The sequence below is a fragment of the Hordeum vulgare genome, chromosome 3H (genome assembly GCF_904849725.1).
Source record: "Hordeum vulgare subsp. vulgare chromosome 3H, MorexV3_pseudomolecules_assembly, whole genome shotgun sequence".
Lineage (NCBI taxonomy): Eukaryota > Viridiplantae > Streptophyta > Magnoliopsida > Poales > Poaceae > Hordeum > Hordeum vulgare.
In genome coordinates, this window is record NC_058520.1 from 597,673,880 (window position 1) to 597,735,368 (window position 61,489).

At 44.2% G+C, this 61,489-nt stretch overlaps 3 protein-coding genes and 2 pseudogenes across 3 annotated transcripts; 3 read left to right on the top strand and 2 right to left on the bottom strand.

Annotated features, from left to right (window-relative positions):
- The first annotated feature begins 17,167 nt into the window (after positions 1-17,167).
- On the top strand, positions 17,168-18,287 carry LOC123440945 (germin-like protein 1-3). The gene is made up of 2 exons (XM_045117482.1): positions 17,168-17,380; positions 17,480-18,287. The coding sequence occupies exons 1-2, from the start codon at positions 17,245-17,247 to the stop codon at positions 18,019-18,021; spliced, it is 678 nt and encodes a 225-aa protein (XP_044973417.1). The 5' UTR covers positions 17,168-17,244; the 3' UTR covers positions 18,022-18,287.
- Positions 18,288-35,239: 16,952 nt separating this feature from the next.
- On the bottom strand, positions 35,240-41,395 carry LOC123442181 (F-box protein At3g54460). The gene is made up of 8 exons (XM_045118250.1): positions 40,956-41,395; positions 37,772-40,285; positions 37,477-37,684; positions 37,139-37,390; positions 37,002-37,061; positions 36,083-36,213; positions 35,656-35,770; positions 35,240-35,564 (listed from the first exon to the last, which is right to left on the bottom strand). Exons 1-8 carry the CDS (start codon positions 41,393-41,395, stop codon positions 35,397-35,399), a joined length of 3,888 nt encoding a protein of 1,295 aa, XP_044974185.1. The 3' UTR covers positions 35,240-35,396.
- A 3,215-nt stretch (positions 41,396-44,610) lies between these two features.
- On the bottom strand, positions 44,611-45,938 carry LOC123440946 (germin-like protein 1-4). Its single transcript, XM_045117483.1, has 2 exons — positions 45,757-45,938; positions 44,611-45,657 (listed from the first exon to the last, which is right to left on the bottom strand). Exons 1-2 carry the CDS (start codon positions 45,881-45,883, stop codon positions 45,104-45,106), a joined length of 681 nt encoding a protein of 226 aa, XP_044973418.1. The 5' UTR covers positions 45,884-45,938; the 3' UTR covers positions 44,611-45,103.
- A 609-nt stretch (positions 45,939-46,547) lies between these two features.
- On the top strand, positions 46,548-47,337 carry LOC123442182 (annotated as a pseudogene).
- A 3,323-nt stretch (positions 47,338-50,660) lies between these two features.
- LOC123442183 lies at positions 50,661-51,748 on the top strand (annotated as a pseudogene).
- Positions 51,749-61,489: the final 9,741 nt, after the last annotated feature.

The following is a 61,489-nucleotide window of genomic DNA, read 5'->3' on the forward strand; positions in this document are numbered from 1 at the left end:
AGAGGCATGCTAGGGACGGTGTTTTGTCTATGTATCCACACATGTAAATGAGTCTTCATTCAATACAATTATAGCATGGATAATAAACTATTATCTTGATACAGGAATTATAATAATAACTATACATTTATTATTGCCTCTAGGGCATAATTCCAACACTTATTATTATTATTTTCATCAATAATTATTGTGATACATTGAAATACATTCATCAAATCTTGACTAGAATAGCAAGCTCAAAGAAAACAAAAACTATAAGAAGACATTTTAAAAGATATCCAACTTCTATAACTGCTTCCACAAGTTGGATTTGTGCCTTCTCGATGAATACATTGTTGGTCTGCGGAGTTTTGATCTTGAATGCTTCTTTCTTCTTTGAGTTTAAAGAAGTTCATGTTGCTTCCGCACATCTATTCTCGTCTCTAGCGTCTACTCTAGCAAGAAGTGCATGAACATCTATTAAATTGTGTGCTATCAATGCACCGATGTATTCTTTTTCCCAAAAACAAAAGTTGCATACATCCCACACAATAAATATTCGATTGTAAGCAAAACAAACAGAATCCGGAATCACAACCGAAGCAAACAAGCACGTACCCCATCATTTTTGCACTTGACAAACACCCATACGGGGTGTTCCGACGTTGTTGACATGTGGCGTAAGACCTTCAGTGGATAGTTGTCGCACTTTATGAGCGGTATCGATGCGCCGAGGAGCATTTGAGCCATCACCGAGCCAGGACGATGGCCGTTGATGTATTTGCCGAACCATCGGCGGGGTTGATCTGAATGGCTAGAGGCGGATTCAGTACCTGCATGCGGCCTAGGGGCGTTGCCGGGCTATGCGGATCGATACCTGACCAGTCCATGGCACGGCGCGGCCTCCGGTGGCCTACCACGCACAAATCTAGCTAGGTCTGCTCTAAATGCGACCGGTTGCGCAGCAAGGCAGGGGGGGTATCTCGCGGTGTGGACAAAACATGGGGCAAGGCGGCGGCCTCCAGTGGCATGTCGTGCTCGGCAGCTACACGACCGCGACGAGGGCTATGGTGGCGGCTAGGGACGAGAAGGAAGAGGCGCGGGGTGTGCGGCCTGAGTTTGGTGGGAGGGGGAATAGAAAAAGGGACGTGTGTGTAACCAACGGAAGGGCCAGGGGCGGACAAGGGCACGCGTCACGCCGGTACGCGTGTGTCCGTTTGACCGCAAACGCGGCCAAACTTGGGTCGGAAATGGTACAAAAGCAGGTCGAAAATGGACATTTGGCCGTTTGATCCCGCGCGGTGGACTGCGTTTTGTGTCCGTTTACCCTTAAACAGACGCGGGCGGACGATTTGGGGTCGTGCGTTAGACTTGGCCTAAGGGCAACTCCAACGAAAATCAGCAAATTTTCTCCTGCGTCTGTGCACAGACAGGGGGCAGTTGACGAACATAGATGTAGGAGCACGCTATTTAACCGTAGCCACATATATTTGGAAACAAATCAAACCAACTAGAAGAAATTCATGCAAACAAGACATATTTCATGCCAACACGACACATTTCATATAAACTCGGACAGATTTCATATAAACACAACGAATTTCATTATATTTACATCCTAGTCCAGCTCTATAGTTATAATTAATATCTAATTTAAATTGTCGCTGGCCCGTGTTCCGTGTCCGGCCATGAACCCCGAGAACTGAATCTTCACCTTCTCCAGCTCTGCTTCGGCGCTCTCCAGCTCCGCGTCCGTAAACTCCTCCTCTGGAGACCCGACAAATGCAGATGTCCTCCTCCACGTTGCCGCCAATTTACTAATCGATCGACGTTGTTCAACCCACCAAGCTTGACGTCGACAGAAGAGGAGGAGCGGTGGCCTTCCTAGGACCATTGCGGCGGCGACCCCCCGTGCACTATTTTTCGTCGCGAACAGCGGCGCTCGCAGACACGCTGGCTTTGTTGGGTGCGGCCTTGGTGTTGTCCTCCTCCTCGTCGTCCATCTTGCCAAACAAAGGCACACCCTCCTCCTCATCTTCGTCTTTCTCCGCAGCCTCCACCTCTGCCACCTGCTGCCTGTACCGCCAGCATGCGAGGCGAATCTTGTGTGCAAAGCGGTAGGACTCCAGGAGCGCATCCTGCTCCGTCAAGTCTATGTCAAGTGCGACCGCCCTTTCGGCGACAAGATGCTCCTCCATCGACAGATACCCCTGAGGAGTTGGTGGTTATAGGCGGCGTCGGCAATCGCCTCCCCGAAACCGGTTCTCCCTCACCATCTCCATGTAATGGGCACAGGCATTGTCGATGGTCATGGTGCAGCACACCAGCGAGGGAGGAACAACAAATGAGGAGGCTGGCGCGACGGAGGAGGATGATGAGGGTAGCGCAGGGTCGTCGTCGACCGGGTCCTCTCTTAGGACATCCGCATCCTCCGGCTGCCTGTAGGCCTACCAGCAGGTGACAATGGCGGCCATCTCTTTATTCTGCTCTGGCATGAGCCTGTCCTAGAGAGCTTTGGTGGGGGAGTAATCTATGGTGGGAGAAGAATCATAGGTCGATGACTGCGGCTATGGTTGGGGCAGCAATTTATGTAGCAACGACGGGCGGCTTATGGTCGGATGGTTGGCGCCGGAGGAGATGCCTCAACAGGCGCGTGCAATCAATGTCGGCGGCAGACGAACCGACGGGTGGCACGGTCAGGATTCTCTCAACACGCACGCTGATTCAACGCCGACATCAATGAGAGGTTGAGCCCGTTCTGGTCGGACATGGTTGTGGGCAATGACAGTGGAACAGTGTTGACCGTTTCACGCCGGAGGGTGGGAAGGATTTTTGGTGGGCCAGGACAGTGTGAATCAGGCGAAGTAGCTGTCCGGAATCGCACAAAGCTCCCCCCGGGTTTGTCTTTGATTTATGGAAGAAATCGCGTTCGGACCTCTCCATGGACCGATACAAAACTGTGTTGGATGACTTGCATGGTTCAGACCATATGGTTCGAACCACTACAGAAGGTTTGCTGGTCTGCCTTAAGATGTGCCAACACTATTTTTTTTTTAAAGTTAGCAAGAGAACTGTTAAAATTTCATTTCAGAAGGAGTTGCCCAAAACCGAAGTACAGAAAGGAAATATAGGGCTGAAGCGACCAAAACAAACGGCGGGACAAAAAATCTGCTGGAGCAACCAAGAAAAACAACCTACAGGGCCATGCTTTGCACAGAGACCCCGAAAAACAACATAATACTACCTCCTTAGCCTGGGTCGAATTGGATTGGGCAGCCAACTAGCCTCCAGATGGAGGCCTCATCTCTAATCAAAACCAGCACGCTGGTGACCGACGGCTCTTTCTTGTCAAAAATCCGACGCTCACGTCAAATCTCCCAGCACACTAGCATGGCAAGCGTCTTGGCCGCTCACCTTTCACTCTTGGAGGTAAGCTCCGAGAGTTCAGCCATCCAGTCAACAGTAGCAACTCCGACGCGCCAGGCCATCTTCAGCTTGAATGACTGAAGCCTCGTCAAGGAAGCCAGACACTCTCTAAGATGGACGGACCACGGGCACTCACGGAGCAAATGGTCCATTGTCTCCGGGTTCCCACGAGCAAATGGTTGTTGATGTTTTCATCGTTACATAGTGTATGCAGTGTACGTACTCTGTTCCAACAATGCAAATCCGAGCTTTATTGTGGGTTAGTTTAGTTCTGGTTAGCCTTGACTAGTACTACTCGGTTTTATGCAGTGTACGTACTCTGTTCCAACAATGCAAATCCGAGCTTTATTGTGGAAATTGGTTGCAATATGTTTAAATAAAATTGTTTATATGTTCAACGATGTTTAAATAAAATTGGTAGCACTAGGATATACATTCTTTAATTAACTTGGGGATATATATATATATATATATATATATATATATGTATATATATATATATATGTATATATATATATATATGTATATATATAGATATATGTATATATATATATATATGTATATATATAGATATATGTATATATATATAGTACACACGTACGTCCCCTGCTGCCGCTCGATCGTGATCACAAAATTAATCTCTAATATGTACTGTACGACCGTGGATCCTACAACTTAGCTAGCCGTTGTACTTGCTTACTGCGGTAGCTGGCACATCCTAATGACGTGCTGCACCTAGTCGCTGTACCTTGTACGATCGATATAGATATGGTAGAAGAGTTCGAGCTAGGCAATTAGAGTACTGCACGTAAAGTTGTTAATGTCCGCGTCAAAGTGTAACTAGTTGCAGCTCTCGTGGTCGAATGGCCCCAATAACCCAATTCCTACTTAATCACACCCATCCCATTGATCCAATCTGACGTGCAAGAGAGCTGCTATTTTTTCTTATTTTTTTTAGAAAAGATGGCGTGCCCCCGGCCTCTCCATCATGATAATATGCAGCCATTTCATTGTGTTATCAAAATATCCAACAGAGGTTAGAGGTCTTACATCCACGAAGGTTCTCACTGAACAGCTAAACATAAACGAAAAAATGAAAGTAAAGCCACAGCCGGCTTAAAATGGATGCAAAGATTAGGCTATCTTATTACTAGCTCGCCATCCCGAGAGAGCTGCTAGTTGCCGGTTAATTAGACTGAAAGTACCAACGTGTTAATCGATCGGTTATCTATACTATTTATAAAAGAGCAAACATTATCTTTTTTAAACACACCCCACATAGTGTACACAAACTCATTAACATCGTAAGATTAGGCCTATTAACTCAATCTAATGGCTGGCCTTAATCTAATTTGTTCTCTTGTGTGCACTTAACAATTTACATTGACTCAACATATTCCACCGCAAAGGAAAATGAACGTCTGGTCAATTAGGAAACTGTAATCACGAGTGCCTATCTAATCCCACAAAATCAGCACCCCACCTCCCATCGTCATGCACGACTCGCGGAAACGGCCTATGCGCCCTACCTCGCGTAGTCTTCCGCCGCTCTCGCAGTGGACAGACCTCGCCGCGACCGCTCGCCCACCTCGAGTCGCTCGCCTGGTCCCCGCCAATCCTGCTCCAACACGCCTCCCCCTAGCGATGGACCTCCCCACGACCGCGCGCCACCTTGCGGCGCTCGCCCAACTCCCCTGCGTGGATTCGCGGAATCAATGATTGCTTGAGGGCGGTGACACTAGCCGGAGAGGGGGAGACAAGATCGATTGAGTGGAAGGCAAGATGATGGTGGGCTAGAAAGGCCCTATTTATGGCCGGCGAGGACGAGACCCGCAAGGTCCGCTACCCCGTTGAAGCCCGTGGCAGTGGGAGCCGAGTCCGGGCAAGTGCCGGCGAGCGCGCAAGAACCACCTGAGGGGAGAGGCGACCTACGACGAGAGGCGAGCCTTTCGACCGCCGATTCGGTCCCGTCTGTCCGTCAAGATCGCCGTCTCCATCACCCTTGATCTGACTATGTGATTTTGTTTTGTTTTGTTGCTGGCAGCCTGGCACCCGGCCGACGAGCAGCGCCGACCAACTAGGGCTATAGGACCGCCAACTCTGGCACGCCCGTTTGGACCTACAACATCACCCTCACCGTCGCCCAACAAGGTACTCACCAACCAGTGCTCTACCTGCCCGATTTTTTCCTGCTTCCAACGGTGTTAACTTCATGCGCTTGCTTGGCATCGCTAAGGTGCAGGTAGTGATGCTCTGCTCTCCGGGATGTGGTGGCCAGTCTACGTGTTAATTATCCTCGAGCTGATCAGGGCCTCTTCGGCTGGCTTGGCAATGTGGTGGCGGCCCAAACAGTGTATGATTATGAAACCCTTGCCTATTTGACGTTAATTTCGTGGTTCATAGTCTACGAGCTAATATTATAAGTTATATCCACATATGAATTATGTGTTCTTGGTGTGTGTTACACTTAGTGTTTTTATTTGTTTATTGGATCCATCCGCATCTGATGATTTTGTTCATCACTTATCCCACTTTCAGTTAGCCAGCTAGCTTCTCGATCATGAGATGTGCAATCATACCATATCCAACCCTCCAAGTCTCCACTATCTCCCACCTAAGGCACACCAAATTAATTACATGTTCCTTGGGGTGGATTATAAGGGCATGGGTCATGCTTCTCCAAAGAATAAAATGGGTTTATTTCATCAGCAAAATGATGTGGATGCTATTGTTCGCATAAACCTGCCTGTGCAGCCTACAGGTGCCTGTATGACTTTCCCGGAGAGCGGCCATGGGCGCTCTGGTTGGCACCTTCTTGAACTCTTCTCTGACGAGGAAAACGTTATACACAAGGCTTGAGGAGTGAGGACCCTCCCTCTCCTTAAAAGGAATGTTTAATTGGAAGTAGTCAATCTTTCTTCCAGCTCATATTTTGACATATTTCCCCACAAAATTATTCATCCCAGGCATTTCATGTCCCGAGCACCACATTTGCATGCTACACTCGAATACATTCAAAGAAGGTGCAACTTTCCTACATGATTCAGTTTCTATAATTTTCTATAATTGTAGTTCTACGCAGGTGATTTTTGTTCAAGCGTGTCTCGTTGTATAATAGGAATTGTTGAGAATTCATGGACAATAAAAGTTATCTGCTTGAGTCACAATCAGCCTTTTGCTTTCTCTATTTTTATATGTTTAACTATTTATCTGATCAAACAACCTACTTGAAGTATGTTCTGTTCATAGATCATAGATGATAGACTATGTTCCCGAGCAGCCGGTACGAGCTTCATGTATATTGCTGATTCATAAGAGATTCACTTGGGTGCAGGTGATGTGGTCCTTGGAATGCTTCCTTTAGCATGGGAATTTCTACGCCATTGAGTTAATATATAATATGAAATATAAGATAAGAAGAAGGAAATGCATTTTATTAAGTTTACTCCACATTGTAGTTTGAATTAAAAAGAAGACATGTTTTGGTGTTTCAAGAGATTGAATCGTGGGCTGTGAGGAAGCAATATGTCGCATGCTTATAATGTCTTTTATTTACATTCATGTTCACCTTCATGTAAAAAATAGAGGTCATGCTAGATCAGGAAATTTCAGTTTATTTGTGTCACGCAAACGGTCGAGAACTGATAGAAATATGACCTTTTGTAGTTTGAGCAACCTTGTCAATTAACCATTTAATGATTACTCTTACTACTGCTACTGACATAATTAGCATCAGCTGGTAACATAATACTAGGTAGTTCTTATAAATTTATTGCCGGTTTTCAATGATGTTATGGCTTGAGCAGCATTGTGAAATAACCATTCAATGATTCATTTTTCTACTGGTACTCAGGTGCTTCGCATAATACGGATAACAAAATATTGATTCTGCAGATAATTCTGGTTGCAAATTCGCTGCAGCATCTGAATGATGTTATGGCTAATTAACTTCCAGAAAAATGTAGCTGGGGCTTCAAAGGTACAAAATGAATGAAAAATTATTCTCCTTGGCCATGCTAGCATATCCACTGATGGATCCAAGTTATATTGCTTTTTACGTGTCGCAACTCACAACACTATAATAACCTTTGTAAAGATGGGGAAGCTGGTAGATTAATAGTCGATGGTATGGCTACCATCCAAAGTGACACGCCAACCTTAATACATGTTTCATATGCAATGCTCTAATTTTGCGTGAACTCCAAGCTTCCCATTTTTGGAAAGATATGTCCACACTTCACAATGGAGAGGAAACTCCATCTATTACATAAGCAGGCATATCGCCAGGTAAGTACATTTTTTGGGTTCGTCCGTTGTGATGCACCAATAAACCACCCACACGTATATATGATGCATTCTTTCTGAGATGATTACACTGTCTGAAAATGATCATTGGAAAATCTTCTGCGACCCAACTAGGATACACACCAACTATAGAAGGTGATGTTTTCTATCCAGAATAAGTGAAACATTATTGTTAGAACACCTGACGTTGTAGGGATAATTGTGATTTGGGCATTCGTATTGTTCTATATATCAGAAAGTGAGACTACACTACATACCTAATCAGTCAATTTTATTTTATGCTGCTACCTGTATACTTCCAAGTCAGATTACCATGTCCACTTGAGAAGATAGCATACTTGTATAGAGGAGCTTTGTTTAAGTATTGAATACTCCTTGGTAGAATTGAGCAAGTGTTGTATAACCTCAGTTATTTGCTTGCATGTGCTCAGAACTGAGTTTTTGATCATGTGTAAGTTCATCACGATTCATGAAAATCAGTTTGTTTAAAAAGATTGGTCATCGTGGCATTGATTTTTCACTTAGTTGCTGGATCGCAATGGTGTTTCACTTTTCAAAATACAATTTAAGTGACATGATATATAATTTTTTTATCAATACCGTTTATATTTTTCTACATAGAATCATTTTAAGTTTATAACATGTCAACACACTTCACCAACGTTTTAGACGTGCGTGAGTTGCACGTGCATGCTTACTAGTTTGATGACAACGAGGGAATGTGTCTTGGTCTGACCGATCCTTGATTCATGCATCTTCTTTTAAAAGGCCGCCTGGACTCAAGGACTTCATGCAAAGTATACCCTTCGTCACAGTTTAGAAGGCATGTATGTGTATGTAGATCGTTAATTTGACTTATATAAAATATATTATTTAACATAAAAATTATATCATTAGAAAATAGAACATTTAAAGTTTCTAATGATATATTTTTTATTATACATATCTCTCATTAAGTTGGTTAAATTAACGACCTAGATACATGTGTCGGATTTGTAAACTGAGATGGAGGAAGTAATAAGTTTAAGTTAAGTTTTTCCTAAGTCAAACCCCTTTCAGTTTGGCCTATGTCAAAGTTTGCCTATATATCAACATCTAGAACAACATTTCAGTTTCCTTAGATTCTATAGGACAAATTTTATCTACAAGTAGTGGTAGTTACCACCTATTTAGTTAGCCTCCACGTGCCCCGAACCTAGCAGCAAGGAAAGAAGGTGCGCTAGGCTGTCGAATATGGGCAGAACCCTCCAACCCGCTAGCAGATGTACGTAATTAGGAGGTGGGTTTGGATAATAAAGCAATTCCAGATTTTTAGGTGGGATGGTACGTCCAAGTTTTCAACTGATTCTCTAATATTTTTTCCAAACCGATCACACAAATAGAATGCTTTCAACTAACCACGGATGAAGCTAGCTATAAAGGGGGCATTGTGGTTTCGCCTGAGACGCCAGAAGAAACATCCCATTAGTATATTTGGATTTGACGGCATGGATAGATGTGACGATATCCTACAAGTATATTTTGAAACATACTGTATTTGTTTAAACAGGCTCTAAAAGTACATTGTACATTTGACAAGAGTATGAAGCGTATTGATTTGAAGAAAATAGTATGATATAAGGAGTATGGTGTATGTTGTATTTCAGAAAAGTATGTAGTATATATGGAGTAAGGAGTATATTGTATTTGAGAAAAGGTATGTAGTATGGAGTAAGGAGTATATTGTATTTGTGAAAGATTATGTAGTATGGAGTAAGGAGTATATGATATAAGAGTGTTGTGTGCAGTTTGATAGGATAAAATACAGAAAATATGAAGTATATAGAAACTGTAGTGTGTAGTGTGTAGTTGTACAGCTATTATGGAGTATATACCATTTATGTAAGCAAGTATGTAGTATGTCATTATGGTGTATACAGAAACAAGTGTACGTATACGCGGCACCCGGCCGGCAAACCTAATTCATTGGAGGTATTTAAAAAATCGGAATATATGGAACAATAAATATTTACATACTACTTAAATTCAAACAGTTTACTGCGAATATGCACAGGAGTATATTTACTTTTAGATGGTGCTTGTATGAAGTACGAGATGGCAAAATCTTTTACGTATACATGCACGTGTTGCATCCATACATCATGCACTTTGCCATCCATGCATGTGACAGTGTTCTCATGAGATTCCCGTTTACTATGAGAAATTCAATTGCAGCTATACCTCGCGGCCGTCGCCGTTGCCTTCACTGATCTACGTGCATGGTCATTCTGTAACGTCGAACGACGTCATAAGCGTTGCGTTATTCATGTACAATGTGGTTCAACCGTTATTTTGCTGTCTCACCGACAGCAGAAAATTACTAGGCACGAAGCCGGCCGCCACCAACCGGTGACGAAGAAACTCCGAAAAGATTAAACAATTCGATAGAGAAAAGAGAGATCAGCTTGTTTGTTATTGGTAACTAAAAGGTACAGATAAAAGCTATTTTCACGTAGAGAGACCGCCTATATTCGTTAGTAGCCGGATAAGGATGAGGTACCATGGATTAAAAAAAGGAATAAGCTTATGACGAGGCAATCAATTCTAATTTGGTCGGGTGGAACCTCATTTAGCCCGTTAAGTTCTGGAGACGATCTAGTATAAAGGTTACGCTCCATCCGTGCACAACAGATCAACGTTGGATTCTTAGGTGGTAACTACCACTAGGTGGTAGGATCTATTTTTCATATATATATATATATATATATATATATATATATATATATATATATATATATATATATATATATCTTGAAGATCTTATCATTTAATATAAATTTGATCAAACTTAAATAAGTTTGACTTAAGAAAAACCTACAGCTTCGACTAATTTACAACAGTAAATAATTCGATAATTATTGAAAAAATCAAGAAAAACTAGTAGCGTAGTACGAATAAATCACGTCTCTCTCCCTGTCCACATACATTAGCGACCGACAGTGGCAGCTCACAGCGGCGGCGGCGATGCGGTGGAAATTAATGATGCTCCGTGAGCTGGGGTTGATAGGGTGGGTAATGTTGCATCTATCCATCTATATATGCTAACAAGCGGTATTTTTTGGTGATCAACAATTTGTAGTGTTGCATCACGTTCTTATGGGGTGAATATCTCGTGCTATGGGAGCACCTCATATTAGGTGCTCCCATTTTCAAAATGCGTATTTAAATGTCTAAAAATATTTTAAAAAATTGTGGATGTTCACATCACATGAATGTATAATCCCTAAAAATTTCAAATTAAAATTCAGAATATACATTGAAAAACAAAAAATATGAATCCAACGTGAATGCTTTGAAGAAAATCTTCCAACATTCCCTAAATAACGCTTTGTTTCACATCCCTTAGCAGCAGATATTTCAAAAATGCTACACTTATGTAAACCTTCTACGTGATGTTACTTAACTTTTCTAAATAATCTCTTCTCCCCCTCCTGATTTCAAGTGGGTGGGCCCCTTTTTTAATTAACCCCAATAAAAGAGGACACCTAAGCTACTAAGTTAGTTTACATAGCTATCCTAAGTAGGTGTAGCATTGCTGGCAGATATTTTCCCCGTTCTTGTGTCACAACTCATCCTATACCAGAACTTTTCAGGGGAGCAAACATCTGCTGGAGGTGCCCTTAGAGCCACTATAGCAGACCCGTATTCTTCAAATCTGAAAATGCGGTTTACAATATGCGCTGCAGGGTCTATAAGGGCTCAAAAAACCCGTGGCAGAACACAATCTGTAACTGAAAACTGTATAATTTAAACAACTATTTTCGTGCGAGAAATTAATGTAAAAGAGTTCATACAAACTATAGAATTTTTTTACATACAATGTTCGCTGGACGCTACCCTACCCTAAAACTAGTCAAAATCGAGCTCGCCGGAGCCCATCGAGTGCGATAGATGATCTAATCGAGCTCGTCGGAGCCCGTCGAGTACGATAGCTGATCTCATGGAGCATACCGGAGCGATGGCGCTCAGTCGTCGTCGGAGGTGAGGTCGACGTAGATCTTCTCCTTCTTGATCTTCTCGCGACGCCACTCCTCCTCCTTCTCGTGAACATGAGGGCATTTATGAGGCCCTGCTTGTAGAGCATGACATCAATCTCCTCCTCCCTCCGGCAGTGTTGCAGCTTCACTTCCTACCCCCGCGCACTGCGCGCGAACGGCGATCAAAATCGCTTCCGCCTCTACCGGGGGGAGGAAGTCCTCCGGTCCGACGACGCCACCGGCGTACCGCACTGGCTCCGCCTCGGCCCCCGGCTCCCTATTGACCGCGCGAAGCGGGGGCAGCTCCTTCGGCTCCCTTTTCACAGGGTGAGCAAGGAGCTGTCTGTGTCGGAGAAGAGTCGCCCACATGTGCGTTCGTACTCCTCCATCTCGCGACGAAGGAGCGATGGCAGTGGCGACATGCCTTGGTTGGTGTTGCGGCACACGTCCCACTTCCCGTAGCATCGGATGCCACACACAGCTTCCGCTCAAGGTCGTCGTCGCCGCCGCGGCCGACCGACCAACTTCGAGGCCACATTTCGAGGAGGAGAGGGGAGATTGTGCTCGCCGGAAGCGAGAAATCGAGAGAGTGATTTGGGTTTGGTGGCGGCGTGCGGATAGGGTTTCGCCCTGTATCCAAGTTGCCAACCCGTAGATATACTGTGTGAAGGGGGCGGTTTGCAGGGCACTTTAAAAAAAATACGGTCCGAGCGACCGTACGAGTTCTGGTCTGACCCAAAAAAGGATGAAACCTCTATAGTTGACAGTACCGGCTGTTTTACGAGGTGTGCTAGAGTTACTCTTAGATTCCTCTCTGACCGCATGAGTACGTCTCACAAATGGTATAGTAATTGAAAATTTGAGACCGCCGTTCAAGCCTAATTTGAAGCACTAGTGGGGACAGGGCCTATAGTCCCGGTCCGTAAGGGGCTTTAGTCCCGGTTCACCAACCGGGACCAAAGAGACGGGACTAAAGGCCTAACCTTTAATCCCGGCCCTATTCCAAGCCGGGACCAAAGGTGCTCCACGTAGACGCCTTGGAGGGAGTACCTTTAGTCCCGGTTCTACTTACGAACCGGGACTAAAGTATCCGTCTGTTTATTTGACCCGAAAAGGTAGAATATTTTTTATGTTTTATTCTAATTTTCAAATCTTTGAATTATTTGACAATTTAATCTCTAATCACCCATCCTCACTGCTCTAGCGTGGATCACTAATTTCAAATCGTCTAACTTCCCGACTGATCACCCATCCTTTCACTGCTTCAGCCCGAGCACGCTTAACTTTCTGGTTCTATCGTCCTTAGTTGCTAAGTGTGCACTTGTTGTTTTCCTGACAATAGTAAGCTATCAATCCTAAACAACTTGGGTCTTGATGTCATGTCACATGATTTAATTTTTTGAATTACAAACAATTATTAAAATAAACTTAATAAGTAACAATAATAGTGAATTTCAATGAAAACAACCTAATATTTTTAAATAAAATTATTTTTCTTTTTTCTTGAAAAAAAACTTCTTTTTGAAATAACTTTTTTTCCATTTGGAATTTTGAGCATGTGAGAAAACTTCACCGGGCAAGCCCGGGTGAAATCGAGTACCAATTTTTTCTAGTTTTTTTTGATATATTAAAAAACAACAATTAAATGACTAAAACAACTATATAAGCAAAAAAATATTTCTTTAATTAAAATCCTAATTTAAATTATTCTAAAAATAACCAAATAAATCTTACTGTGACAACAATCTAACACATGAGTGGGAGCAAAAAGAATTTGTAAACTAACACATTATTAAAAACTATTTGTAAACTCAAGTTATTCAAAAACTAGGTTTGAAGCAAATTTAAACAAATTCAAATTTAAACCATTCAAATTTGAAAACTAATGGCACAAACAGAAACTAGACAAAATTTTGAATCTAATGCAAAAACAATCAATCAAAAACATCAAATATCCTAAAAGATATAAGCAATTGAAAACAGAAACTACAAACAAGAATTTAAAAACAGAAAAACAAAATATGAATACCTTTAGTCCCGGTTCAAGACACGAACCGGGACTAAAGCCTCCAAACCCTTTAGTCCCGGTTCGAGACACGAACCGGGACTAAAGGTCCCATTTGAACCGGGACTAATGCCTGACCGGCGCCTTTGCCGCTCGAACCGGGACTAATACTAACATTAGTCCCGGTTCATAAAGGAACCGGGATTAATGTGTTTTTCGAGCCGGGACAAAAGCCCTTATTTCTACTAGTGAAGCTAAAAGGGTAGAGCACGTATGCCTGGTGCACCGGTCGGGAACATTTGGTTCTGGGTATACATCTACACCCTACATAGAAAAAATAGTTAGTAATTCAATAAAAAGTTGAAAAATCATGTAAACATTTTGAAATAAACTTAACCTTTTATTATACATGTAAAAAAATTATAAAAAGAAAATCAACCTTTGATTTCTTTTCAAAAAAGATAAATGTTTCATAAAAATATATAGTGTGAATAGTGACCTAGCAAATATTGTTTGCCCTTTTTGCCCTGAAGTCATTTTTTTCTTGAAAATATAGACACCCGTGTAAAAGATAGTCACGTTTTATCTATACAAATACTTTTGAACTATCTTAACTTTTTTTTCCATATAGAGTGTATCTACAGCCAGCAGGAACCAAAGTGTATGTCCTATAGTGCAACCTCCCAATATACGCTCAATTAATTAACTTGGGGATATATAGTACCCACGTCCGTCCCATGCTGGCGCTGATTGTAAACACAAAATTAATACTGTGGATCCTACAAGTTAGCTAGCCGTTCCACTCCCTCACTGCAGTAGCTGGCACATCGTAATTACGTGTTGCACGCAGTCACTGCACCATGTACGATTGATACAGATATGGTACTAGTACAAGAGGTCGAGCTAGGCAATTAGAATACTGCAAGTACGGTTGTTAATGTCTGCTCAAAGTGCAACAGGTTCCAGATCTCGTGGTGGAAAGATTGATGGATGGCCCAATTCCTCCTGAATTACACGCATCCGTTTGATTCAATTTGACGTGCAAGCAAGCTTCTAGTCCCTGGAAAATTAACCCTGTGCAGCTGGTAAATTAGAGGGAAAGTACCAACGCCTCAATTGATCACTGATTAGAGGTATTTGGTTCGGTCGTCTTGAACGCAAGAATTATAGGCAATCTAAACAGTTCATTAGTTATTGTTGGAATATTATATTTGGCCTTTCCCTCAGTTCAGGCTTTAATTTTTGTATAAACTAGTGCATGTACCAAATTAGCTAAAGTTTAAGTTTTTCCTAAGTCAAATCTCTTTATGTCTGGCCAAGTATATAGATGAAAATATATCAGCATCTAGAAAAATAATTAGGTTTCCTTAGATTCTGTATAGAGTAAACTTCCAATACTGTGTATATTTGATGTTGTAGATCTTACCATGTTTTCTTACCAATTCTATCAAAATTAAATAAGTTTGAGTTAAGACAAATCTACAGCTACATTTAATTTGAAAAAATCAAGAAAAACTACATGAAGTATGAATAAATCATATCTCACTCTCCTGATTTACATACCTTAGCAACAACTGCAGCCCAAGCTGGCGGCCGGGACGGTGACGGTGGAGGGTAGGCGCTCGCCGGCCGACGTCATGGGCAGACGACAATGGCGGCGGCAGCCACGCGGTGGAATTTAATGATGGCTCGGTGTCGTGGGATTTATAGTGTTGGTAATGCTGCATCTCCTCGCCTATATTGAGAGAGTTTGGGTGTTTTTGTTATCACTAAATTGTTTGGGGGAAAGAATCTGCTGGAGGCTGTTTTTGTCCCAACTCATTCTATACCATAATTTTTCGGGAGAAGGAGAATCTGCTGGAAGTTATCTTAGTCATTTCTAACCGAGATCTCTTAAAAATAGTGGAGTATATGGCATTGTAAAAGCTTGATGGAGTATATTTACTCCACAAATTCTTGGCCGGACCAATTGATCCTGTACATATAACGGGGTAACAAATTCTTCCATTTTCGGTCACCGTAACATGTTTCTTTACTACTTTATGTCATCCAAATACATTTTGATACATTGGAGCACCTAATTCACATTTTTTTTTCTTTCTACGAGAGCCTATATCCCACTTCAATAACTGTTTCCATTAGTTGGATTGATATCTTCTTTATGCCTTTCTTGTTGATCTGTTGATTCTCGAGCTTGCACACTTCTTTCTTCTTGGAGTCTAAGAAGTAAACATTGCTTCTTCTGTAGTCTCTTCTCTAGTCTCATATATAGCTTCAATTCTAGCAACGAGTCCACAAGCATCTATCAAATTTCGTGCTATCAATAGATCATGTATTGTTCTCTTCAATACCAAAACTTCAATACTTCCTACACATAAATATGAGAAAAAATGAGCAACGAGTGCACAAAAAATGAGCTTCAATTCTAGCAACGAGTGAACAAAAAATGAGCTTCAATTCTAGCAACGAGTGCACAAAAAATGAGCTTCAATTCTAGCAACGAGTGCGAGCATCTATGAAATTTCGTGCTATCAATAGATTGATGTATTGTTCTTTTCAATACCAAAACTTGCATACTTCCTACACATACATATGAGAAAAAAAGAGCCACCGAAATTGCGCCGAAACCGGTGAACAAACTGAATCAAAACAAGCACGCACCACATGCAATGGGAAATCGTCGCAATTTTCAACCGGCAACGGTAAGCCGATAAGCCGTTGGGCCATCGTCGAGCCCGGGCGTGCCTTTGTCGGCGAACCGCCGATGCGAGAGATTTGAGTGACTACATGAGGAACCGATACATGGCAATGCACAATCGCTAACGGCCGGAGTCGCCAAATCAAGCGGCAGAGGCGGCAGCCGCAGACCCGCCGGTTATGCCCCAGCGATGGGACAAGAAGGCACATATACAAGTGGCCAAGGACAGCGGCAAAGCCTAGGGAGCCTCCATGATGGTGGGCGGTGCCGACTGGGGTGTGAGGGACGATGCTGACGCAGATGCGGCGGGGAGTGGAGGGGGAGGCGGTGGAGGAGAGGCACGGTTTTTACTCAGTCGCTGAATGGTGGAGTAAATATATGATGAATTTTGGGACCGAAGTAAAATTTATACTCCTTGACAGCGGATAAGGGACCGTCTTGATGTCGATTAGAGAAGTAAATACGTCTTTAACTGGTTATAAGGGATCGGTTAGAAATGACCTTGACCCCTCTCTGGCCGCACTGTACGTGATGAAAATGGTAGCCATCCAACCCTAATGTGAAGCTAAAATAGTACTAGTAGAGCATGCATGATGCACCCTCCAAATAAAACCGATTGCAATTAACTTCGTCACATGTCCATCGATCAACCACCGATGGATCACGTTTCCCTTACGCCACACTGCACTATAAGTACATGCGATGCATGCTTTGCCTTCTCATCCAGTCATCCTCAGCTACTTCACCACATAGCTAACTACCTAGCGCTGCACTAACCAACCAGTAGCCAACTAATTATTAAGGAGAACTGGTCCATGGCGCCCAAGCACCTCCCCGCCATCCTCCTCGCCGCCTGCGCCACCCTTCTGGCCCTCGCCGTGCCCTTGCTCGCCGGCGACCCCGACATGCTCCAGGACTTCTGCGTCGCCGACTACAAATCCCTCGACGGCCGTAAGTTATTCTAGCTCATGTATAGATCATTTCTACTCTCGTGCCCGCATGTATAGATCATTCCTGACAAGAGAGTAATGCATGTGTGTATGTGTCCAGCACTGCGGCTGAACGGGTTCCCGTGCAAGAGGCCGGAGAACGTGACGGCGGACGACTTCTTCTCCTCGGCGCTGGCACTCCCGGGAAACACCGGAAACCCGGTCGGCTCGGCGGTGACGGCGGCGAACGTGGAGAAGCTCCCGGGGCTCAACACTCTCGGCGTCTCCATGTCCCGCGTGGACTACGCACCGTGGGGCGTGAACCCGCCGCACACCCACCCGCGTGCGACCGAGATCATCTACGTGCTTGAGGGCTCCCTCGATGTCGGTTTTATCACCACCGCCGGCAAGCTCTTCGGCCGCACCGTCTGCAAGGGTGAGGTTTTCGTCTTCCCCCGGGGCCTCGTCCACTACCAGAAGAACAACGGCGGCCCACCCGCCATGGCTGTATCAGCATTCAACAGTCAGCTGCCGGGCACACAGTCCCTCGCCGTGGCGATGTTTGGTTCCTCGCCACCGGTGCCAACCGACGTGCTAGCCCGAGCGCTCCAGATCGACGGCGGCCTGGTGGAGGCCATCAAGTCCAAGTTCCCGCCAAAGTAACTAGCCACGAGGTTGTTTCTGTTTGGGTCGGCTCTACGTGCGTACGTGCTGCTAATAATAATAACGAGGAACCACGTAAAAGTGCGGTTTTAATTCATTTGCTTGAGAATATCTTTTGTGTAGTACACTCTGATTCTTTTGTGTCGGTGCATGTTTAGTGAAGGGCCTCGTCGGATTTACTGTTTATTGTTGCTTTTTTTTTTCTTGATATATAAAACCAACTGGATGTGCCGTTGTTGCTGAATGAATGTGCCGAATTGCTTGAATTATCATCATATCTTTTCAGGGAAGAATTGTCATGATATAGTATGGGCAATGAACAAGATATTCTCCCTCCGTTCCTAAATATAAGTTTTTTTAAAGATTTCATTAAGAAACTACATACGGAGCAAAATGAGTGAATCTACACGATAATGTATGTCTATATACATCCGTATGTAATTTTCTAATGAAAACTTGTAAAAGACTTATATTTAAAAACGGAGGGAATAGTTTGTATCTCCCTCTCTTTACAGATCTCTATTCTCAAGATATTTCCAGAAAAGAAACATACATTCTCTCTCGATCGATCCTTCCTAATGTGTTTTGATACATACGCAGTATACCTATCGAGTACAGCTGATGGTTCCAAAACATATTTTTACATGTCTCATCCGCACATGCCAAGAATGGCATTCATCCACGCCAAGCTTTCTCCATTGACAGACGCATTGACCTCCAAATGACAAATAATACTCCCATCATCTCAAAATAAATGTCTTAATACATTAATATAACTTTACACCATTTGGTCACCTCTTGTTGGCCTATCAGCCTGCTGTGGTTTACAATCAATACAGTCGGGTTAAGTTTTTACTACTAACTTCTTTTCCTTTCTAATTTATTTCTCTTGTATCTCAAAAAAAATTTATCTCATGTTTTCTTTTGTTTCGTTATAAATATTGCTATACTTTAAAACACACATCAACATCACTTGACTTATAATATCGATACAAATTAAAAAAAATCATACATAAATTAAAAACATATATCGTCCATAACAAAAAAAAAATATTGCTAATTAAGTTAAGGCATCGATATCATCCATACAATCCATCATAATATCCATATCAGATTTCAATATATACTATATCGTTCAATGATCCAATTGAATCCACACATGCATTTATTATATCCCTCTAACAAATCATCATAATTTATATCAATCATCAACCTTAAACCGACTGTAATTATTATTTAGATATCTAGCCATTTGGATATATCACCCATATATAGTACCCACACACACATATGCATATTTTTCAGCAAAAATATATAGAGAAAAACAGATGTGAGATCGCTCCATGTGCTTGCTCACCTCGGTGGTAGATCGATAAGTAGGTAGGCCGGCGGCTTCCACAAATGTAGAAGGTTAGAGGTTCGGTGGGGCACGGCGGGCTGTGTGGGGGATAAGGAGTACCATCGGTAGGAGATGAAGAAGGAGTTGCCAATGGTGGCAAGCTCTCTGCGGTGGGCGGCGGCCACAACGGCGAACAAAGAGTAGAGTCGTCACTCGCACGTGCGAATTTGAAGATGAAGGGGCCAGGCGTGGGTGGCCGCAATATACATATCTCAAACATAAGAGGGGTTAAACATATGAATACTCTTGCTTATAAGAGAGGTGAAGACTTGAATAGGGAACATTCACTACTATCTACATGATCCGAATTGTCAACAGGCTTCCAAGAACATTGAAAATTCATTCGAGAGTAGCTCCACTGACTGGAACACTGAAAGGGCTCCCGTGTCAATCACTTCCATTCCTCTCATCAACCCGTCTATAGTGCTCATAGATACAGCTCTAACTCAATTATTTCCTAATAATTGTTGTATTGGCATAGTCACCAACGCAATATAAGTACAAGGTAACTTTCCCAGGGAAAAGTGACTTCCCGTTTAAAAGAAAAAGAAAAGAGAACATATACTAACCGCCATCATGCTACCCGTTGACGGTGACATGACAAGAAAGTAATGTAAGCCGAGATATTTTTTATTATATTTTGAGCATTTTGTGTAAACCAAGATCTTTTTCTGTTGTCTCTCAACTTACATCTATTTAAGCTGACTTTTTTTTACCATGTGGATTTCTTTTCATACTCGGCTTACACGCTTGTGAGTCGAGAATCCGTGTTTTTGTACACTCTGCTTACATGTAGATACACGACATTGCGGATTTTACCGGTAGTAAATATGACCTTTTCTTCAAAATTTAGAACAGGAAAGAACCTGATCCAATATGTTTTCACAAAAAGATCCATTTGCATAACGCCCGCGTCATGCTATATAGCACGTCACCCTTGATAGAGGTTACTATCGCGCCATGCTCACGGCGCCCGGGGCCAAGGCATCGTGCCATGTAGCATGGCTCCCTGGGCTAGGGCGACATGCCGGTGTCTCATGTAAAATGGGACATTTTGTGAATTTTGTTTTTGGATCCAGTTCATTTTGTGCTAAAAATTTCAGAAAAGGTCAGATTTGCTCACTCTGCACATTTGTTGCTGCCATTTGAAATATGGCGTGCACCCAGTTGCAGCATCCAGCCATACTGTTCGTACCACCAAACTGCCCTAACGTCAGTTGACTGAGACGGTTAAGTATAAGTGGACTGGCCTCGCAAAAAAAAAGTATAAGTGGACTGTATTTTTTTTAAGAAACACCGGTAACTTTATTCATACGCATAACAATTACAGGTACACTGATTTGAACCTAAGATCCTGCAAAATAAAAAGTAACTCTTATGACCAAGAGTTACAATGAAATCTCTTGAAAACATCTTCCTCACGGTATCAATCTATGTTCGAAAAAATACTTGAAAGACTTCGGTAAAGAGGTTGCAATTGGACAAGAGCAACGATGGTGTCACTCTTTCACCCACACGAACATTTCCAATAATGATTTTTGAAAGTGTCTTGAGTCGCCCATCCAAAAAGATGAGAAGCCTTCATGGATGAACATATTTGGGTCGGGGTTGACCCCCTAGAAGTGTAGGTCTTCGAATCACTATATCTTCACCATGCTGACGATGGAAGATTTCATCTCCACAAAGCATCAAAACCAACAAAAGAAACTTCACATATCAACATAAACTCATCAAATCCGAATAATAGGATATGCGAGGACAGAAAACTCTCTAACCTCATGGCACCGCCAAAAAGACGAGAGAAAAATTATTCTCATAAAACTATGACGATCACTAGACGTTGATGAAGAACATAGATGTGTTAAAGATCCGAGGTCCCCCACCTCTCAACGCCAAGATGGCAGCCGAAGGCGAGGGGATCTAAATTTGTCAGATGGTGGGGGCGATGGCGGCTCGAGAAACCCTCACGGGACTGTGTTCTAGATAACCCTTAATTAATCGAATATATTCGTTTTATGAGAAAAAAAATAACAGGGAATCTTGGTGAGAACGACCAATGCGCAAAAGGTGGACTCAATTTCTTTTATATTTTTTTTTTGGGAAACAAAAGGTGGACTCAACTAAACCACCCGAGCTAGAGATAGATCTCCGGGCCGGACTCCATTTATAGTGTACGCGTATTTACGTCCGCTGCAACTACTGCCCATATCAACCGCAATCTCTCCCAACAATAACACCCTTCCCTACAGATCCATCAAACCATCATGTGGCTATCAACCAAGACGAAAACATGCCACCTGACATTGAGAACCCCAGTTTTAACGGTGACGTCGTGGCGGCGGAGCCCAACCCGAGCACGTTCTGGGCACCGAAGGAAGCGCTCGTCGGCGTCGCGTCGTTCATCATAAACCCTAGGAAAAAGCCAATTCTAAACTCTGAATTTGTAGAGGTTCGACGAAATGAACCTCCAACTCGAAATCCCTGTCGTTTACACCCTGAACTATGTAATCCTGGTCTAAAAAGAACCGTGAATTCATTTGGCAAACTGGGATTGCTGACTTGACCGGGATTGGGCTGCGCTAGGTACTAGGAAGGAAGGGAGTGGGAGGGGAAGGTGTTAATCATATGTTAAAAACCCTGTATATGATGTATTAATATTTTTAACATGTATTCAGGGATTTTCAAAAACATTGTGAAGTCCACGGGTTATTTTATAGTACGTAGGAAGCACCTTAAAATGGTTTTTAACATATGATTAACATTTTTTTAGAATACATGTTAAAAATATTAATACATCATATACATTTTTTAATTGTCCCCAACACTTTTTTGAAATGTATGAGCATTTTCCAAATGCAACAATTTTAAAATTACACAATTTATATTTTTATAATTTTGAAATATATTTTGAACCTCAGCGCTAGGTCATTGGCTCTAACATTATTTTACAGTCATCCATTAATGACTGTGTACATTCCCGACACATTAGTTTCGAACAATGAAGCTCCCTTTTCACGGCAACGCGTGCTACGCATTGTTTTGCTTCAGGTTTTCGTTTGTTATTTGTTTTTTATATTTTTGTTTTCTGGTTCTTTTTTCCTTTCGTTTTTATATTTTATACTTATTGTTTTTATTTTCTGTTTCAATTTATTTTCAGTTTCAATTTATATTTATATTTATATTTATATTTCTGTTTTTATTTTCTGTTTCAATTTGTACATTCCCTGCCTGTTATTTTTATTTTCTGTTTCAATTTATATTTTATACTTTTTAATTTTTTGATTTCTTTTTTTCTTTTTTTTACTGTTTATTTTCACTTATATTATATAGAGTTCATTGTGTGTCGTTAAAATATTTATTGTATATTACGTGTGCATGTACGTGTATGTGTGGGTTGTCATGGTATGTATTATGCGTATCTGTATCGCTATTCGGTTTGATTTAGATCGGGATTACATAGTTGAGGGTGCAATCGATCGGGATTTTGAGTTGAGGGTTTATTCCGTCCGACCAATACAAATTCAAGGTTGAAATTAGACTTTTTCTTAAACCCTAACCGTGCCAGTGTCAGCTGCGACGCCGACGTCACGGCGGGGAAGCCTCCAAACGGTGTTGTTGGTGACGGCGACGCCGACATCATGGTTGCGGAGCCCGGTGGTAGCTCCGGTGGTGGTGGGGACGCCGACGCCGATGCAGACACTGCGGCGACAGCGAAGCCTTTCCGGCGTACCTGGCGTAACTACATGTTATACTTGTGCAGCGCGATGGCGTACGTCTTTACAATCGTCGTCGGGGTTTTCATCACGATGCATGAACATCAGATCGGTCACACGATGCTAGTCGTTGGGTGGATTGGTGTGTCTTTAGGAATAGCTTTGACATTCCTTTGCTATGCCTTCGCGGACCTAATCGTTTGAGTTCGGGTTTCACCGAGGAATATGTATCCCACTCCCCGTATTTTCCGTATCGTACGTCGTGGTAAGGAGCATTGTGTTGTGTTGCGTGAGAGTTATTCTCAGATTCATGGTAATTTATGTATTCCCCGTATTTGTGTTGCATTGTGTTGCCTTGTGTTGCGTGTGAATTCCCCGTATTTTCCGTATCGGACGTCGTGGTAAGGAGCATTATGTTGCGTGAGAGTTATTCTCAGATTCACGGTAATTTACATGTGTGTCTCACCGACGCCGACAAAAATGCCGACGCCGACAGCTCAACAAAGCAAAGGTGGGCGACAACCGCTGCATCCTCCGAAAAAATACCACTGCATGCCAAGCACTCAGAAACCTCGTGTATCAAGCAACACCTTCAGGAAGGAACGCGATGACGACGACGCTGCTGTCCGGACAAGTCCTAGGGTTTCCCCGGTATGCGGATGGCAATGGGGAAGGGGTATCACTGACACCCCTCAGGAAGGTCCGGTGGCGCCCACGGACGCAGCCGCGTCGGTGGCGGACGAGCCGCTTTCTCCTGCCCCGAAACCACCACCGTCACCCCGGACAATCGAAAGTGCACTGCCCACCATGCCGTCCACCAGCCTGTGCCACCACGGTCACCGCACCGACTTCACCATCCCAATGAAGCCCCCAACACGAGACTTGGAGGGAGGACGAGGAGATACCGGTCTCGGGACAACCGCAACACAGCCGACCGAAAGGGACAACCTCCACCACCGCGCGGAACCGACCGGACATAGCGACGGGGACTTGCCGGGCCATCACACTTCCAGTCGGACCCCAATGGGTCCGGATAGTCCCAGCAGCCACGCAACATCAAGCCGGCCGCCACAACCATCACCACTGCAGCCACAACCGCCTCGCCACATCACCAAGGATCCGTGCCGCCGTGACCCAAACCGTTGGCCCGCCCCAGCCCAGATGGGGCCCAAAAGGGCCCAGATCTAGGCCTAGCGGGCGCCGACAGCCAGACGCACACCGTATCGCCCCGCGACCAACGGCCGCGCCGCCGCATCAAGGGCGCTCGTGGGATCTCCTCCACCGTCAGAGGGCCCCGCGCCGCCCGACATACGTGCGGGGAAAAGTCGGTCTACCGCCGCCAGCGCCGCACGGGCAAGATCCGACGGACCACGCCGACGACGACGGAAGGAGGGGAGGAGGAGGAGGGGAACTGGAGGAGCAGGGAAGTCAGGGTCTGGGTGTCGCCCGCGGGGGTGAGGGGCGGGGGTGAGGGGGAGGGGGGCACCGGAGCGGATGCGGGGGGATCCGACCTCATGATAGATACTCCATCCGTTCCTAAATATAAGTCTTTCTAGGAATTCTACTAGAGGACTACATACGGATGTATATAGACATACTTTAGAGTGTAGATTCATTCATTTTATTTCGTATGTAGTCACCTAGTGAAATCTCTTAAAAGACTTATATTTAGGAACGGAGGGAGTAGTCACTAATCTCTCAACAGGATGGAGGCGGGTCCGGGGAGTCAAGGTTGCTGCCATCCAAATGACAACGACTGAAGCACACATCCTTATTACCCTAATTACACAACTGAGGTGGAGAACCGGGGTCGCCTCCCCCAATTGTCATTAGAGCCACGGAGGAGATAACTGTTAGGTTGATCTCTTTTCTAATGGGCCCAACGGCCCATTGGACTTTGACTCACGCCCTGATCGGGGGCGTCCAGCCCAAGCAAGGCTGGTGGGCCCCTGTCACGCAGTGCTATATGTAGAGGAAGTCGGGACCATGGCAAGGGTTACGAGGTTCGCTGCTGCCACTGGTTCCCCACTCCTAACCCTAATCCGATCTAGAGGGATGCACTGAAGCGACGGGAAGTCCACCGCCGCCACTACTGGATCTCTCTCCTTCCCCACCGTCGTCACCACTTCACGACGGTCACCGAAGGGAGCTCATCAAGAAGCCACAAGGTATTAATCACTACTCTCACCGAACACATCTAGCCTTGGCGATCCACGGGATCTATCAATGGTATCATGAGCCAGGTTGGCTTTAGATGTGTTACGGTTGCAAGAAGATAACGAAAGCGAGAAAAGTTTCCCCCTCCCCGATATGAACCCTACAAGGGCAAAGTTCAAAGCAAAAAGAAAGGCTTCACTGGAGTCCTCTCCGGCAAAGAGCGCCGCCTCGGCTACGCCTGTTCCTCTCGATCCCCAAACGCATCGGCACGCCAAGGTGTAGGGAAGAAGAACCAACCTCCTCGGAGGCAAAGTATGGATCTAATTAGATCCAAAAGAAAAACGAACAAAGAAATCAGATCGAATCCGAAAAAGAAAAGCAAAAGCAAGGGGGAGAGGAACATGCAATGAATCGGCATAGGCAAAAGGAAAAATAAAATGGCACCGCAAACACGGCGGTGCGCTTCCGAAAGGGAAACGCACCACCGGCGAAGGGGTGGTCGCGGCGCCATAGGACCAAGGTCGCGAGACAAAGTAACATGGCCATGGGGCACCCTCTCGGCAGGGACAGTAGGCACCCCAACACATCACTTGACGGCGGCGCACTCTCCCTCGAGAGAGGGCGCACACCGGCAAGGAGAGTGAAGGGGGCCGCCGTTGCATGCTAGGGGAAGGAAGCCGGTGGCCTGATATGAGCCCAGCTCGGCGGGGTAAAGCAGCCGCCGCGCGAGGCAGGCTAGAGAGGCATGACGCAAGAGTGCCATGGCCACCTCCTCGGCGGGGCATGGTAGCCACCACACGAGGGCAAGAAAGGGGCCAGGAGGCTCGGCGACCACGGAAACAGAGCCCCCTACTCTCGGGCTACAAACGCCGTAGAGGAGGCTCGGCCGCCGTGACCACACAGGTCCTGACGATGCGTGCCGTCCCGCGGGACACAAGTGGAAAAGGGGGCCGAAGGCCCGATCGGACTGAGGCCGGCTCCTCACCTCCGGAGCATCTCGCGGGAGGAAGGACCGCACGCACACGCGGCGGCAGATCGACAGATCTTGCCACCGGCGGCTGGTACCTCACCTGCCACGGGACGCTCGGGAATCAAGGGGCCGGCGCTAGAGGAAAAAGAGATCGGCGGCGCGCGGCGTGGGGCTTTCGGCCGCCACGGCCGGCGGCCACCCCAGGGCCTTTCTCGGCGGGGCGCCACAGCCACCGCACGAGGAAAGGAGCCCCTGCTCCGGCGGCCTGAGGGGTGCGCGAGGTTGAGAGCCTCGGCTCCGGCGGCGCCGAGAAGGGAGATGAGGAGAACGGCGCGGTAGGGGGAGAATGGACTTAGGGTTTTCCTCCTGCCGGTTCATCCACCTTTATGTTCCATCTATGTGCGCAGGGGGGCGTCGGATCAAAAGGGACGGCTAGGATTGAAACCCTAGCCGCCAGCAGGCCGAGTCGGGCCTAAAGGAAGCCCCTGGGCCGCGAAGGGGGCAGGCCTGCCCAGGCCGAATGCCACAGAAACCAGAACGGCCACAGGAGCCAGGGTGGCTCGGGCCGAAAGGCCCCAAGCCGGCTCGGCCGGCCCATTTTTCTTTTTCTTAAGCAGTTTTAGTTTCCTGCTTATTAGAGGAAGGAAAAATAGTTTTTCTAGGCATGTTTTCTATGAAACTATGTTTAGAAAAGAGGAATTTAAAATGTTCGAGATTTCTATAAAAGCAATGATGATTTTTCTGAAAAGAAAAATAAAAGGTTCTGAAAATAAAAGAAAGATTTTCAGAAAATGAAAGTTCATGAATTTTTTAAAAAGGATTATAAAGTTCATGAATTTTTTAATTATGACAGAATATTTTTCTGTTATAGTAACATGTTTTTTCTGCAAAGAAAAATAAAAGGTTCTGAAAGTAAAAGAAATATTTTCAGAAAGAGAAAAGTTCATGTATTTTATAAAAGGAAAATAAAGTTCATGAATTTTTATTTTTTAACAGAATATTTTTCTGTAAAGGTGCATGAATTTTATATTCATGCTTTTCCGCTGCAAAGTAAAAAGATTTAGTCCTCCAATTAAATTGGAACCAACGGGAAAATTTAATTGGAAGAACTGTTATTAGCAAAGGTTTTCCCTTGTGGGTGAAATGAGATTCAAACAGTTTCCGCTATGACAAGAGAATGAAGTTTGTTTTAAAGTTAAATATGGTATTGTTATTTTCTGACCAACGTTGATGATAACAATACTATAATTGTATGAGTCATCTTATGTTTAAAGCTTAAATCTCTGGTAGATTTTGTATCAAAGTGATCAATTTCCGGAGCAGAGATAAAGAAAGCATATGGTTAATGATGATGATGATTATTTCTTAGCAAAGTTGTTCAATAGAAATACTATCATCACATTGTTTATGAGTTATATACATTATTTCCATTTCTGCCCAACGGTGATATGGAATTAATGCAGAAAAATGATGTTTTATTCTAATTCTGCCACAACGGTGTTTTAGAATATTCCAGAAAGTCTTAAAAGGCTTAATGTGCATGATTTTAATCAGACCAACGTAGGGTTATTTTTATGCTCATTACCGTTGTTTATTGGCTAAGTTTCTTAGACTAAAAGTTATTCAAGCTTTCACTCATGAAAGCGAATGTTTGGGTATTAGTGACCCGAAAGATGGAAAAGAAAGGTCATAACTTGAGGGAATAAATTCTCTCTAAAGAATGGCTTCAAAAGAAAAGGACTCTTGGATATTAATTCAAGAAAAGAAAATAGATAGATCATTGAGAGTCTTGGTTGACGAATGTCTTTCATGTACTCTCTATGATGGAGTCTCCTTCTTTCAGTCAACATGATTGAAATGCAACAAGCAACATGCATGTTTAATTTGACCAACGTCGGATCAAACATGTGTGTCAAAGATAATTCAGATTTATTTCTGAATTTGATGCAGTCAAAAGAGCCAATTATGGCATTTATGATGTCCCTTAAAGGGAATTACCCGCATGGCGGGAAAAGTCTGGGAAGAATGCCTGCGTAACCGGGTAAAGTTGACATTGTATTATGTCAACAATCCGTGTATGGCGGGAGAAATTATGGCAAAGGTCTTATCCTGTATGACAGGAGAAAGTTATGATGACTCATGTGCGGTTAATGTGTCCCACCATGGGAGAAAAGTATGGAGTAGCTATTAAGCTTTCCTATTATCGACCTTACACCTTATGTGTAACGGTCATTATGCAATCACTAAATTCAGAAAGGATAAAAGTAACAGACGAACCTAAAGACAAGAATGATATGCAAGTGTGACTTGCAAAGAGACAATGATAAAGAACTCTGTTGAGTTTCTGAAATGAAATGAGGAAAAAGTACTCCCATACTAGTTAACTTATAACTTCATTTTACATGAAGAGATAAGACGAATGAGCTAGATAATCGAAGTTTCCTCATTTCACAAGAGCTATGAATGGGTTTCGAAATTGTGGCAGAAAAGTTCTTGCCACATTTCGAGGGGGAGAAAGAGACATGAAATACAATGTAATGTATTTCATGACTCCTGTGTACTTTAGATGATGTGATGCACATTATGCATCTAAAGTGATCCATAAATGAAGAATATGATTGTCAAGGGGAGTACGACAGTCATCAGAATACCGTCATTATGATACCCCTAAAGAAAAGAAACAGTTGTATTTTCGGATCTTTTATAGTTCCGAAAGCAGACTAAGGAATACAACAGTGGTGCTTAAAGTGCCATAAAGAAGAAAGTTTAAAGATACGCCATTTCATCAGTGAAAATGGAGTAATCTGGGGGAGCATGTTGTATGACCTATACAACACATGTTGTTAGCTCTACAAGGGATCTTGTGATACAGGTCCCTGTAAAATCTATTGCCTTTTAGAAATGGGTGACTATAGAATTAATTGCCTCTTGGCAATGACAGAGCAACGACTATCCCATATGAAAGAAGTGCCAGTACCTGAGATTTTGATGGTCTCTAGGAATGTGAAAATCAGATACTTGTGACTACTATAAAGTCTATGTTAGTGAAATTCCATCATTCGAATTTCACTAACATAGACTTTATGAAGGGTCTACAAGGCAAATGTGACTCCAAAGAAAATATGTAAAGGTGTAAAACATGACTTAAATTGAAAGATTTTTGTGTAAAGAAAATGAGAGGACAATTGTAATCATGCAAAGTTATAGAATGGGAAATTCGTTTCCCAATTCCTGTGCATGTGGATGACGTCCTACTTGCAAGTGGTGATATCAGTCTACTGCAGGAGGAGAGAAGAAGTTTTTGTCCTCAAAGTTCAAAAGAATAAATAAGGGGGTATTAGGAATGTCGCATGGACATGCTAAGAAAAATCTCTAAAGTATGCATACGAGAAAACCTACGCCTGTTCTTATAGTCAAGGGTAATGGAAGTGGAAACTATGGTGTTCCAAAAGTTAATAAGAAAAGATTGTAAACGGATATGGTACCATATGCTTCAGTTGTTGGAAGCTCAAGATGTTACCCTGACACAGTTCACGTATATATCCGGGTTGTTTTGGCAATGTCCAGTCCATAGATAAATCAATGGAATGGATTCAAAGATATCGGCCTCATGCTGAAAGAAATAAGTGCTCTCAAAACATTGTGAGTACAAAGGAGGACTTGTGAAATGTATAGCGAAATCCACAATTGTCGCTAACTTTCATACTCGAAGTTTTGTGTGGAAAATCTCCAAATGAGTAAAACGATTGTCTTCAGTGTGATGCAATGATATGTTATAGCTTGATATGAGGCTGAGGGACGGGCAACATGGTTAAGGCTACCTGTACCCGGAGTGGATAATGGTTGACAACGACGATTACCATTTTAAGTTCTTTCGCTCCTGTCACAACGAGTCAAGTGTTGATGCCAAACACACTGACAAAGAGTTACGTGTTGTGAAGGAGAAAGTCCGGAATTATGGAAAAATGCTTGAAGCATAAAAACAACAAACAAGTGTTTGCAGATCTGTTTATCAAAGGCTTACAGCCCAATGTGTTCGGAGAACACATAGTCGACATGGGTTTTATGGTATAGTCTAATATTTCCGGACAACAAAGGGCCCAAGGTTAAAAGAATCTGTCTCAAAAATAGAGAGGTACATTGTGGCTGTCTGATTCCATCGGTAATTGAGCTGTGACGATGAAACATGCCCTATGTATTGATCTGTTACGAAACGGGTAAAGTTAAAAGTATATGATGAGATCAAGGGGGAGAATGTTAGGTTGATCTCTTTTTCAATGGGCCCAACGGCCCATTGGACCTTGACTCACGCCCTGATCGGGGGCGTCCAGCCCAAGCAAGGCTGGTGGGCCCCTGTCGCGCAGTGCTATATGTAGAGGAAGTGGGGACCATGGCAAGGGTTACGAGGTTCGTTGCTGCCACTGGTTCCCCACTCCTAACCCTAATCCGATCTAGAGGGATGCACTGAAGCGACGGGAAGTCCACCGCCGCCACTACTGGATCTCTCTCCTTCCCCACCGTCGTCACCACTTCACGACGGTCACCGAAGGGAGCTCATCGAAAAGCCACAAGGTATTAATCACTACTCTCACCGAACACATCTAGCCTTGGCGATCCACGGAATCTATCAATAACCAGCCACGGAGGAGAGAGCCCGTGGTCTCGCCGGAAGAGGGAGGACAAAACTGGTCACGGGTCCTTTTGCCTTACACGGAGGAGGGGATGGAACGGTCATTCTTGTTTGTTTGTGTTCAGCCGTCCAATTGTTCATGTTTATCTATCAATAATCAAGTTTACAGGTACACGAAGGGTGCTAGGTTCCTTGTGGCGGAACACACGTTTCTGGTTTTATTCCATCATCGTTCAGTGAGAGACAAGGTTCGGCGCACGTGCTTTCCAGATTTACTCTTTCGAGGCAAAATTGACAAATTTAACTCAGAATCCAAAGTATTTCATCAATTGAACTACGTTTAAAAAAATTCATCCAGCTAACCCTTTTGTGTGACGTCCGACACTCAGACGTCATACTATACTGTGTGATGTCTTTGTCTTAGGCGTCACACAGTGTAGTCTGGCGTCTATGCCTTAGACGCCACATTAGGTCTCAGGCGTCACACAACATAGTGTCGGACGCCACACGGTGTAGTGTGACACCTAAGACAAAGACATCACACAAAAGGGTCAGTTGTGTGAAAAAAATTCAAACATAGTTCAGTTTATGAATTAGTTTCGCATTTGGGTCAAAAAATTCACTTTGCCCTCTCTCGGGGTGCCTGTAGGGATAGGGAGAATATCTGTTGCACCTGTGTTTGCGGTGCTACCCATGCATTGAACAAACACTGCACACTTAGACCTCAAGGTGGTAATATTCACTCGGGGTGGATACCTGCGGGGATGGGAGACAAATTCATCCCATGGGTATCATCTGGTGGGTACCCGTTAGTCTCATGGGGCGGAGTTGGGGATCAAATCCCCTCCGTAGGACTCCATGGATACCCGAAAAACTATGTCATACATACTATAAATATAAAATATATAGATTAATACTTAGATATTTTACATAATTATTTTTCTTCACCCCTCCCAACAACCGTGCCCTCTTCAATCTCACCTATTCTAGTCACTTTTGAGATCCTCATGGATACCCGACGGTTACCGGGTACCCGTTATTGACGGGGATGGGGGGTGTTTTGTCCCTGCGAAGCTTCACGGGGCTCGTGGGTATGAGAATTGATGGGGATCGGGGCGGGGATGGTGGAGTCATCCCCGGTCATCCCCATCCCCGTTGCCACCTTGACTTAAACCTTTTAAAACATTCTGAAAATAATTTAGCACATTCACACAACATCAATGTAGGTTGTCACAAAACTGCAAGGCAAAATTCGAAATGCAGCATGTAGAAAATAAAAATGACAAATTCAACATTGAATGGTACATAACATAAGTTGGGCTAATTTAGATTTGACCCATTATCACAATGATGTTAAATTTGTCATTTTTGTATCTCAAGAAATATTTTAAATTTTGATACGGATTTTTGGGACAACATATATTGACGGTGTGCAATGTGCTGGATTTTCTTTCAGAATTTCTAAAATGTTCAATGACAACCGGTGCACCGGATACATTCCCAGTAGGGCTAGTATGTGTGTGTGGCCTCATAGCGAGTAAGGGCACCTGCGCATATGTGAGGGGCCTATCTTTGTAATATGTTTATCTAAAAAAAGTTTACACATGCAATGATGATATCATTATATTATAAGAACAACTGAACAAGACATTGGCATACCTCATGGTCCCAAGAATCCGCCTCTAACTCCCGTTTCATGGAACTACTGCCCTTTCGAAGTTACGTCTTATATACATTTCCTATAATTTTGAGAGATTCACATCACGTGGTTTATTTTGTTTTCTTTAGGCCACAATATTTGCAAATTCCTGCTATAGAAAACCCCTGTCCACTAAGGGCGGATGATAATGTAACTTATGGTTGGCCCCTTCGAATGAAGCTGATAATCGGTAAGCGGATGCGAGGACCTTCCAACCCCCATGGAGGAAGGATGAGAGGCTCCAAGATAGTGCAATTTCTCAGGAGTGGTGAAACTGTAAGGAAGGATAGTCTACTGACGAGAAGATAATGGTGGGGGATGAAGGAGGCACCGACAAAGAAGCCATCATGTTGGAAAAAAGTGGAGTGACAATTTTCCAAAAACTACATTGAAGATATGCAAGGTGCTAACAGGAAGAAGCGGAGGATGCAACTGACAACATGGCGAGGCGAAATAATGTAAAGGTCCAACTACAACAGTTTCTTTCAACCCATCCCCGCCAACTCCTTTGCAGGAGGCCGAGACTGCAAGGGCAACCAATAAAGATCTCATGAATGCATTCCAAATATCACTTTAACCTGGACATGGTGTTGAAAATATGTCCTAGGAGCAATAATAAATATTATTATTTGTTTCCATGTTTTATGATTAATGTTTATTTTCTGTGCAAAATTGCAATAGTTCCCAAATCTGCATATAAACGAGATTCATAGGAAACCCGATTGCATGTGTGAAATAATGAACACGCATTGTTGGACGGACAATGGTGTTTGGAAGACCCAACTTATGATATACTTCGAGATCGCACCACCACATAGTTATAGTTGTAATCATACAGACGTTAACACATACTCACTCCCTTAGACTATGAGAGTATGAAGTACCTTTATGGTGACGGTGTACATTGGGGTTCATCATAATTCGTCCGTCATAAGATCATCATAACGACAACTTTCTGGTGCATCGGATAAGTATGGACTTCATAGCTCAAGATTGGAATTCAGTCCTCCGATGATGGAGAGATATTCTTCGCTCTCTTTCGGTATTTCGGTATCCATCATCGTCTGATCGGACACAGTGTGATATGATCACGGGCATGCCGGAATAAGGAAACAAGAAAAATGACATAATCGGTAATGAGAATACCATGGGATTGTGATCAAGAATTGCTTGACTTAGATGTCGATAAGTCTCACCTCAGGTTTATTATTTCATGAAGCAAAGGTAATTGTATGCGGGGATGACAAATTAACTCGATAAGTAATTCATGCCAGTGTAGGGTTTGATATGGATCATCCATACCATATTCATTTCTGATCATTACATTAAGCAAACTACCAGAAGTGATGTCTCTCTCATACATCTTTAAAAGAGCAAACTTTTTCCCAGAAAACTGGAAATATAGTGACCATAGATCTTTAGGACTAATGCACAAAACAAAATAACAGTAATTTGAATGCAGTAATAAAAAATATACTGACAATACAAAATTCAGCAGTGGATTTCGGTAAAGTAGCCGAATCAAAAAATAACATAAAACTCAGACCTAAATTAACAACCACTGAGAGATTTATGTCAAATTCAGTACTTGCTAGCGTCTAACCCTCAATACTAATTTCAGACTTTGATTAGCATCTTTGTTCAGTGGATAATAAGTTAATGTAAACATAATACCAAATTCAGTACTAAGGAGACAATCAAATAACTAGACTACATACTTATTCCTAGAACTAACCCTATATTTTGGCAGAGTCAGATTTACCTCGGTGCGGTGGAGCATAGGGGAGTACTTCGTTCCCTCCAATGACTTGGCCGGCACCTCGGCAACACTCTGCACCGCAGCCTCCGCATCAGCCTTCATCGCCTCCTCTGACGATTTTGAATCGAAGTCGCAGCCGCTATCGGGGGTTGGGGCCTAACAGGCCAATGGTGAGCCATTGCGGGCAATGCCTCTTACGGCCGGAAGAACTTGCACCGCCATCGTCACCGCCGGAGCTGGTGGCCATGGGAGTGCCGGAGGAAACTGGATTGTTGGGGGGGGGGGGGGGGGGGAGAGACGGGTCGAAACGGTGGTGGCTAGACCTAATACAAGTCACGGAACGGCCTTGTATTGCCGTCTAACGGTGTCCATCAACCCACGCCACGTCTTTCCGGTAGGCGGGCCCCAACTATTGGTTTCACTATTTTCACGATCAAACTGAAGCATCAGTGCTCCGTGTTACACGTTAGGTACAGAACACGTGGTTTTTTTATGCAGTGGTTCAAATATGGTATCAAATTGTTATCCTAACCTCAGTGTGACGGATTTGAGTAAATAACTCGCCTTTTTCTATATCTCGACAATTCCGGCTCCCGGCTCCACCATCCACCACCGCAAGGACATCACCTTGTCCTGGCCGCGCCGGAGCTAGTCGTTGCCGCCAAAAAAGAAAGAGGAGGAAACCACCTCAACCAAGGTGGCATGCCTGCAAGCGGCCGCCACATTGGTTGTCGGCGCCGAGCTGAGCCGGCGTGTCCACTGCACCTTCTATCATACGCTATGTACATCTGTTATTATAAGAAACCAAGTATGTACATCTTCTATCATACGCTCCTATCGACGACGCTGCAGCCGTATGGGAAAAACAAGAGCGCATGCAGATGCAGTTGGTTAAAGGGAAAAAAGGCACATATATTCCACCCAAAGACCATCAGAGTTCTGTTTATTATTTACTGCTGCAAAAGAATGACTTGAAGGACCTCGATCGTTTCTCAAAACAAAGGAAACAAACAAACAACTTCTGGCGACACTTCAATTTATACTAGCACTAGCATGCATCCATGCATGTCGTCGTGTTAGATCCCTTCACAAAGGTGAGTTTCGCCAGATAGCTACTTTCAGCGAAATCGTGTAGGCTACGGTGAGGCCGAGCCCCTCCTTCATTCTCGGTGCCGCTTGCACCTTTGTTAACCATATTTCTGCAAGCGCTAGTGTCCTGCACGCGGGCAAAAAAATACACTTTATCGGCAGGTTTCGATGATACATTACGCAAAGAAATGCTATGAAACAATGTGATCCACACAAACCTGCAGAAGTTGGAGCATTTGCTCCTCGATGGTGCCGCGCATGGCCAGGGTCTCAACATTTATTGGACGGGTTGCACCCATTCGATGCGCGCGACTAATAACTTGTTCCTCCATACTAATAATCAGAGGAAGAAAAAACAACATCCGTCAATAGAGGTCGCTCATACACAGACAACTAGTCACAATGTGATTGGTAATAAGAAATCTTCTCCCAAAAGGGTTACTAGAGTGCCAAACACCACTATGAATACAAATTATCCTATGGGTGAAAGAGGTAAAGCAGGAGAACATGGTGATTAACTTCATAGCATTTGGCAGTCAATTCCATTTCTACATTTATTTACACATCCTAATAAAAAAATGTATCGTGTTTTGTTTTGATGCAGGACCAAAGGATAGTATGTCAGGAATTGAGCAATTAGATTACCTCCTATCCCATATGGGTTCCATCAGAAAAACATGATTCACAAAACTCAAATCAAGACCCAGTGCTGCGGTGCCATCCATCAGTAAAGCCATGCATGTTGGATCCTCTTTATACTTCGTCAATGCACTTCTCTGAAAAGAATTATGCCAATACCCACATCAGTCACTAAATGTTTCGAGAGATATATGCCAATGATTTACCGTATTTTCCCTAATTAGACAGACAAATTTGTTCCATTGTAAAAAGGATGACATTCAGGCCATCAGGGTAGTGGAAGGGAAGGGGACATTACATAGGAAGGGTCAGGGATGAGAGCAAGATGGGGACACGTGGTATACATGATCACCAGCAAGGTTCACCAGGCCGAAAAAGGCCAAAACATTCGGCATATCTAACTTCAATAGGAATGTTTTCTTTTGGGGGAAAGATAAGCACGATAACGACCGAAAGTGCTCTTGTGAGCTCGAGCTCACATGCACCCTTTGCTACAGTACAATTCGAAAAAAAATAGAAAGTTCAAAAGATCTGGTTTTTTTGGCCAACAGACATTGATATGTGTTTCAGATACGTGCAAAATTTCATGACAAAATGACATTCATGCAGGTCACAGCAAATAAAACTAAATCAATGCTCCAAAATGCTTACAAAAACAGTTTTTTGGGAGTATGATTTTTAATTTTTTGCCGAGACATCCACAAATTTCATTTCACCACGAAAATTGGCACCCATGTGAAACACATATCAATGTTTTGTTGCCAAAAAAAATCAGATTCTTTTGAACTATTTAAGTATTTTTTTTCGATTTTACTGTAGCAAGGGTGCATACGAGCTCAAGCTCACATACTCCATGTCTCCATGTCCACGATACAACCAGTTACCTAGATATGTATTACAGGTAGAAGAAAGAAGAATTACATACCTTAGTGCCTAAAGGCATGGGACTGTACATTCCAGCATATGTTATTCCAGCAATAGTTAGCTGAACAGAAGGAGATGATTAATAACCAACTATGTCATACTCTGAAATAAAAGACAAGTATGGGCATTACAATTTACCTGCTGCTCAATCACATGAATATGCTCAAGAAACTGGGAGAATATAATTACTTTGTCAGGCAATGTCTGTGGTAACCTGGTCTGTGGGTTATTATCGTCTTGATAAGACGATTTATTAGCAAGACCAGCACCAGTGGTTACATTCGTGGAGTTCAAATGTTTTCTGTTCGCTTCTCGCAAACTTCTCAACTTCTCGATCAAATAAGCAACTTTGCTGCTTGTCGTTGACTGCCAATCTGGATCCCAATCATCCTGTTGCATACAATGGAGAAAATAAATACTCGGAGAAAAAAGTGCCTGGAGGAATTGCATGGCGTCACATAGTTTTGAGTACAGACCTGCTTATATGAGGGCTGCAATTCAATTAGATCCTTTGGGACTGGCCATTTTGGGTTTGGATTTTCTGGGCGTGCACGAGTTTCGGGAGACTGCATCTCGTAATTGTTGCCACATTCTATGCATTTCTCACTATCTAAAGCTACACAATCATGGCATAGCAGATGCCGACAAGGTGTTATAACAGGTAAGCGGCACCAATCTCGACACCTGAAGGTAGCAATATGAATGTTTGACCAAGTCAGATTATCTGATTGATAGATAACATGCTTTAGTTATTATTTAACACTTTCGTACCTGATACAATCGGTACCATTTAAAAGAGCAAATCTTATGGATTGATATTCCTCTGAAGAAGGATCAAGACCCCCATGCATCAACTCATCCATAGTTTCTTGTATATCATGACCAGCTTCTGCTACTTTAATATGCCCAGCAACACAGCAAGACAACCGGACATTTCTTATAGTAGTAGTACGAAATTTCCACTGCTTGGGATTCAGAAGTGATTCAACATGGGAAGGGTCATTCCAATCAGCCATCAGTATATTCCGGCGAATAGTAACAACCAGCTCATTGTAACTTTTTGCATGCCCCTCACTAAAGTCTACGAATGTTATTCGTTTTATGCAAGGAGGGATGTTTTTGAGATCTGCTTTTCTTGCACTAATCATAGACCTCCGAAGTAGCTCCACAAGACGAATGCGCCCCTCTTCCATTTGAGCCTCAAAGGGCCTATGAATTCCAGACTCCCATGAGTGGTAGTTTTCACCATAAGCTTCTTCATGAAGAAACTTGAGCATGGGGTGAAGATGAGCAACCTGACTAGTTGGTGTGTTCGGTGTAGGCGTACCAGTTAAAATCCACCTGTTTGAAGCAACCAAAGAAACGGCCATCTGCAATTTGTTTGTCAGGGCGAGACTGGAACCTAAAGTGTGCCCTTCATCCAATATTACCCTAAACCAATGGATCTGCTTTAAAACGCTCTTCTTATTTGGTCCCCATTCTGCGCTTAATCTGCTAAATGTGGTTATGACAATATCATAGTCCCAAGCAAGGATGTGAGCAGGCGGCCTTTTATGATCTCCCCATGCATAAACATTAAGTGTATCCGAAGAGACATGACGTTGTATTTGTGTTGTCCAGTGATCAATTAAATTAGCAGGCACAACTATCAAGGTCGCCCTAGATAAATATAACCTCACTAAATCCAGCGGGTTTTCAAGAGCAATTCCAAGTGCAGCCGAGTCAAAGGCCAAATCATCAAGCATAGATGGATAATACCACCGAGTTACACCTTTCTCAATCTTCCTCACAAGACCGAAAGCTTGAAATAACTTGAAATATGGGCGGGCACCCTTGCCTGTGGTTGCACGTGCATCTAGAACTGGACGTGTCAAACCAACTGATTCCATTTCGAGATGTTTCCTGAGAGGAAGCTGTGCCAACCACAATAAAGCCTTCTTGGTTTCCGAGTTGATCAAAGAAATATGATCTTTCAATATGTTTGTGAAAAATGATACATTCTGCTCATTTCCTGGCAGCGCGTCTTTCTTGTAAAATCCTGGCAAATAGGTTATCTTTCTCTTGACATCCCAGGATTCCTCTGAAGCAGTGCATGTCTTCCGTGCAGCATCGGTATTCATACTGCAAAACCATGCCGTGGTAGAATCAAGAACAGTTCCATCTGATAACCTCCGCCACTTTCTGCAACCATCACACTGAACCCATGTCTCACTTAACTCAGACACGGTGCCTCTCTTCCTTTTACTGCCAACTGAATCTTTGCTGTAAGCATTCATGAGGTTTTTCCTAACACTTTTCAAGTTTTTGGTGACCTTTAGTACTTGAGTAGCTGGCGTTGGATGTGGATTGCATGATTCTGGTGACTTCTCACTTGAAACATGCATGTTGATCGTCGATAGACCAGGGTCTACTAACCTGCCTCTCTTTCTTGATGACCTTGTACTGGGAACAGAGTCACCATTATGTGATACCTCACTTGAACATGGATCTTCTTTAACAACATCCTTCCCCATGAGTCTTTTTGATTCAGACAAACTGTTTGAACAGTTGCCGGTGTTGAATTCATAGTATCCATACTTTTTATCTGGTTTATGAGTGCACCACTTTATATCCACCCCTCTTGGAGGTTCTGCTAACGTTCCATGCGTTTTGAGAATAAGAGACAATGCGGTCACTGTCTTCCCTAATCCAGGTTCATCACAGAACATGCCTCCGCAGAAATCGTTTATGGTTGGAGCAATCCCGGTGAATATTTCACCGGAGGTAACATTTATGAAGAAAGGAGAGCCATCCTCAGTACAGAAATTCTTGCACAGAGGATGCGCTAAGGGCTCAGGGTTTTGCTCTCGCCTCAACATCCATTCGACAGCCGCCTCTTGGTGAGGAAAAAGCTTAAGCTTCATGCAAGGCATAATAGAGGCAGCAAGAGTCCTTATGTGATGACAAGTAGCCGCCACTCTTATCAAATCCCCGGGTTTAAGGCGAGTCAGCACCTTACTCAATATATCATCAGGGATAGACCAGATACCTATTTCATCCGATATAACATCTGGTACTATTGTTGTTATCTGCATCCCCTTCTCCACCCTAACACTGGGGAGAACTTTGAAGATTTCGTGCAGGTCAAATGACTTGTCCTTATTCGATACAGATGGTATCTGATGAAGCTCGCAGCCAAGGACATGACAGTCGGTGCAGTTCCAAATATACTGGTCATCAGAATGTGGATTGTCATGAGAAGTCCAATCAAAAGCAAGTAAAGCATTCCTGGCATCCCAGTTGCAACTGCAAAAAGAACATTGCCTTAGACTAGGAGTTAAGCGACATCAACAGGAGGATTGCTGGAAATAGTAAAACGAACCTACTCAAAGGGCTGCTGTACTGATCAACCGTGTGCATGATAAGATAGCTAAACTTAAATGCAGTAACCATCTGGAATAAGGAAGCTACCTTCACTAATTTTTGAAATTCTGCAGGGACAAACCCACAAGCTTCTTATTAATTTGAGTAAAATCATGGTGATGTATCAACACCTGAATTGCAAAAACTTCCATCACAACTTGAGATGCAAGCCAAGTGCATTACTGACTAGGAAGTACAGTACTAGTAAATTTGACGTATTGCGAAGCAGCAAATGCAGAGAACATAGGAGGACCAAATTTTTGATTCCTCAGATCACAGTTGCAGTAACCCGAGTTACACAAGGCAGGGAGCTAATGGTAGTAACAGTGCTAAAGAAATTGATCGCAAAATGCAGAGAACCGACAGTGGCAGCACTAAATTCCCGGCGTGAGAAGCATGTGACCGCGACAAATCCCCACTAAAATGACAGAATCCCGCCTGCCAGGCTCTACGCGTTGATCCGAAGCAGACGATCGATAGTGGCAATTTAAAATTCCACCGGGCAGAGACAGGGGAAACAGACGCAGAGGAAGGGGGGGACGACGGCACTGACCTGAGGTGGTTGAAGACGGCGGCGGCCGCGGAGGAGCGCGAGCGCGGGAACTGCCAGCCGGACCAGGCGGCGACGGGGAGGTACACGTCGACGAGCACCACCGCCCTGGCCTCCTCCTCCGCGTCCCGCGTCACGACGCGGAGCACCCTGCCCTCCACCTCGACGCAGCGCGCGGCGACGAGGGCCCGCAGGTGGCGCACGACGCTGGTGCCCCCGCCGCCGGTGGCCCGCCACTTGGCCGGCCCCCGCGGGGCGAGGCCCGCGCGCCCGCCGGTCGCGTCGTCGGGGAGCGGCGCGCAGGCGGAGAGCGGGCAGGGGGCGAGCGGGCGGAGGGATTTGGAGTCGGCGGCCGGGACGGAGACCACCGCGCGGAGGTACCCGCCCAGCCTCCGGTGCGCGGGCGCGGCGTCCCCGCCGCCCGCAGCCACGACCACGGCCATGGCGGGCGAGTCGGCGGGTCAATTGGTTTAGGGCGGGCGGGCGGTGGCTGCTGCTAGGGTTAGGGCTCTAGTGGTCTCCCATTGGGTCGCCGCCGCGGCGGATCGCGCGGGAATTTCGGGCTGATGGGGGCGGGGCGGCGAGGTGGAGGTGGAAGAGGGAACGGCGGCAGGGGAGGGGAGGGGAGACGAGGGAGGCGTGGCGTAACGACCGGGAGACCCACGCGGGGCGGAGTCTTGAGTGGATCGGGTGTACCCGTGTGGCCCGGCGTGTGCTTATGACCGGTGGGGACGGTACGTTTGCGGGGCCCGATGGCACAGGGATTTTATTATTACAGTATTAGTATTACCGAACAAGGAAATTTTCATTTTCGATTCATCAGATATATCGTCAAAGTGTAGGTTCGACACACTGGCTTCTAAGACTAAATCAGGCAATTCGGTTCCTCCAGCGTCTAAATCGTTAGGTTTGTTCTGTTTTTTTATGTATAGCAAAAGGCGGTTGCAAGGGAAGAAAAAAACATCATAATCTTCAATGTTCATGACCACACTTTGCATCATCACACTATCAATCTTGATTTTCTGAAATCATGAACATTATTTTAAACTCGTGCACATAATTAAAATCGAGATTTTTTTTCAAATTCATGAACACGTGTATAAATTTAAGAAAATCCAAAATAAAGAACATTTTTTGAATTCATTAACATTTTATAAAATTGTGAACATTTTTCTAAAATTTTGATCATTATTTATAAGCTTTCTTGAATCAGTGAACATTTCTATAATCGACGAACAATTTTTTTCAAATTGGTTGACCAATTCTTAAAAATTACGATCTTTTTTATTTACCTATTTATTTGATGTAATAAATAATATTTCAAATTTACGAGCATTTTTTGTATCTAGCAATATATTTATAATTTAACGAACATTTTTTGAAGTTCATCGACATTTTCTCAATCAGCGAACATTTCATGAATGAATAAACTACTACGTATATTTCTGTAAGTCACAAACAGGTGTTGATTTTTACAATATTTTTGAATTCACGAACATTTTTTTACTTGTCGAAATATGTTTCAATTCCATTAACATTTCTAATACATGAACTATTTAAACAATCATGAACATATTTTGATATATGGATTTTTTTTCGATATTTCAAACATTTTCATATGTAAGCAAACATTCTTTTACAAAATCGTGAACATTTTTTAATCCCCAAACATTTTATGAATTATTAGATATTTTTGTTTCAAAATTATCCTTTTTTAATTTTAAGGACTTTTTGAAGTCCCGTATAATAAACCGAAAGCAGAAAAAGAAATTGCAAAATAAAAACAGGCCAACCGGACATGGGCGCGCTGCGTGTTCTGCCATCGCGCAGAGCGCATTATAGGTTGTCCCTACTGCATGGACCGGCCCAGGTAAGAGATTCCCGTGTGTAAAATTTTGTAACTTTGAGACAATTTCCGTGACGTACCGTCAGAAGTAATAGCCCCTTTATTATTAGATATAGATTAAACCTGGTCATAACAATTACGCGTTGTGGTTTTGCACGCGTGGAAGTAAAGCCAAAAAGTTTTGTAAGTACAAAGAAGAAAAACCCATAGTTTCACTAGAATTTTAGAGTTGTTGTTTTGGACAAGACTCAAAAAACGCATGCATACTCTATAAGTTGCACTACGACTCTGACGGTTTTTAAATTAAAAACAACTAAAATCTAGGTAGCACTGTGGTTTTACTTTCATGTTTCTAGGTTTTATGTAATTTAGAATTCATATAATTTTTTTAGGACTTCTCTAGAATATTCATGAACATATATTTCTATTATTTTGTTTTAGTAGTATTTTAATCACGTAGTAATGTGTAAGAATACCTATCATAGTGTACTTAAATTCTTCTTTGAGTGAGGTGAGGAACCAAATCTAGACGTCTTCAATATATGAAGGTTCAAGAATGTTTATTTTTCATGTTGAAACACCAAACTTTCACTTTTGAAAGAACAGAAGGATCATTGCATTAAGTAGACGATACCCCTCGCGTTGCTGCCAGAATTGGTCGATGAAAATTTGGGTTGATAACAAGTGGACCAAACTTTAAAATATTTGATTATGTATAGTCATAACAATATTTACTGATATAAATAGAACAATAAAATGGGAAATAAAATACATGCATGATTCAATGTTGTCGATGGTCTCTTCACATGCATGATTGCATGTTGAGGTGTGCCTTATGGTGGGGTGGCATGCTTGCAAGTTAAGATAAAATCAGTTAGTGAGGATGACTCTCTTATGTATAGATGATACTAACCATATGTCCATATCATACAATCCCCACGTATTTTCTTGCCATGTTAGATATGGTTTCAAACGATCTACAACAGGCCTTCCAAGTGTTGAAGTCAAGTCAACAAAAAATGCAATAAAATTAAACCCATTAATTTTGTAGGTAGTTTTACAAAAAATAAAATAAAGGTATATATTCTAGAAAATTGGGCATATTTCTAAGGTGGTACTAACATTTTGACTTTTTGAGGTTCAAAAAGTAGAAACAACAGAAATGTTAGATCATGCCATGAGTTTATAAGAAGGTTTTTTATTTTATTTTTCTGCAATCAGAAATTCAAAGAAAGTTTTGATGGCTGCTCTAGAATGTTCATGAACTTTCACCATTTATGTATTTGCTTTTTACTACTAATATGTTTTTTACACACAAGACTGTGATGTGTGAGAAGAATTTTCATGCATAAAAAATTTACCTTTAGTGTGGCAAGTAACCAAGTAGACGATTTAGATACATGAAGGATCAAGAATGTCCGTTTTCCCGAAATTTATCTTCTCTCTTTCACGGGGACCTTTTATATCCTTATAAGAATACTAACATATCATCATTTTCACATGACTATCATGTACGAGAAGCGATGCCCACCATTCAAAAATATTTTTAGAGTGCAGGGGAATCAAATACTTTTAGGAGTATGTAGTTTTGATATACGACTGACAAAAATACGTATGACAGGCGACAGGCGGTCCGTTCGATGATCCTTCGTGGCGCCAACTTGTCTAGTTCTCATTCCTAGTTTTCTTCATGAGGATCCAAGCTGCATGCGTTGTCTATCGCGAGTGTAATGTTGTTCTGCAGACAATAGGGTTCTTTTTCTTTGATCTTCAGATCCATCCCAATGTCATTTTTCCGTTGCTTCCTGCTAAATCCAAATCAAGCTAGAAATTTGCTGGATCTTTCAAGAAAAATATGTATGCTTTTGAAGTTGGAATAGCAAATCTTCACTTTTTAAACAACTAAAGTACAACTTTTTGTTTGAGGGGAGCTGAAGTACAACTTTGTGTGGATTGAGTCACCGAAAATCCATGGTCACTTCCGCAAAAACAACAATATTCATGTACGCATTTATTTATTACATTAACTCACGTTGCAAATATTACATCAAACTTAGGACATCATACGAAAGACCATTGATACCTCAAAAAAAAAAAAAACCATCGATACCTGCATATAGCTCAACAACGAACAAATAACGTTTTTTTTCACCTAAAAGGCGAACGAACAAACGCTTTTTTTACCGTGCAATCAAAGCGCCGAAATGAACCACACGCTAATTTTTACGTACACACGCTTCTTCTTCTTTTTTTTTCATGCGCGTTTACGCTTGGCGCACGTACGTGGTCGTGAGTCAGGACCTACTCAATTTGGCTGGAACTTGGACCTGATGCTCTCCACCACGCCGCCGTCGATCCGCAGCGCCCGGGCCAGCACGTCGGTCGGCACCGCCGGCGCCGCCCCGAACATCGCCTCGCCGAGCCTCTGCGTGCCGGGGAGCTGGCTGTCGAACGCCGAGATCGCGACGGCGGGCGCCTCGCCGACGCTGCGCTCGTAGTGCATCATGCTGCGCGGGAACACGAAGACCCCGCCCTTGGGCACGGCCCGGGTGATGTGCCTGCCGGCGGTGGTGACGAACCCCACCTCCAGCGTCCCCTCGGCGACGAAGAGGATCTCGGTGGCGCGCGGGTGCGCGTGCGGCGGGTTCGTGCCGCCCCACGGCGCGTAGTCGACGCGGGACATGGACACGCCGAGGGTGTTGAGGCCCGGGAGCCTCTCCGCGTCCGCCGCGGTCACCACGGAGCCCATCGGGTTGCCGCCGCCGTACACGTCGGCGGCGCTCGCCAGCCCGGCGTAGAAGAAGTCGTCCGCCGTCACGTTCTCCGCCTGCTTGCATGGGTACCCGTTCACCCTCAGCGCTGCACGCACACGCACACGCACGCATGCGTTCAGGTCAGTGGTCGATCGTTCGTGCATTGCATGCACAATGAAATGAGAATTGGTGGTCAGTCACTCACGGCCCTCGACGGAGTTGTAGTCGGCGACGCAGAGGTCCTGGAGCATGCCGGGGTCGCCGGCGAGCGTCGACGGCGCGGCACGGAGCGCCAAGAGGGCGGCGACGAGGACAACAAAAAGCTTGGCCATGACCACTAGTTGGTCCCTCGGTCCTTGCACCTCGCTTGCTCGTGAGCTGGTGAGCAACTTTCGGCCTGGTGAAGAGGGGGTGCTTGGAGGTGGTATTTATAGATGTGATGGTAGTAGGTTAAGCCCTAATGAAAACCGTCTACTGTATCTGTCATGTCTCATGTGATCATTACAGTTAATGAGAGCAATCAAGTGTGAGCTAGAAGAAGAGGAGGCTACGTACGTACGAGCTTGATCGATCGTTTGGGTTGGTGGAGTTTGTTAGGCGACGTAGTACGTGGGAGGTGCGACGGTGAGCAGTGCTTAATACTTTTACTTGCAAGGACAAAAAGTGTTGCTTGTCACGTTACACTGACGGTGCAAACCATATCGTACGTACCAACTATCCATGCAAAACCGTCACGCATGCATGCATCTTATATACTCCCTCTGTATATACAAATATTTTGGTACAGAGTAAGCTAGTCTCTACTATTAAAGGAATCTGCCGTCGTCGTGATGATTCGACCTCGTACGATTCTCACTTCCTCCCGCTAGCTCTTTCACCGATTTTTTGCATCCCTTTGTAAATCAGACGATTAAATAAAGAAAACAACCGGTTCATATAAAAAAGACCCTACCTTAACAAAAATATAATCCTCACCACCCCGCGCACGTCTTCCCCATGGCTCGCTCAGCCCCACGCCCGCCCGCAGCCCCGCACCCGCACCCGCCCCCCGCCCCCGCCCCCGCCAGCCCGCCGACGCCCCACCCACCCCGACCCCCTCGCCGCCGGCGAACCCAGCCCGTCGAATCCCGCGTGAGGCGGCTCTTACGGCGTAGTGGAGGAGGCTGGAGGTAGGTCGGGGAAGCCGGTTGCTAGAGAGGAGAAACTGGCGCTCCTCTTGGTCCTCCTCCTTCCGACGGCACACGCGGTAGGAGACCACGAATACAGCTGCTCCGACGTGGATCCAGCGACAGGGTGGATCGATCGAGGCGGAGGAGCAGGAGGCGGCGCAGGTCGTGGCCGACATCGAGTCGATCCAGGCAGCCACCTAGATGGCGGCCGCCGCGGCCACCAGAGACGTGCTCGTTGCTGTTACTCCAGGAGGCAATGGGGGCCTGCTTGGGTTTGGGGGCGTGTCCAAGTCGGTGTCCTTGGCGCCGGGTACGCTCCAGGACCCTTCATCGTACAAGGACGGCGGTGGTGCCCGGAGCTGGAGCACCGGCAGGAAGTGCCTCGGCGCTGTGATGACAGGTCGTCTGCGGCAGTGGCAGCAGTGGCGAGCTCGCCTCTGGGGTCGTCGCTGCGGATGGCGAAGCAGATGCAGGCCGAGGCTGGGGGCTGGTTCATGGAGTTCCTGGAGTCCCCGTTGGAGCCTGGGCAATAGAAGAAGAACCGGTGCGGCACTCGCAAGTCAGCGGCGGCGCAGAACTTGTTAGACGATCACGTCGTGTGCACTGAAGAACACTGAAGCTGTTCTTCGGTTGAAATTAAAATTCGTTATTCTTTCCACATGATAGGATAGAACATAGAAGAACATGTTGAACCAAGGGAGATGATGACTCGAGATCCCAACGCAAGGTACATACATGTACGTTCCCTTTAAATTTCAGTATCCAACATATTATGTGGTGTAAACAAGCCCGAGGCTACACCATGGCGTGAGATGTGAACATAAATTCCTTTGTTGAATGTAGATGCTATGCTACTGTTCAGCAGTGTTTGTTACTGTATCTATAGGTTGGCCCAGGGCATGGATCGATCATGCATATACCATTAAACATATGTATCTGATTTTATTTTATTTTGTACATACCTGCCTGTACATACCTTGCTATAAATTTCAGTATCCAGTGTTGAGGGCAGGAAGAAGAACGGGTTGCTAAATGCCCATTTTTCTGCCATTTTCATCTCTTTTTTGAAGAATGAACATCAAATAGTGCAACATGCCTAGTAGTTTGATTGAACTGCAGTATGTGCAGGAACTAGGTATCATATACTTTATTTATTTTGAAACAGTGGATTCAGTTTTATTCATTCTTAGGATGTGGCGCCATTCTATTGTTTGCTAGCACACTCTGTTGAATGGCTTCTTTCGACCATACTGTTGATGAATATGAGCAACTAACTATCAAAGTATGAAGTCACTATATGAAGTTACTACATATGTGCCTACCAACAACAAATGAATGGAAGCGTATGTTCAGAAATCACTAATCACATGGTCATAGGAGGCGATGAGTTGAAGCTACACGACATGTTCACGAGTCCAATTGTTATGCGAGTGAAGGTAAAATAATGAAGAAAGGAAATTTGACTCAAATCATGAGACGACTACATTTTTAGCTTTCAGCTAATTAACTACAAAAGTAACCTAAAGTTGTTTTCATACCATGTGCATCTCATTTTGTATTTCAAAAAATAGATTCTGATAAGATAGCTATATGGATATTTCGTTTCAGTAGCACCTGAGCTAAATCCATTATGTTGCAAATAAGAGCTTAAAGTCATTTATGAAGAAGGTCTTGACCTATTGGTGGCCTATGTAGGTTTTCGAAATTTTTTGATTGGATTGAATTTGAGACGACTCGAAGGAGCATATCATTTTGAAGGTGGTTAGTTATTAAGTTTTGTTGGGCCGACCATTCTTCCATGAATTAGTTTCATTTTTGAAGCTGGTCTTTTCCTATTTCTCACATAGTTTCACATTTAAGATGACAATGTGTGTTGTGAATCTGCTGGCAAGACATCTGATGCATTAGTTGGAAACATAATCTTTGATTTAAGAGGCATATAGTATTTGCCCAACGCAAAATCTTGGGATGTAATGTATCTTTATGCTCGCTTTGAAATGCGGTTGTCGATACCAAATATCAGATCAGATCATACCGTGTTTGTACTTCGAGGCTCAAATATTGGTGCAAGGTGTGAGCGATGTAGCCTCACGTCCTCACCGACGGTCGTGAAATATGTGCACGAGTTTAAAAAAAATGTTCACGCTTTCAAATATGCGCACGAGTTAATTTTTCATCTTCATGATTTCATGAAATTAAAAATCATAGTGTACCTGAGTGATGCAACAAAATTTGTTCATGACCATTGGAGAATATGATTTATTTTTTGTCAGTTGCAACGCACGTACCATTTTCTAAACTAAAAAGAAATGAAGGGAGTACATGCTCTTTTGCTAAAATCTTAACTTTTATTAAAATTAAGAAAATTCCCACGTTTAACCATATTGTCAATGTTTATTAAAATGGATATATAAATTGATGCATAATGACATATGAAGCACGTTATGCCTATTTTTTCGCCAGGCGCAACGCACGGGCATTTATACTAATAATATATCTCTCCCTAATAATAAAGCACCGACGGCTTCTGTCGTCCGTCGTGGCTATTTTGCATAAAAGTCCCTGTCTTCTTTAATAATTAACCCGTAGTCTAATTTTTAGTCACAACCGAACCGTTTTTTTTGTGTTTTTCAAAAAACTTCCTGATGTTTCATGTAATCAACCCGCTCTCCGTATTTAAGTCAGTCGAAACGTTTTTTTCGTTTAACAAAAAAACCTGACTTTTCAGTTAATCAATCCACATTTTATCTAAAACAAAATTAGCCATATATTTTAAACCATAACTCCGATTTTAACATATTGTATATGAAATTTGATTAAATAATATGTGTAGAATCTAAATAGGATGTTATTTTGAGCTGTTGAATACTTCTTAAATAACTTAATCTGTAGTGCACGGTCCTTTTGTTTCTCTCTTTCCGGCGACGATACGAATTGCAATAAACATCCATTAAATTAAAATCAAATTGAGAGAAAAGAAAACATCGTTAACCACACATGCACACCGTTGGAAAACCTCGTGGAAAGAAATAACATATTTCTCATCTTATTCTGAGTGACTGTACATTCAAACGCGTTTTCGTTGTGTGAGCACTGAGGCCATAGTCGGCAACACAAATGTGATGCCATATGAAAATATATTGCGTTCAGAGCGTGTGTTATTTTCTTTTTCGTTGCAACGCACGGGCTCTTTTGCTAGTACATATAAGTATGGCACACGTCTTTAGTTATACTCAACGTATGTGCAGCAAGGACGACACGATGCATGCCTCTTTCGTTTTATTATTACAAGATGACGTGCACGTTCACATGTATTTTGTGCACGGGCCTATTCGCCTAAACGCAAAGTGTGCAGTACGTACTAAGGTCTAGCAGAGTTGCAATATTGGACCAATTAATCGTGCTAATTAACCATTAAAACAAAAAAAATGGGCTAAAACGGCACCCGTAAAGTTGCTATATGCCTCTAGAACACCATAATTTATGAAAGGCGCTCCATATACAACCTTGTAACCTTTATCTCTACTATTAAAAGCATAAAAAGGCAGATCAGACTAAACGTATTAACCGTTGATTACCATATCTAATGGTCTATAATCTTGAATAACGAAACAACGAAACGATATCGTAACCCCACTACTCTAATCCTTACCGCTTCGTCTCTCCTCTCTGCAATCCCAACAACACGTATTTCGATGTTCACCAACCGCTCTTCCCGGCACCCCCACACCGCTTGCCGCCGCTCTGCTTTGTCCCACCTGGCCCCTCCCGACGCTGGCCGCCGCTCCGTCCCGCCCCACCCGTCCCGCTGCTTGGCTCTGCCGCCCCTGCCATGCCCCTCCCGTCACTTCGCTCGCGTCGCAGAAGGAGGGGGCATGAAGACGAGGTGTGGTGTGTGCGCTACCATGAGATGCATCGACAGAAGAGGCGAAGGACGGTGATGGAGGGACTGTCGCTGGCGGCGGGGTGTACTGCCGTCGGAGACATGTTTGAGGACCTGCTGCATCATTTGTTGGTGTTTATACTTACATATGTGGTCGTGTTCGGTCGTCTGTCGACCTTGCCGACGCCATCATCGCGTACATGCACTTATGAATGCAAATCGTCTCTTGGATGGGTCAGAGTTCTCACGGAGAGTTGTTCGGATGTGCGTGCAGGTACAATAGGTTCAGGGAGTTTGGTGAGTCAAAGCAAGGTTGTTCTTGCCAAGGTGTCATCGGGGGTGCCTTGCCGTCGGTGCGCTGGTCGGACTCTGCCGATCGGTTCCTTCAGCGCCGGTAGCCTGGACACATGCTACCTCATACAAAATCAACCGCGCGCGTTCCCGATCTTTCCTTTGTGCTTAGCCATCGTAACGGCCTAACTGATCGATCTTTCCATTGTTTTTGGTGTACTACAGATCCGGTCCTAATGCCTAGGGAACCGGGAGTCGGGAATAGGCGGCAGCGGCGATGGGTAGCCACCGGGAGGCGCTCTACTCGCTGGCCGTCTTCGAGTTCAACCACATTGGTGGCACCAATCACAACCGTGACTTGTGAACTGACACTGCACTGTGCGCGCGTGGGGCGACGCTCGGCCATGTCGACGCACTCCGCAAGCTCGGTCACTGCCTTCGAGACGGCTACGACGTGTGATGTTCCTTGCTCGATGGGCGCCACCGCCTCTTCCAGGAGAACGCGCGGGAGCTCGCCGCCGTGGTCACCACCTCGGCCTCGCTGCTTCACGTAGCCGACAGCAAGGCCTCGCGGAGGCATTCGTGCTTGCTCAGCGACTTCGGGAGCCATGCCGCGATTTCCAGTGCTGCGCCGCCGTCGCCGTAGCCGGCGAGGCGCATGCCGCTAACTCGTTCCTTATCCAGTGGTTCGCGTCGCATCGTTGTAGCATTCCTGAATCTCCCATACAAAGGTAAGAAATATTCTCCCTCTCACAGAGTCATTTTTGTGCACTTCCTTTCTAGCTGGTTGTTGCATTCTATATAGCTGAGATACATCGTTTTACTACATGACGTTCAGGTGTAGCTACCATTAGCCTTACTAGAGCAGAGCACATTTCACAGGAATTTCATCATAAACATCATACCCACATACACTCGGAATACAGCATTCTTCTCTGGAATTTGAGTTTTTCAGAAGGTTCAAGTTCTGAGGATGAGCATATCAATGGTACTCATCTACTAATCCGGAGCATATTTTCCCTGATTTTCAAGACTGTTATATCAGGTTAGGTTATCGATCAAACTTCAATACAACAATTCAACAAGGTGTCGGTAGCCTTATCATGATAGTGCTGATCCTTGACCTCCCACGTCGCCCCCGTAGATGACGGGGAGGAACCTAGCCACCGTCGAGCACCAACCCTACCCCTCCCCTCCCCTCCCCTGCCGTCGCCAGGAAGCATGAACAGGAGAAGCCCGGCGAGCATCAGCGGTGAAAGGGATCTCCGCCCCCCTTTGCGCATAGATCCGGCGCGGGCCGGAGTAGATGGGTTAGGGCGTCGTCATTTGGAGGCTCGCAGCGGCGCAACTCGACTCCTGACAGTTCCTTCTGGCAGCATGTTGTGTGCCTAATCACTGCAGGTGGCGTGCGTCTTTTGTTGGCGGTGGCGGTGACCTGGCCTAGATCCATCGCCTCGCAGCGGCGAGGGCTGCACTCGGCATGGACCGGTGGCGGGTGTTGTCTTCAGCACGATGGTGGCCTGCGGCGAAGGTGGACAGGGGCAATACATGTGCCATGGAAGGCTCACTGGAGGTCCTCGGAGTTCCCGTCGGCTGCGGGTCGGGGTGGTATGACCGTTGGTGAAAATCACGCTGAGTTCGGTCTTGGCGGACGATGGCGGCATCTTTGACGTCATTTTCGTGTCGAGGCATCATCGTTACGGTTTGCTTCACTTTGCTTGGGCTGTTTTAGAGGAAACCCTAGCTCTGGTTCTCCCGGATATGATAGTGATGGAGTCTTCCGTGGCGTTCTCCCTCCGGAGGGCATTGTTTCGGAGCACGTGTTGACTGCGGGGCAAATACCGCATCGACGGCGGCAGGGCTCGGCGGTGTGGCGTAGTGGGGTCTCGGCGATAGATGCATGATGATGGATGGGCTGAGGGAGGTGGCGTTGTTTGGCGTCGTGGCGGCATCGAGGGCAGGCCTGGCAAGGTGGATGCGTGAGTACCTACTTCAAAGATGGATCGATGGCACACGGTGGTGACGACCCTTGCAACGTGCACATGTGGTGCCCGCTGAGAGTGCGTCGGACCGGTGTGTGCCCAGACCCGGCAATGCGTCTTGGTTCGAGCCTCATGTTTTAGATGTTAGGCTTTGGTGTGACGTCTTGGTATTTGACTCAGACAATGCGCACCCCTTCATCAGGTGGATAAGAGTAGCGATATATTAGCGACATATGTTGCGAAGATAACGACTTTAGACTTACTGATGTTTTACTTTGTAAGGTCTTTGTGAATAATTAATAAAATGATAGTATGCACGGTCAGATGCAGAGGACGGGGTCATCCTCCTTTTTTTAAATCTACACCGCGAGATCTTAGACCATACAACTCCGTGCTAATGTTTCATATTCCTCTTTTCCACTATTTTCTCAGAGCAGAATCTTATATAAATGACCTAATTTTGACCTAACTACAATCACAGCTGACAGATATCACTCTATCATCACCATCAAGGTTCACAAATTGACTTAATAGCATGTATTTTCCCCTATCATTTTTTCCTGTTCATCAACCAATGAAGTAATGAGTTGTTCGAATGAACATCGTGTATACAATTTCAAATAATGTCCAACATGGTAAATAGTGACTGGTATCCCACTATATGCATATGAAATTAAATAGGTTTCTACTAATTCATAAATATAGAAATTTATGTCAATTGATTTAATTTTGATATAAGCTTTATGCAAGTTTGTGATTTCCGAAGTAGTGGATCCTACGAGGTTTCAAACTCGCATAGTATATGGAAGATGCTACAATAATTTTTTAGAGAAAAGGCTTCTGCCGAGCCTCAAAGAGGACTCACACATAACCCTGACTTTGAATTAACAAAACCATCAACCGATCAGGATTACAAAGATAGTACAAAGAAGAGAAAACAAAGCAGAACAAAGATACAAAATGCTAAAGGAACGACTCAAAGGAAACAACATACACAATTGCCAACAACCACCGCAATGCCAAACCAGCTAACCAAAGCAAAACCATCATGCTTGTATCGCGCCACTCACTGCAATCAACTGGTCCAGCAAGAGCAACACAAGGTGTGTCTTTGCCGTCGTAAAGGCCACAACCCTTTCACCCGGGCTCGACGGGTGTTGCACCGTCGACCGGTAGAGAGGATCCACAAGACCCCAGACCAAGGCGTTGAGCGACCATAGGAGAGCAGCAGAAACATACCCATAGGAAACGGAACCAATCGCTAGAGCGCTGCCGCATGCAGCCGCAAGACAAGATGATGGCCGCGAGTCATTGATCGGAGCCGAAGATCCATGGAGGAGGCCGAAGAGGGGCAATACCAAACATTGGTCGAGGATTGGAACCGCCAGAGCCCAAGGCTCCCACTAGAAAGTGTATCGCCGACGCCAGAAAAAGGAACACCGTTCCCCTGGTCCATCCACATTGGTGGCAGGGACCCTGTGCAACATGGACAACACAGGTTGGCTGTCACTGAGAAGATCAGGCTGCCACACATCGACACTGACCCACCACCAGCTCCACCCCACACGAGCAATCCTCAGAAGGCGCCTTCAAGAAGGAGCACGCATCGAGTACCAACGTCGTCCAAGCAAGGGGATGTAGGGTTTCACCTGTGCTCAAGGGAGGGTGGAAGGGGGAGAAACCACGCCAAAGCCTCCAGGAAGGGACACGTCGTCTTTGGTATGGCTGCTGCACTTGCCAAGGATTTCCCTTGGAATCCCTCCCTTTGGTATCTGCCTGTCGATGCTCCGAAGACGACAACCGAAGCCACTAGGAGCCCGAGCACGAACGGAACGGAGTAGATCGGGGTCGGGGATGAAGCTCCTCCATGATGCACAAGCACACCCGGGCGGGGTCGTCGCAACGCCAGCGAACACCACCCCCAACGCACGCATGACCAGGAAACTAGCCCAGCAATACCCATGCATAGGCCACACCGAGCACCGCCCATCGGAGCTGCCGCGCCGGACGCCGAGGCCCTCAACGAATACGAAGGCGCTCGATCCCCACTGCCAGCGTCCTAGATGCCGCACGCTCGAGCTGGCGAGCACCTCTAGTGACGACGGAGGGGGAGTGGGAGGGTGGAAGTGTGACATTGACCTATGGTTTGCCCCCCGAGTCACCTCAGGGGAGGCGATGCGAGGGAGGAGGGTGGGGCAGGGCAAAGCTTCATGGATGACCAGTGACTGTTTTCTTGTGCAACAATCATTGCATAGAGAATTGCTAGTAGATGTATTTTCATTAGAATTTAAAGATCTGCATATTCAAAATTTGAAATCGAATGAGACGTGCATTGCACGTGCAAACTTACTAGTATCTCAAGAATGTGAAAGCTTTACCCCTTAAAAAATGTGAAAGCTCGGTGTGAAGCTCGCTCAAAATCGTAATCGCCTGTGCAGGAGGGAAGTTTCAGCTTCCTCCTCATCGCGCCACGGCTGAATTTTGAAGATGTGGAACCTGCGATGCACCACAAGCGAGCAACCAACTAGGCATTAATACCAAATGTTGCTCCATTGGATTTTTGCGGCGGCACATTGGAGGGACACCATCCGACATCATCTCCCGCTTTTTGTGTGAGCAGGCTGGAAGGCGATCGAGGGCAACAAAGTTTCTCATTGCGAAGTGTGCCCATTGATGGCTCTCACAGTGGCCAATAGAAGGCTACCACTTCGCCCTCCTTTCCCCTACCTAACTCACGCCCCCTCCTCCCCCCGAATCCGCTCTCTCCCCCACTCCAAGCCACCTTGACGCCATGGTGCAGCAGTACAAGCCGTCCCTCACCTCCAACTTCGGGGATGACGAATCAGAGCCGGGTGAACCGGATCTGCTATTGCTACATTGACAACAATACGACATGTGATCTAATTTTGAAGATCTCGTCGTGACAAAGTGAGTGATGAAAACGGGTCATTAATTGAGATAACGGTTTGGAAGATAAATCTTTTTAAAATACAAAATCAAAAGTATATTTAATGATATAAGAGCAACTCTAGCAGACCTCGCATCCCGCCGGCCCGCAAAACGCGTTTGCAGTTCACGCAAAACCACTTTTGCGGGCCGACGCGGGCTGGCACAGATGCAGGCCCCGCATAATGGACCCGTAAACAAGTATATTCACGGAATATGCTTTTCTAGGGATCGGCTTCTGCGGGTTCTGATCTGGCGCAGCTCCTCCCGGCCCGTAAAACTTAGATTTCCAACTTAAATTGATCTAGCACAATGCTTTTCTTTGCTTTTGCAACAACATTATAGATACAAAAGATATCACCAATTCTTGGCTAGAATAGCAAAACCAAAGAAAACAAAAACCACAAGTATGCATTTCAGAAGATTTCCAACTCCCATAACTCCTCCCACTAGTTGAATCAATATCTTCTCCATGCACTCATTGGTGATCTGCGGATTCTTGATCTTGCTTTCTTCATCCTTTATCTTTGGTTCCAAAGAAGTAGGCATTGCTTTCCCTCTAGTTGCACATGCAGCCGCATCATTGCCTTCGATTGTACTAAGGAGTGCACTAACATCTATTAAGTTTCTTTCTATCAACAAATCAATGTCTTGGCCTTCCCAAAACCAAAATGAGCATCCATCGTCCTACACAAAAGAATGAGGAAGCTCGAAGTGAGCTACCGCAATTGAACTAAAGAATGAGCTATGAAACGAGCTACCGCAAGTGCACGTACCCCGTCATTTTCGCATTTGTAGAACACCCATCCGGGGTGCGTTGGCGTGCCCGAAGTGAGCTGCAACACTTGGCGTCGGCAGTCGTCGCACTTTATGAGCGGCATCGGCAGGTCACAAAGACGTTGCGCGAGCGCCGAGCCCAGTGGACGGCCGGACGAGTCCATGCCCGCAAACCTTCGGCGGCGGCGGGCGGACGAACCCGTGCCTACATGCGGCGATACGACCTTGCCTGGGATGTGGGAGAGGCTCCCCGACCACTCCATCGCCTCGGGCAGCAACTGGCGGCCGGAAAAAGACAAATCCGGCGATGAAGTGCCGCAGATCTGTAAATCCGGCGGCCCTCCGACGAAGGGGGGAAGGGAGGGGAGGCCTCATGCGCGTGGCGGCCTTCCGGCGTGCTCCTGCCGGCTGCTGTCGCCGGAATCTTGGGCGCCGGCCGGCGGTGGCGCGAGGGGGAAGAGGAGAGGTGGTTGGTGGGAGAAAGCGCGGGATGAAATGTCCCTCACCAACCGCTTCCGCATATATGCAGGGCACCACAGCCGCGAGGGGAAAACCCGCGTTTTCCCGGATTGGGGTCGGGAATTTGCCGCGTCCCCAAAAATGTTTTGCGGGCCGAGACGAGCTGCGGGGTCTGATCGGGCTGGCTTTTCCGCCCCGACCCGCATTTTGACGGTTATTTTATGGGTCGCGGCGGGGTGCGGGGTCTGCTAGAGTTGCTCTCATACTTATGTAATGTTGCATACATGCAAGAAAGAGATGGAAAGGAGCCAGCGCACGAAAAGACTAATATGCACCGCCGCTCCCTAGTGAAGTCATTCAAACTGATACAAAATAACTTACAAGGTGGAGTTACGTTAATCTGCTTCATAAAAGACCATAGCTGTAGCATTCCTAATACATTTTTAAACCACTGCATACATTAATTAGGACAAAAGATTACGATCGTCATTAAAAAAAATTCACTAATGATGAGGATCCCGTATAACAATCCATTAACTCTATGATTTAAACAAATCATAGCAATCTCATAGGTCACCTTGTTCTTCTTGATTTAAACAAATCATAGCATTCTCATAGGCCACCTTGTTCTTCTCACAGTTGATTTTCTCTATAGTGCATTGAGGGCTTGGAGCAAGAACTCGCGCTCACTAGTTATCGAGCGCTCCTTCGAAAGTCTTCCAGCAAGCAGTTCCGCGCGTTCTCAGCCGCCGCCACATTTCGAGTTCTGATCGTTTCTTTTGAAAAAAAAATTCGCACGCATTATCGGATTTTTAGATTGTTTTTTTTTCTGATTTATTTTTGATGTCCCGGTATTTCTTAGCCTTTTGATGAAAAAAAATGAAAAAAATATTTTTTGTTCACGAAAAGACGCGTTTTCTTTTTTTTTTTCGCTAGAGACATGATTTTCCTTTCGCGAGAGGCACGACCGTGCCTTTTGGAAACGAAATAAACGTGTTTTCTGATTTTTTTAGGAGAGTCACGGTTTTGCTTCGAGAGACACGGTTTTGTTTTCACGAGAGGCACGGTTTTGTTTCCACAAGAGGCATAATTTTGCCTTCGCGAGCCGTGTCTCTCGAAAAAAAACGCGTTTTCTGTTTTTTTTTTCTGGGAGAAGCACGATTTTGTTTTCCCGAGAGGCACGGTTTTATCTTTGTGAGAGGCACACCTGTGCCTCTCGGAAATGAGGTTTTTTTTTCGTGAGAGGCACGATTTTACTTCCGTAAGAGGTACAATTTTTTTCTTAGTGAGAGGCACGTCCATGCCTCTCTGAAAGGAAAACGCCAAATTAGGGTCTTTTTGTTATGAGAATAATTGTCATGTTGTATCATGAGTATGTTGTAACAAACTCTTTCCTCTCCTTATTTAATATATAATGCAAATTATTTGTCTCAGTTTTGAAAAAAGGAGCTCGGTGCCGAGGGGTGGGTGTGCGGCGGGTTCACGCCCCAGGGCGTATAGTCGACGCGCGCCATGGACACGCTGACCGTCAACCCTTCCGTTAGTAGAAAACAAGGCTTTGGACCAAAGCATTAGTCCCGGTTAGCTTTTGGACCGGGACTAATGCTGCCACTAGTCCCGGTTCATGAGGCTAGGCTTTAGTCCCGATTTATGAGGAACCTCTAGTCTCAGTTGGTGTTACCAACCGAAACTAAAGGTTTGGTGTCAGATTGGTGTCAGGCTGGGCCCTGCGAGCCCCTTTAGTCCCGATCTGTAACACCAACCGTGACTAGAGTTAGCGGGACTAAATATCTCCCTAATAATAAAGCAAATAGGGTATCTGGTCGTCCGTCATGGAAAATACCCCTAAAGTTTACATAAATTACCGACCATGCCACCGGTAAGTAATAGAAAACGTTTCACAAAGCAAAAAATCTTGGACTGGGCCGGCCCATGTAAAAACCTCCTATATTATGCTCTGCACAATGAGAGAATATCCAGCACACCGTATGGGCCGGCCCATGCACAGGCGCCTGCTTTTACTTCCGTTTATTTATTTATTTTCAGTTTCGTTTTATTTTTTTTATTTTAAATAATTTAGAACTTCAAATAATCTTTAAAATTTTGATAAACTGAAAATTATAAATCAACATATTTTAAAAATAAAATGTTTGTGACTTAAAAAACTGCCCGGAGTTTTGTATAAAATGCTCGCATATACAATAAAATGTTGCAATTTTCGAAAAATATTTGTACAATAAGAAAAGTCCATGATTTCAAATACAATTCCATGTATTCAAAATTATTAAAGGCATTTAACAAAATGCTTTCTAATTGAAAATATGTTAATGCATTAAGAAATGTCCTAAAATTTTAAAAATAGCTAATGCCTATTTTGATAGTTTCTTTTTTATTTAAAATTTTCCATTCCATTTTTTATTTCTAATTTAAATAATTTAGAATTACATAAACTTTTGCATATTAAAAAAAGGAATTTTGAAATAAAATGCTGACGAAAACATAATGTCCATTAATTTAATAAATATATTACTGATTTATAACAATGTCCATGAATTTAATAAATATATTACTGATTTATAACAATGTCCATGAATTTAATAAATATATTACTGATTTATAACAATGTCCATGAATTTAATAAATATATTACTGATTTATAGAAATGTTTGTTTATTTAGAAAAACTTCATGCATTTCAAAAAATGTTTGTGAATTTAAAATAAAATCCTCCAACATAAAAAATTATGTTCGCCTTTTCTTGAATTGGTCGCCAATTCAAAAGAAAATATTTAAACCCGTTCGAAATATAAAAAATATTCACAATTTTTAGTAAATGTTTGTAAATTGTAAAAAATGTTCTCGATTTTAAAATTGTTCCCATATTTGTAAAATTGTTCACGAAAGATCTAATGTATGTAGTTAAACATTAATGCTTCTAAGTGTTTGTGACAATATAACTTTGTGAATTTTGAAGAATTTACTGTTGGATGGATCGAATTATTATTGTATGTTTTCTAATTTTTTTATTAAAATTCAGAATAAATCTTTGAGTTACCAAGATTTTTGACAACCATGATATATATGTTTTGAAAATGTAAAGATTGCTTCAACTTGTGAATAAATTTAAAAGAAGAAACATTTTTCTTGCATTTGTGCATAAAATTTCAAAATCAAGCGATGATATGTGAATATAATGTGGTCACCATCATTGAACATTATGTTTTTTTTCCGTGGCAACGCACGGGCCATTTTGCTAGTATATCCCTATATATAGATGCTTCTTTCAGCCCGGGCCCATCCTCTCCATTATGTGTTTCCTCTCCCCCTTCTCGAGGTCATCCCTCCATTTTTGCCAAAATTTGTTAAGATTTAAGGCACCCCATATATTCAAGTGTTCACAAAGGTTAGCAACTTTGTCCTTTTATTTTTCATTGCTAGATTAGCTCGTTCAGTGCTCTATAAATATAGTGATTTATGAATATTAGTTTGAGAGTAATTATGTAAAAGTTTATTTCATTTGTATGCAATTTAAATTTAAAATAACTTCTTAGTTTGCATCTCTGTAAGTGTGGTTCACTTAATGCCTTTTCGTCCCCGGCCTAACTACGTCCGCCGTGGTCATCGTTGACCCATATTTTTCGGCGGGGTTTTTGCGGGAGGGACAACACGTCGGTGTAGATGTCTTTCGTGATCGCGGTTTCCGTCTTCTTGCACGGGTGCCCGTTCAGTTGCAGCACTGCATGCATGTCATGGCCGACATTCTCAATACTCATGATACTAGAAGATAACCCGCGCGTTGGAGCGGGATGGTAGGATGAAAATATGAATAATTAGGTTGATGACATGAATAGTAATGAGAATTACTTAAGATGTGATGAAAATGGCAGCCATGCATAATTTATTGATGTCAAAGGGTTGCATGCATAGATAAAATAGTTAGTGGGATGGTAGATTAATGAGCTGACTGCACATGCATGGTTGGTTGATGTGGAAGCTCTGCATGCTTAGAAAAAATAGTTAGTGGGTTACAACTATTTAAGAATAGAAGATAAGCATGGTTACGTAAGCATGGAACACCAGAATGCCGGAGATCACAATTAGGGCCGTTGAGGGTTTTGTAGTCGGCGACCAGACGTCCTGGAGCATGTCGGGGTCGCCGGTCGATGGCGTGGCAAGGGCCAGGAGGACGGTTGAGAGCTGCTTGGGCGCCATGGTAAAGTACTGCTTGAATACTATAGGCTGGTCTTTAGATCCTGCAGCTGAGGATCTATGAGGATGGAAGCATGCAGTGCCTGTACTTTTATAGTGCCGTGCAGCGTGATAGAGACGCAATCGATCGATGGACACAAAACTGGTTGGATGTACGGTTGCAGTATATAGCTTTGATCCACGGCAATCTATTGTATACACATTAAGCAAACATTAATTATAT

Coding starts and splice junctions, on each gene's coding strand:
- LOC123440945 (XM_045117482.1), top strand. CDS start 17,245: ATGGCGCCCAAGCACCTCCCCGCCATCCTCCTCGCCGCCTGCGCCACC. Junction 17,381..17,479: donor CTACAAATCCCTCGACGGCC/GTAAGTTATTCT, acceptor GTATGTGTCCAG/CACTGCGGCTGAACGGGTTC.
- LOC123442181 (XM_045118250.1), bottom strand. CDS start 41,395: ATGGCCGTGGTCGTGGCTGCGGGCGGCGGGGACGCCGCGCCCGCGCAC. Junction 40,286..40,955: donor GCCGTCTTCAACCACCTCAG/GTCAGTGCCGTC, acceptor TTCTTTTTGCAG/TTGCAACTGGGATGCCAGGA. Junction 37,391..37,476: donor TGCAGCCCTCATATAAGCAG/GTCTGTACTCAA, acceptor TGTATGCAACAG/GATGATTGGGATCCAGATTG.
- LOC123440946 (XM_045117483.1), bottom strand. CDS start 45,883: ATGGCCAAGCTTTTTGTTGTCCTCGTCGCCGCCCTCTTGGCGCTCCGT. Junction 45,658..45,756: donor CTACAACTCCGTCGAGGGCC/GTGAGTGACTGA, acceptor GTGTGCGTGCAG/CGCTGAGGGTGAACGGGTAC.